The sequence below is a fragment of the Brachyistius frenatus genome, unplaced genomic scaffold, assembly GCF_029030835.1.
Source record: "Brachyistius frenatus isolate BFR_SWC_R1_liver_20210118 unplaced genomic scaffold, ASM2903083v1 Contig_169, whole genome shotgun sequence".
Taxonomy (NCBI): Eukaryota; Metazoa; Chordata; class Actinopteri; family Embiotocidae; genus Brachyistius; species Brachyistius frenatus.
The window spans coordinates 188,157-259,708 of NW_027210768.1; the positions used below are offsets into that span (position 1 = coordinate 188,157).

The following is a 71,552-nucleotide window of genomic DNA, read 5'->3' on the forward strand; positions in this document are numbered from 1 at the left end:
TGCCTTTCTTCAGTTTTAAATGTGTTCAGAGTGCTGATTTGTTTTTGCAGATGAAACTGTGGAGTCACCTTTTCAATGAAATGTGGGAGCGGAGGAGCATTTTCACTGTTGTAAAAACAGAGTATAAGACACGCGTAAAGAAAAAACGATATGAATATATCTACAAGTGGCAGTGCGAAGCTTCAAAGACAGAGTTGTGACATGTATATATCACATATAAAACATGTCTTTGTGTGGCATTCTTTGTTGTTCTGCTCTTAAAGAGGATTAAAAAAAATCTGTCCAGTAGCTGTCTACCCAAAATGCTGTTCGCATGCATTCATCCCCAGCTGTTATTTATAGACTGATGCGGAGTGTGAAATATCCCACTGAAGGAGCCGGAGACGAGCTCTCCCCAGCCGGTTTGGTGGATCGCTCACTTGCTCTGCAGCAGCATGTTGGACTGTCTGAGCAGCGACACCTCTGGTCTCAGGCTCCTCTCGCTGTTGGTCAGGTTGCAGATGTGACTTCGCAGCTCCTGTTCGCTCTGCCTGCTCGTCTGCAGCTCGCCCTTCAGCCTCCTCATCTCCTGCTCCAGCCTGAAAGATAAAGACAGAAACATTTAGCGCTGAATGTAACCGTCCCGTGCTTCAGGTTCGAGCCCGGCTGAGCTGACATTAACAGCGACTGACTTGCTTATCTGTTCGGCGTGGTAGTTCTGAGCTGCTGCAGCACTCTTGTCTGCTGCATCCCTGTTGGGGCTGATTGTTTTTGAGCTCGATCTCTGCTTCTTCTCAGTCCTCCCTGCAGGTGGTGACGGAGTGTTTGTGCTGCCTCTTCGGGCTTTTGGTGAGGAGCTCTTGGCCGGCCGTGTGGCTTTGCCTCCGTGCTCCTCTTGAGGTAGATTTTCTGGGGCTGCAGATGATTCTGGTCCTCCTGCCCCGCCGTGAGGCAGATCTTTGGACTCGCCCGCACCGGGTTTGGACGACGACGATGATGATGGCCGCCGGTTCGATTCAGTTGACCTCCCCTCATGTGACCCCTTGTCTGTGGCTCTGTCCTCACTGCGGATCTGGAGGCAGTCCACAGTGTGTGCCTCGTCATGTGTCACCACAGCGCCGTTCTGACATTGGTATTGACTTAACTCAGGCTTAATCTTCCATTTTGAGGCTGCAAAAACAGGCAGAAAGACAAAAAAAAGGTCAATATCATCACTCAACTCTGAAGATGGGCATGGAAACATCTATGTTAGGGTAAAAAAAACATTTACAGTTTGTACTCTTTGTTTTGAACAAAAGTAAAGAAACTTCAGTCTGTTGCATTTATATATTCTGAATTTGGACACCGATTTCTCTGTAACCTAAACAGGACCGACTCGCCTGCACTCCTCCCCGCAACTTACTCTCTCTGGTGTTAAACGGACACTCCACTGATTTTACACATGAAGGTCAGTTTACTCATCACGACGAGGAATCCTCAGCCTGTGAAAATATTTGTACGATGCCTGTCTGCCATCAGAAGCAACTTTGGATTCAGTGTCTTGCCAACACAATATAGCAATATCAGAGGAGGAATCCTCACTAAGGATGGCAGTGTGCATTCAAGTAAGAGCAATATTCTAATAATAGAAATACATTTATATCTAGTTTTTGAATGGTTTTGAGATACCAAACTATAAGTTCTACCAACACCCAGTTCATAAAAGCTATTGAAATTTAAAAAAAAAAAAAGGTTGTTCCAACCAACCTCATGTTTGCCATGGGTGGGGATCAACCAAACACTGAAGCATCACCTCCAGAAACTCAAAATCAATGATCTCAGAAATCAGCACAGAAACAAGAATGATAAAAACCAAATAAGAATAGAAAAATCCTGCAGATTGTAGGATGGTGGATGGTGGAAGTGTAAATGAATGGACGGTGCAGGTGCAGAGACTTACTGCTGCTGCCATCTGCGCCAGTCTTGGAGTAAACCTGCAGGCCTGGAGGGAGCGAGTGCTGAAGGAGGTGCATGTGGAAGTCGTTCTCACTCTGCACGGCCTTCTGTATGCGCAGCTTAAAGATGTTGGTGAAGTAGCAGGTGGCATCAAACCCCAGATAAACTACAGGATATCCAATACTGAAAGAAGTGTGAAGAGGGAAAACAAAGCAATTAGAATTTAATGTAGCTTCCCTGGAACTAAAATATAAACACAGCTCGGTTTATCACTGAAAACTAACATTAAGTATTACTCTAAAGATAAATGTATGTGTATTTTTACAGCCAGCCCTTCACACTTAACTGAGTCATAAGGCAGTGGGTGTAAATACAGGAATCCATAAATCTATTCAATGGTGTACACAAAGTCTAGGAATAATACAATAAGGTAATATATGCAGTCAATTTTGCTGAAATAATTCTCAATAAAAACAAATACATGAAATTCTGCTAAAGTCACGCTTGTATCGACATACCAGTGTGCAGCAAAAAGATGAGACAGGTTGGCGTGAGAGGTTTTAAGGTCTTTGAGTCGAAGCGAAGCCTCTGTGTACACAAGCAGAATCCACAGGGACACCGTCGATATACAGATGCCCTTCTCTGAGGAGGAAGACAAAACAATCAGACAGAATACGGTCACACTTTATTCCAAGTTTGTGTAGCTCACTAAAAAAGCAGTATATCCATTACAAACTAAGATTAATTATCATGAGATTTTGCCATATTGTGTGCTAAAAGATACAGAACAAATTAATAATCCACATACTCACCTGTGTGCCATATATAATTGAATAATACATAGGTGCTGGCCACAAAGAACAGCCAGTGCAAAGGAACAAAAATTAAACAAAAGATGTCCAGGGTGAAGGCAGCACAAACAAAAACAACACAAATAACCTGAAAACAAAGAGACACAAAGAGATTTCAGTAAAATGCATTAAATCCGTTTGGCTAAAACGCAACAACAGCCATGTTGTCTGTGTGTTTAAATGTCAGCAGTCTACCACGCAGCCCTGGCTGGATTACTATCATCAGGGCCTCAGCACTGAATCTGAAATCACACAGCAGGAGTCCTCACCAGCCCGTGGCAGTGGAAAGTGGTGTACACACTCCCAAAGAAGAGCCAGCACGGCCAAAGGTACTCCAGTCTGAATTCAAGAATGAAATCTGCCAGCAGCACCAGCGTCCACATCACCATGAACTTCAGGAAGGTGTACGCACTGCAAAAAGATGAAACAGTAAAAAAAAAAAAAAAAAAAAAAAAGCTTTCATTGCTATTATACATCAAATATGGTCACATGGACGTATTGACTTTGGACTTGAAAGAAATGTGTGCATTCTGGTAAATACAAGCATTTCAGATGCAGTTAAGTGCCCAGTCGAGGCGTGAGGCACTCGGAGGATTGTACATCAAATGCAGTGCTAAACCTATAATTGAGCAGCTGCATCTTAAAAACAGTCGATCCTATAAAGCAGAGGCACGAAAGAACAATGACTGTTCTCCCGTTCATATTATTGGCGACCACAAGACAAACAGGAGCTGTGGTTTCCTCCTTTGTTCTGCTCATCCATAGGCTGCTATCACAGCACCCCTTCTTTGTTTGGTAACCATGGCAATATTTCATCTGGAGGAGAGAGGGAGCACCGCAGCATCCTACTGCAAGTTCAAATCGGCCTTTTCATTTTACTAGTAAAGAATTTATTTCAATTCAGCTCACAGATTTGTATTCTAAGAATATTCTAAGTTATTCCACTAAAAATATAATACAAATGAAAATATTTCATCTGGAACGATAAGAGGGACAGAGGGATCTTAACAACACTTAAATTCCTCCTTTGAGCTCAACTTAGCCTTATAATGTTTCTGAGAGTCTTTTATCGCACTCAATTTTATTTGATTGTATATCAATTATTCAGCAACAATAAAGGACCATATTTGACCCTAAAGAGGACAAAAGAGTAACATCACAGCATCTTGTAATCCTCATTTAAATTCAAATTTGCCTCATAGTGTTGCTGAAGAGATCATTTTAATTTATTCCACAAATAATTGAAATAGAACTGCAGAATATGCTTGTTTAGTCACATTTTTAAGAAAGGAGTATTTCATTTTTAATAGTAGGAAGAGAGAGGTAAAGGGTTCCCCACAGCGTCTAAATTCTTTATACAAGTTCAAATCTGCCTTGTAGGAGGTATTTGAATGCATCTTCTACAGGTATTTCTATCAAAGCAGTCAAGCGTGCACGTGTGTGTGTGTGTGTGTGTGTGTGTGTGTGTGTGTGTGTGTGTGTGTGTGTGTGTGTGTGTGTGTGTGTGTGTGTGTGTGTGTGTGTGTGTGTGTGTGTGTGTGTGTGTGTGTGTGTGTGTGTGTGTGTGTGTGTGTGTGTGTGTGTGTGTGTGTTACTGCACAAAAAAAGAGCATGAAAGAGCAAACAAAAAGCAGGAATTGTACGTGTGACATTTTTCCTTTTCTAAAACAACCATACATCAGTGATTATATCTCCCGTGGAAATAACAACGCTTTCAAGGCTTGTCTTGCCAACATGAAGATGCACAATTAAAACAAGTGGTTTCTTTCTTCTGCAGGTATCTGTTCTTGACTGGACGCGTCCAAAAGGTGCCAAATGAGCTGCTTTCCTTTTGCCAAACAGGAAAATACAGGTACTCGTATTTCCCAGGAACAGCAGTGTTAACAGCACACAGTTAGTGCAGAGGATTCAGGAGACTGAAGGGAAAGCAGGCCGACGTCAACGTGCATATTCTGTCTTTCTGTAAACAATGAGGCTGCAAGTAACTCTCCGCTCCTCCTCCTCTTCCTCCTCCTCCTCAGCCGGACCATTCAGCCGCACTGAGGCGCATTAAAGCTCCAGACTGCCTGGTTTAAAATGTGAGACATGGATGAAGAGGTGGGATGGGAGGCAGACAGCTGAGCAGGATGATGAAGAGGTGGGATGGGAGGCAGACAGCTGAGCAGGATGATGAAGAGGTGGGATGGGAGGCAGACAGCTGAGCAGGATGATGAAGAGGTGGGATGGGAGGCAGACAGCTGAGCAGGATGACGACGGCTGAAATTCACACAAAGACGAGCACCGCAACAAAAGCTGCGGCTCGCTACCTTTCAGACAGCTTCTCCGTGATCTTCAGCTTCTTCATTTTCCGTAGCCTGCTCGCGTCCACATAACGTTTCTTCATCTTATGGCTTCTGCTCCCTCCGTGCTGTTTGTGTTTGTACACCGCAGCGGAGGAGATCAGAGAGGGCAGAAATAAACGAAACAACCCGGATCTCTGCTCGCTTCAACCTGTGATGATGTCTGCGAACAAATCCAGCCGACCGGAGGCTCTGCGCATGCTCAGTGGAGGTTGTACCTCCAAGTGCTGATCGCAGGAGGGGAGCAGATCAACACACTGTGGGATGGGTTCATGATGTGGACACGTAATATACAAACAACAAGCTGTCCTTTAAGACATGGGACAATAAAGTGCAGCTGAGCTGGAGGAGATATTCAGATCCTTTACTTAAAGCTGCACTAGTCAATACATTCACATATCAACAATGCATCAGTACTTTTTAAGATGAATTTCAATCTGTTTTTAGATATTTTCTATCAGTTATAGTTTTTAAGTGGCAGGGTGTATATTAGCCTATTTATTCATTAATAAGGTTGTTGTTACACGTGTACAAAATGTGCACAAATCTATTTAAGTGTAAGCCTGTGGTTTTTGATTACATTTGGCCTGAGGAACATCTGTCTTTACTGTCCAGCAAATAGTCTACCAACATAGAGGGGCTCCACTTTTTAACATCCTTGTTAAAAAAAAAAAAATACTGAAGACAATAGAGACATTTTGAAATCTGCGAAAATATGTGAGTAACAGTTTTTTCTTGTTAATCCCCACATGGAAAATTCACTTGATGCAGCAGCACAGAAGTGGAAGCAATGAGTGAAAACGTGTTTAAAAAACAACAACTGAGAAGAAATACATAATAATGCACACATGATGTATAAAAATATTGCACTTATATTAGGAATTTCGAAGACGATGGTTGAAAAGTCTTTCTGCACCGGGATTGATCTGATGATATGATGATGGACTTTGTTAACCAGTGCTGTGTGTGATGTAAAAGTGACAGACCGACAAAGAATGATCCAGAGTGCCTCAGTACACAAAGCTTTGTTGTTTCTTTCAGCTCGTTGTTTTGGTTTTACCTTCGTGTCACCACAGTTCTTTCAGATGATCAGGTTACTCGTAGACAGCGTCGCAAGTTATATGCACAATTAAATGAGTTGGTTCATGAATTTAGTATGTGTACAGTGACTGTGAATATTTCTCTCTTTAAAGCATTCGTACCCACTGTACACTCCCTACTTGTGGCGTTGCTACAAAAAAGGGAGCTTGCACAGACTCAGTGGTTTACAATGACAGAATGAGGCTGCTTCTGGAAGCCAGATGTTTGCTAACGTCCACCTTCTCTGCTGTGGTAACTGTTCTTATTTATAGGTTATCTGAATCAGCAAATGGCCTTATTCTGGCTTTAATCTGGCCTCGTACCTCCATCTATGGAACTTCCTCAAATTTGTCACAATTGTTCACTTTCACTCAAGAATGAACTAATTCAATTTTCTAGGTCAGAGGTCAAAGGTCAAATACACTGTAACCTCATATCCATCCCATTTGTCAGTCTTTTTCTCGTGATTGCAATATCTCTGGGTCACCTTGAGGTAATTTTTTTCAAATTTGGCACAAATGTTCACTTGCAATTAAGGATGAACTGAAAAGATTTTGGGAGTCAAAGGTCAAAGGTTGGGGTTACTCTGACCTCACATCTGTCCCATTCTTGTGAATGCAATATCTCATAGTTGCCTTGAGGGAATTTCTTAAAAATTTAGCACAAATGTTAACACAGGGATGCACTGATTAGATTTTGGTGTTCACACTGCTTCCTCACATCCATTCCTTTCTCGTGACCATGATGCCATAACCTTAGAAACAGAAGGGGAGATTGTGACCACATTTCACTTTTGGTTGGATACTGAATTGGTGACATGAATCTTGGGTATCCATCGTGATTGTTGAGATATTCTGTGATGTTGAGTTGAATATGTGTGTGAAGAATCCACGATTTAGAATTTGTAGCTTCTTTGCTGCAACATTTATATTTTAAGCATTTTGTACCGTCATTGCAACAACTTTGTGTTTTATCAGATTCAGCTTTATTGGCCAAATTCCTTCAAAGTCTTCACTACATATGATGAGAGTCTGAATAGACACGGATGTTAACTGCAACTTAACTGGTTGGCGGAGGCAGACATCGGCGCTGCAGTCATTTTATATTTGATGTTATCAAGGTTGATTTAGATATAACGTTCTCTTTGATATTGAACACCTTCCCTTTATAATGTTGCCAAAGAAGGCGGAAGAGAAAGTACAGTATGCCCCTTTATCACAAATTTACATGTGAACACATATCCATAATTTCCCATAGAGATATATATATATATGTATCACCAAGGACATTTCACAGGTGGTACATTATCTGCAGTTTGTTTGTTTTCTGGAAACTGGGATGCCCTTGAATTTGTGTGTTTAGTTATCATGAGTGTGCATAGTCTTGTGTATATAAATCACACATGTGGCTCTTAGAGGTTGACAGTTCTGGATTCAACCAAGACCATGTACACTTTTTCTCTTCTGTGCGCCCTGGGCCTTGTTGCTGCCCTTCAGGTGCCTGGCACCTTTGCAGATGTGGAGCCCCTGGATGTAAGCTAAATTAATTGTCTTCTCTGAATTATATAGACATCTATAGACAACTGTTCATTTTAAGCTTTATTGTGTAATAAATTAACCATCATTTTCTTCTCTCATCTCTGAAAATCATACCTGAAGGAGGGTGAGTGTTTTCCCCCAGAAATCTTCACTAAGATTCTGTATATTCATTCGCTCAGTCATACTCAGCTGTTTGTTTGTGGTGGTTTTGCTTTAATTGTGTTCATTTAGGGACCACCCTGACCTCTTCCTCAGAGGAGAGGGAGATTGTGGACAAGCATAATGCCCTGAGGAGGGGTGTTCAGCCTACAGCCAGCAACATGCTAAAAATGGTAAAACTTTGTTATACAAGGCTTTAATATAATGTAATAATTTCTAAAGCATAGTGTGCTTCACCGGACATCACTAAAAATACTTTATTCTGAACATGATTTTTCAGTTGATCGAGCTGATTAGCGCTTGCAGCATAAAAATTAAATGATTTTCCAGACATGCACACAGCACCTGAATATCAATCGGTGTATATGCTGTGATCGTGTGCTGATTTATTGGCCGTTCTGCCTTCTGCCTTCTGCTCCCCACAGAGCTGGAACAGAGAGGCTGCAGCCAACGCTCAGAGATGGGCCAGAACCTGCTCCATGAACCACAGCCCCGACAGCCAGAGAGAGATCAGCAGTGAGTTCCTATAACACCTCTTTTTTGTTGTTTTTAATATGGCTCACAAAAAGTGCGATACACTGTCCTTCCACATTCACACAGAAAGCATGTGTAGCTTTCTTTTTTTTTTTTTTTTTTTTTTTTTAAATATGTTTGACTGATATGGACTTTTAACTTACTATTTTATGCCATGAATCCATATTTTTCGCATAATTTATTCTTTTCGAGCAATAAGAGAGTAAAACCATCTGAAATATCATTTTAAATCACCCTGTGACAGTAACTTCTGCACGAGTCCAGGCTAATGAAATGATGTAGAGTTGGCAGCTCTTTAAAGTAATATATCTACAGTTTCTGGTAGACGGAAAACTTAGGGAAATTTTAATAATATTAATACTTTACTTGGCTGTTTTTACTCTATGATTTTTTTGTAGCAGTTTATTGTGTGATTTCATGTTATACTTTCAACAATTTGGTGCATTTGTTTTCTGGTATTTTTTTGTATTGTTGATTTGTTGATCTGACTGAATAAGTATTATAATGTATATGACTTTAAAAAAGTTTTTAAAAGTTTTCTGTAGTCAGGGAGAATCATCCGTCAAATTGAAGTTAGGCGACACAACCTGAAATAATCTCTTTCCAACGAAAAACTATATGCAATCTGAGTTGTTGGCGATATAAATAAAAGAGATATATAGAGGAGCTATAAATAGAAGTTCCACTGATTTGACCCTCTTAAAGCAGAAATATGTCCTCAGAAGTGAGTCACAGGGTTCACCTAAATTTCCTGGATTTGACAAGGATGCTGTGCAGTGGAGACTCTGGACTTCCTTTGATGTGTAATCATGAATTGAGGACACATTCATTTCGGAGTTTAAGAAGCCTGACAGAGACTGGAGCATCTCTCACTCTCCTCCTTTTCACCTCCAGCCAGCGGCTGTGGGGAGAATCTGTACATGTCCAGCTACAAGGACTCCTGGACCAATGCAATCCAGGCCTGGTACGACGAGGTGAAGGACTGGCGCTATGGAGTGGGATCCGTCAACGGAGGAGTGGTTGGACACTTCACACAGGTGCAGTTATATTCACAGTTTGCAATTTGCAAATTAGTCAGCATCTGCAGTATTTACAACAACAAAAAAATAATTAAAAAGGATTCATTACCAAATACTGAATGCGAGTATTGACTGTGGAGCTATCCAATGATGTCCTCCTGATTTTGTATTTTGTCTCTTGCACAGGTTGTTTGGTACAGATCTAACCAGCTTGGCTGTGCCGTGGCCTACTGTCCCAACTCTCGCTACAAGTACTTCTACGTCTGCCACTACTGCCCACCGTAAGCATTTTATAATGTCGTCTTTTTTTGGATGGAAATTAAGTTCTTCCCACTTTAAATGAGTGCATGTGATTGTTTATGTGTTCTTTAAGATAAATGGACCACCATACACATACATCCAAAGAATATAAGGAATAAGGTTTCCAGTTTTCATGCACATTTGCTTTACTGATATTTTCTGTCATAATCATGTGTACATTTCAGAGCATGATGGGCTACTCAGAGGGCTATTCTAACACAAATAGTGTTGAAATTATCATCAGAAGCACTTTGCGATTGACCTGCAATTGAGATGAATTACAAAGTGGATGCAATGAAAGCGCTGTAACCCATGTAATGAGGAGAAATGTGAAAATTACGTCTTTACACCTCATTGAATGGTCAATAAATAGTAATTCAGATATGTTTTGCCATCACGGAGGATATTCGTGACATGTTTGGGCTGATATCTTTGCTGTTATGTTGAATATTTGATGGTCTGGCCTACATTACAGCGGAAACTACCAGTACGAGCGCCCCTACAAGTCAGGACCCGCCTGCGCTGACTGCCCCAACGCTTGCGACAACAAACTGTGCAGTAAGTGATAAATACTGTCGTATTCCCGCACCTGTTGTCAATGTATGTGATAGATTAGAGTCGGCCTCTACAGAATACACATTTATTATTCAGTAAACATACTGCAAGCAGAGCCGACGTGAAATTAGTTCATTAGCATTTCATCTACAGTAATTGAGCTTCTGAAATGAGACATTATTTACATTGTTTTAAACAAAAAAGTAAATGCAACAGGTGAGCAGGCAGGACCTTAATACCAACAAAGCAATGAATACATTTCATATCAAATGGCATCAAATCAAGTCAAACAAACAATAGAGTGAAGCCAACAAAGTTTGGAGGAAAAAAAAACTAAAAGTCTTAACAAGACAAACTAATGAGTCAAATTACTTTTGGAAACTTGCTGATCTATAAATAGATTTTTTTTTTTTTTTTTTTTATAGCTGGAAGAGCATTCATCTTCCTACTGTCTTCTTCCTGCCTTCCTTACTGTTTTTTTCTTGCTCGTTTTCATAACTAGTAAGTAAGGAAAGCTTTTTCTGGCTCTGCCAACTGAGATTGCACTGAGCCAAAGAGATCGTTTCTGCCCCAGAACACCTTTGAGAAGTATTCAGAGTACAAAAATAAAATCTCAAGCAAGCTCTATGGAGATATGTTTAGCTTTTTTTCATTTTGGAAATTGTGCAAAAATTATAATGCAGAGGAGGTATGTACTTTTCCTTTTTTTAAATGTAGGGGAGTAGACTTGTTAGAGGAGTGCAGGGAAATGTCTTTTACTATTACACATTATGGATATTACTGTATGTTTTATCCAGGTCATCCCTTATGAGATTTATTGTTATTGTTATAGCAGATAGTTACATCAAATAGATAATAAATCTGCTTGTAGGAGGACATGTATCTGGACATTATGTTTCTGTCTGTAATATTTAGCAGCTCAAGGTCAGAGAGCGGCTGTATTTCACCATTTGAGTATATTTGTTCTAAACATGCAGTTTATGGTGTAAACATACTGTCTTGAGGGGTGAGGAGGGATCCAGAAGAATATGTAAATTATGTGACGAGGACTCTGCTTTTTAATAAAATGAAGAATAAGATCCAGCCCCCCTCCCCAGTAATTTTCCTTTAGTTGCTTATGTGTCCTTTTCTGTTTGCCTCTTAGCCAACCCCTGTCCCTACACTGATAAGTACAGTAATTGTCCTGAGCTGAAGCAGCAGTGGGGCTGCAGCCACGGGGACGTGGCCTCCTGGTGTCCCGCCTCCTGCAAGTGCACCAATCAGATCAACTAAATGCCACACGTCAACATGTGTTTAAATAAAGACACACTAAAACTCATGTTTGTGTTGTGCATCCTCAACTTACTCACCTATAACCACAACATAAAAGATGTCCCCTCTTTGTGCTGTTGGGAGGTAAATAAGTCTGTTTTGTAAAACTTGAGGCTGTTTGATCTGTTCAGTAATAAGCGGAGATTAAAGAGGAAATTTATTTTGGCTCTCTGACTTTAACCCCGCCTGCAGCGCCGGGTGAACTTTGACTGCATGTGAGGTGTGAACTCAGAGCGGAAGGAGAAAAGACCTGACAGGATGGATTTGGCAAATGTGGGGAGGAAGAGTAATAAAATACTTCCCAAAGCTGAGCCAAGAAACATCCACAATTTGAGACCACACCTGCAGGCACTGGTTCAAAAAATTAACCACCAATGATAATTTCTTACTATCCTTTATTACTGTATATTCAAGATTTAAGCAGTTTGAATCCTGACCCTGTGCTATATTTTGTATTGTGCATTAATATACTTACTGAAGTACTGCAGTACTGTAGTACTTTTAACTCCACTACCTTTATCTGGAATTAATAGTTGTATACTTGTCGTATACTTTACTTTTTCTTTCTAAAATATGTCACATCGTTCAGCTCTTTTTAGGAAACCTAAAATTTAGTTTTGCTTTCTTATAAAAAGTGAAAAATGATGTCCTATTTTTTTCTAGTTTCACCATACAGACACAAACATTCTCAGTTATTGACCGTGCTTTCACATAATATAATGTAATGTAATGTAATATAATATATGCCACATATACCCAGTGACATCTATATTTGTTACACGTGGCATAAAACAAATTTTATTATGCTTACAAGGTGTTTATTCAGTTGTTTTTGCATTTGAGCTCACAGTTGGTGACTGTACTGACCTGCATCATATTCAGAAGTGTTTTTATTAATCTGCCCACTTCAATGAATCAGGAGGACCAAACATCAGAAACACCGCTCAATCTAATGTCATTCAGAAAAGCATGAATCGGCACTCCATGACCAGTAGGACGTCCCCTTTTCTTTCAAAAAATACTTTTACTTCATCTGCTCATTTGAAAAAAAAAAAAAAAAAAAGATGCTCCTACTTCCCCACATCTAAAAAAGCGTGCCTCTCCACAGGGGTCAACCACATGTTGTGGCTGCACAGCAGGCTCCTGGTTCAAATAAGGCTGTGTTTGTGTGAGTTAGGCTCATTCTGTCTCCATTCAAGAAGCACAGATGGATCTACAGGCTCGTCTGGTTGGAATTCACCCTGACAGGATCTTTTTTTTTTTTTTTTAACGCTGTACAAAAGCCTGCCTTGAGTTGCCACCCTGCACTCAGAGGTTATTTTCATTTTGCTTCATAAAATAATGTCCTCTGACTTCAGCATTACATTTCCTATTGCCACATTGTCGTACGCACTCCTATTGTATTGAAATTAGCTCCTTTTCCATGTGATAACAAACATCTTCCAATTCAAAATAAACACTTTGGATGAATTTCTGTAACCTTGTCCGCATGCCAAAAAAAAATCTTTTCTCTTCATCATCTATCATAACATGAAGGACCTCAAACAAATGTAACAGCCTCTTGTTTCTGCTTGTCCCCACGAGGTTAACTAGCAGACAGATGAAAGAAGTACCTGAGGTGACCGGACAGGGGAGTTGGAAGGAGTGTTATTCCCTCAGCAGAGGGTAGATAAGGGGATGAGGTTTTCCTCAGCCAATGGGTACGGCAATAGCAGAGGTCTTCTGGTTTGGCCAAGCTTGATAAGCTAGTCTTGCCATCCTGTGGGGCTTATCAAGTGCAGCAGCGAGCCTCAACAGTTGGTCCCAGGGCCAGAAAATGTTTACGACTTTGGCGTCAGTTTGTCTTCCACAACTGTAGATTGCGTAATATCGGAAAAATTCAATGTTATGCACGTGTTAAAGCTGCTGCAGATTCAATACAAATAAACAATGTGACCTGGTGACTCCTGAAAAAATTGGCTCATTCTGTGTCGTACTTCATCTAAATTAAGATCGTGTTATGTTAGCACAGCTTACTATAGCCCCAACAGACAGCCCTCTGCATTTCTAGTGACAGAAAAAAAATCAACAAGTAGACTTGATATTTATTTTAATGAAACAGTGTTATAAAAGGAGACACTATTGGGAAAAAAAGAAAAGACAAAGAGACAACAGGAGAAAAAAGGAGAAATATAATCTAGCAGAAGCTCAAAAAAGACATTTTCATAGGCAGGAAAACACAGACAGATCAGTTACATCAGACTGTCCAGACTAAAGACTGTTCATTTAGTCTGCGCTGTTATCTCGCCGCATCACAGTCCCTTCAGATTAGAAACAGGAAGCCCCCCCCAAAAAAGAGCTCAGTCCATTTGAAACTCACCAAAGATCTCAGGGCTCACTGCTGCAAGATGCATTTGATTTACTTTGTTCAACAGACTTGAAAATCAAGATGAAATACTGACTTAAAGAAATCCTCAAAAGTAATAGAGGCAGGCCTAAGAGCATGATTTGTGACATCACAAATAGTTTGGAAGCTGATCCTCGTCCGATTCAATTTACACAAGTACGATGTGGAAATTTAAAGCCTCCAGTGCACACACAGAAAACGGACTTTTGAAATCAATTAAATTTGTATATTCATAGATTCTTGAACTTTAATGAGGGAGAAGGAGTACATGTCGTTTAATCTAGTCACATATCTATCATTGTTCCAAGACAAACTCTTTACATAATATATTGTTTGCCACAATCTTTCTTTAAACTTCGGAAATAATGACTTTTAAAACATATGTAATCCAGGGTTTTGCAGAGCGGTCCAATATTGATGTGGTTGGACTGAAACAGATGTCAGTAGTTTACAGCTCCCTGAGACCCGTTCAGTCAGGAGGCGAGGAAGAACATCTCAGCCATTTTTGGTTGATCCGGTTTGTGTTGTTTTGTGTTGATAATGGCAGTCAGCTCTCTGATGAATGTTTTAGTTTACATCCATGTAACATCAATATTCTTGTGCCTTCAGATTAGCGACAGATATCCTGCTATCGACTAAATTGTTCTGAGAACATCCTGCAACTCATTTTACGAACACCTGACTGACTGAAACGTTCAGGCTAGAACCGTTTTCCCCTCTGAAGCATGAAGTATAACAGTTGGTCCTGGATCAAGGCTGTCGCCTCACATCCGCTCCAGGCTGCACTGAAGTATCACCTGTGGGCAGTGAGCTGCTGCAACAGGAACAGTCAGAAAGGCTTCTGATGGAAGCAGAGCGCCGTAGCTGTGCAGCTTCCTTCCTCTTACTGAGTGCTTTTAGATGCAGCACAACAAAGCTTGCTAATGTCTTCCTTAACTCGCCTATTAAGCTTTCAACACACAAACAAGAGAACATTTGAACCAAAGCTCACTGAAAACAGATCTCCTCTGTCACCTGCCGAAGCTCCGACAGATCACTTTCATCGATAAAGACTCGAAGAAAGCCGGACTGTTGCCATGGCAATCACTATATTTCTAATCTGTATGTGATAGCTGGTGCTATAGTAACCACATGCTTCCCTATATTGTCCTGAGAAGCTCATCACCTATGGACCGGGTACTCAGTATGGGGCCTTTGTGTGCCCACTGCTTCCTAAAGCGCCTGTTAGTGTGCCTGTGGTTATTGTTTCATGAGCGAGTTCAACTAGTGGCAAAAGACGGAGGTCTCCCAGCACACCCGGCGAAATAAAACAGACCTGGCTCACGTCAGCCATTAGCAGACGGGTGTTGTTCTTTCTCCAAGCCGCTGCCTGATCGATAGCTTTTCTCACTCAAATGTACACTAAACAAACATTTAGAGAAATGTCCCAAGTGGCAGCAGCAGCACAGGAAATGGTTAGAGGGGGTGTGTCCCAAACACAATGTACAGCAAAACATGCCTTCATACAATTGTAAAGTAAAATGAAATCAAGAGTGAGAAGAAACTCAAGAATGAATTTGCAGTTTTGACAGGCGTGTGCAGTCTGCTGCTTTTAGGATTACAAAGCACAACTTTCGATAAAAAAAGATACCTTTACTATGGCTTCATAGTTGGCATTTAATGACTTTATTTATTATTATAAATATCATTCAGTTTCATTGAATTATTTGAATTGTTTAAAGCAATTATTAAGCTTACAAATTGTGTGGTTGCACAATATGTCCCAAACAAATCCTTGTTGAGTTGATTGGCAATAGTTTTCCTTTATACTGATCATTCCACTGCTTTCTTTTTATTTATTTCTCTTATTAGGTGTTTATTTCCTTTTATGTTTTTATTTATATTTTTCTCTCAATTTTTATTTGTGTGATTAACTTGTATTCTGGCATTGACGTGCCACTATTACTGTACGTCCTTGTAGAAAATCTTTCGTGTTTGTAAAATGTAAACTATAGGAATATACATTTTTGTTAATGCAACAAAAAAAATGATATTATGAAAAAAAAAGGTTTGGGTGGAAAATTAATTTGGTTGGAGTTGATCCTATTTATTGTCATTACACAACTTAGAAATACATTAATAGATGTTTTAAAAGATCTTCATAAAAGTAAGTCCACGCACTAAAAATAAAATAAAGCTTTAGTACATTATTTATTGACTTAATACAACCTCCTTTATGAAGATATGAGCTTTATTAGGAAGTGGTACCATAAAACTGGTTTTTGTTTAGTGCAAAATTAGAAGTGCTAAAAAAATTTTTTTTTTTTTTTTTAAATAGGCAGATCAAGTGAAGATAAAAATGTCCAAACAAGGTCTTCATAAAGATAAACAGCAAATACCAGACTTGGCTGGAGTTACATTCTCCAAACACACCATGAAACCTCTGACAGTCCAGGATGACGTTAAACTGCTCACGGTGGTATTTCATGTTTGCAAACAGGAAAACGTTCTGTTTGAAAGTCCTGACTAATCACATTTAGTTCTTTTCTGGCCAACTGCAGCTGTATATGATACAAACCTATAGTGAACAGTATGTGCTATAAATTGACTTATACTACCATTTAATGTTTGTTTATAGTTGCGTTGTGTACATTTTATGTTGATCATATTATTCATTGTTATAAACACAAATAATTTTTTTTTGTTAATGTCGATAAATCTCATTAAACGACCAATACTAAAAAACAAATCAGTCCATCTTTAAGCTAAGTAAGTTAAAATAGGACCCAAATATAAATCTTAAAACCGCTGAGTGCTGAAGTTTTTATCTAATGTTACTCAAACACGAGTGAATACTGCATTTTCTGGGGTTTATTTCCAGCTGCAGATTCGTACATGTTAGGTTCTCTGCTGAGCACAGCAGCAAGACAGTGTATGTGGGGTAAACCCAAAATAACCCACATGAGGGAATGTATCGTCCAGTGTGTCTCACTGATGTGTTGTTTTTGATAGTATTTAAATCACAATGGAGCTCGTGTCCACAGAGAAGTAATATCAGGCTGAGATTACACGATACCTCTGAGTAAAATCAACTGATTGGACAACGTGAAAAATATGGAAAATAAATGACACATCAAATCTATTTTTCTGCGTCAAGTCACTTCAGACAACATGTCCGTGTATCACTATATACTCTGGCAAAATGTAAGATTGGACCTCAACAAGACTGCATGCGTGTCATTTTGATGAAGCCATCACGAGTCTATACGAGCTTTAAAAACGTGTCATTAAACGCTGACATCATTAGATTTCTGAACAGGAACCTTTTATTCTCAATCATCCACAGAGCTACTTCTGTCCCTTCAAACGCCGTGTCATCTTTCATATATCCTGAAACATATTTCTGTATGAAATTACTGAAAATTGATATGTGGGAAAAAATGCATGAAACATTTATCTGTCCTGGCGCATTATTCCACAGGGGAGAGCTACCGCCCTGACAAATATTGTATGAGAGCAGTGCATTATTTTCTCCGCAGCGCTTTTCTCACTGCCGTTCCCTCGGTACATTTTTCCCACTCTTTGGCCTTAATAATAAATAAGCCCCACGGTTCTTTACATCTGCTTATCGCTGCTGCCACAGTAATCTGCCACAGACGTTTGCCGGGACTGACATTTACACAGAAGACGGGGAGAACATTCCTCCCTCTCATCCTGGTAAATCTGTTTGCCATTAGCCGGTGTCAGACATATGCAAAGACCAAATCCATACGCTTCACTTAGGAATGGTTTGGTCATGCAAGGGTCAATCACTCGCGGTTCATTATTTCAGAGGGCAGCAGATACTTTCCGGGTACAGCAGTTATGTGACGTGAGAGAAAATAGCTTCAAAGGTCAAGTCTTCCTTGAACGAAGTTCAGGACTGGTTTGCTGCTATTTGTAAATCCATCCAAAGTTTTTAGTCACTACAAGAGAGTTCAAACTAGCAATAGACTTATAAGTAATATATATATAAATCTGTCTCTAACGGCTTTGTCCAAACAATATCTTAATAATAAGGTCAAAGATCATTCGCTTACGAGACATCCGAAACGGTATATTATTATCTATACGATCACTAGCGATCGCTTTACTTTTACACCAAACTGTGGGTTGTAACAATTTGCTAACAATCCTTTTTAAATGGGTTTATGACTTAATATTAGTTACATGCGAAAGATTGAGTGAGAAATATCTGATTAAACTAACCTAACCAACAGTGTTTGATCATTTGATCTATAATTCAGATGTATTCTTTTGTAATTTGAGGTAGGTTGTGTTATTTTTGTGAAATATAACTTTAAGGTTCTCATCTAATACGTGATTATTAAATAGCATTTTTATCAAATTTTGCCAACAATATGAACACTCACTTTGCAGTCTGAAGCTTCAATTATTAGCATGTTAACAAAGTATGTTACACACGGCCTAGTGGGTGTAAATATTTAAGAACTAATCTCCATAGTAAGTAGTTTGTGTGGTGCAACCTATTTTAATTAAAACCCTTATGTTATTGGCAAAGTTTGAATTTAGGAACAGCTGGCGCTGCTGCCTCCAGCCGTTTTTATAATTGTAATTCTGGTTCTGTCTTAATGCTGAATCCCAGATTAAATGATATACTGCAGCAGGCGATGAGTAACAGGCCTGGAGCTACAACAGCAACAGAAGTGCAATAGTTTGTGGAATCACACAATTATCTGAACTTTATTATTAAGCTTAGTTTTTTATCTCAACTACATCGAGTTCAAAGAAAAAAAAAGTGCATTAACTCCAAGAAATTCCTCATATGTTTGACATTATTTCCTATGGGGGTACAGGAGCTGCATCTGGCTGAGGGAGGCGATATATATTTTCAGTGTGACAGGCTAAACTTTCATAGGGGATATAAATGACAGCGCCAGACAGATTCATAGCGGGTGATTATGTCCACAGTTACATAATCAGAGATCTCTGCTCACCACTGAATGCTTTAAAGTCGTAAACAACAGGGCTGGCTTGGTAAACACGTTGTTATGAGGTGTCATCATAATCTTCTAATTTACAGTTATGTCCTAACCAACTGCAGCTCTTACTACGTATTTTACCACAGCCACGTTAAGTATTCTCATTGTACTCTACAGATGAGTGCATGTCATTTTAAGCCATGGTTTGGCCATACAAATAAAAAATTTTGACATAATTTCTCACGTACTTTTTCCACATTCAGCCACACAGATTAATTTGACCTGTTTTATCAATTTGAGTTTATCTTTATGAAAATATTCCAACCCTTGTTTTCAAGGCGGTGACAAGAAAGTCAACACGCTTGGTGCTGTGCAGGTTGAGTTCAGAGTCTATGGAGAACATTTTTGCTGGTAACAGCTGCCTGTTGCAGATAAAAACAGCATTGGGACAGCAGTGAGAGTGAAACAAAATGGTCACGTTTTGGCCAAACAGCTAAACAATGGGCGGAAAGTCACTATAAAGCTTTCAAAAGCCACGAAATGCTGCAGATTTCTGTGCTGAATTTCTATCTTTTGAAAGGAACAGAAAAGGTCAGGAAAGATTGTAGTTGTACTGTAGTCACTAAAGATGCAAATGTTCAGACACCTTCACATCACACCTAAATGTGTAATAGTTATGTTGGTCCACAGCGGAAAACATATTAGTTCCAAAATAACGGCTCCAAAATTGTGAGACGCCTACGTTCTTCTTTGCCTATTCTTTTCTACTGGCCTGTGTGCCATCACAATCACAATTTATGTTACATACGTTGCAAAGGTGAATCATGTTTACTCACTTACATTACCTAAAATACCTCCACAGAGTTTTGCTTTGTAACAGACTGAAACACCGAAATATGAAAATGAAAGTCCCGTGTTTGACATGGCGCAACAAAAAGCTAATGAAGAAAACATCCTCCATTCAACAACCCGAGCAATGCATGTTCAAAAAGTGCTGCAGTAAAATGAAACACTGGCAGATTCAGAAAAACATTCACCATAAGGAAACGCACCGTAAATACAGACAATCAGTTTTCTGCCAAACTCCCTTTTTACTGACTGACAAACTCAGAATACGTTGTGTGCACCACTGCATTTACTCAACCTTTAAAAAGGGTGCTTTAAATAATCGTCCGTTATTCACCACAACAGGCTGCAGGTGACATTAAACTTAAATCAATATTGCAAGCACACACACACAAATGGATACCTTCTAAGGATATGGCAAATATTACCACATCGAGCTGTTTATACAACCCAACCACGGTTTGTTACATTTGAAATGAACCATGACTCCCTGAATTTATGGCGTTTCTATCCCTGATTCGGCTTGAGGTGTTAAACTGCCATGAGAAAAGCAAGAAGAGGAGAGAGCAAACATATAGTCTCCCATATACAGTAAATGGTGTCTATACTGTATATGAGCGAAGCCTCCTGTAATGACGAGCAGGTGGGCAAACATTTAAACAGATGAATAATCAAAGAAATGACATATTGAACATATATGCTGTTTCATGTGGCTGCCGGAAACTCTTTGATATAATCAGTAAATTGCTATAGATTAAAGGGATTTTATTACAGAGCTGGAACTTGCATAACTTTTCTTTGGCTACCAGCCACTTCTGTGGCGTGTAAATGTTTCAAACTCTGTAGGTTTAACTTGCTAAGACTCATTAATTACATCATATACACAGAGCGCCTTCCAGCTGCTCTGCACGGATGTTTGCGTGACAAGTCATTTTCTCTTTTTTCCTCTCTTTACTACTTCTCTGCTGTGCTTCCTGTGCACTGTAAAGTCCACTCCCCATGTTATTAAAGTCGGGATGTTTTCTCGGTTGCGACTCCCCATCCCTTCAATCCTCTTTCGTTTTTTCCAATTTCTGTGGGAAGTCCTGGGTTGTGGCCCAATCATTTTAGTTTTTATTAAGATGTGGTGATAACGTGGCAGGTTGATTGCCGCGTGGAAACACATGAGGAAAGGGTGCGGCAAAGGCCCCTCAATTAAAGCATCATTTAAAGAAGCCCGTGCTCGATAAAGCAATTACAACATCACTGCCGGGAAGCTCTGTTTAAAAGGCAGTATGACATCAGGAGGTGCTGCAGAGGAAGCTGCAGCGCTGGCTATCAAATATTTTCATCCAACAATAATATCGAGGCAATTCCTTTCAGGCTTGGGACGGCGGTAAATTAAAAGCAGAAAAACACAAAAAACAGGAGGGATGGTATTTTGTGTCCTTTAACGCATCTCCACTCATGCGGTGTCATTAGCTTGACATTTAAAAGAGAGAAAGAAAAAGGTGGCATAGTAGTGACATTACAAGTTCGAGTCGAGCTCCCGACCCGTCACAAGTCCCCCCCCCTCCCCCGAATGCATTTCTTGGCGCTTAATTCACCACCAGTGGAAATGTCAGAAGTTGCGTTTATCCTACATTTTACTTTTGCAGCAGCCTGGGATCAGAAATGTCTCGTGTTATCTGTGTAATTGAGGAAACTAGAAAGTAAAGCAAAGACTTATCTCTGTATGTTAGCAAACAGAAGAAGTCCCACGACGCTGCAGAGCAACATAACCCCCCCCCACCCCCCCTCCTCCCACTGCCCCCCTGCAGCTGGCCTGTTACACACACTCTCTCAAATAGACCACATACTGTATCTGTAAACAGTAAGTATGGCTTGAAATGCATTTGAGGACAATAAGTGTTCATGGTGTCAAACTTGGACAGGAAGCCATGTACATCCATTTTTTTTTCATTCTTACATTCAACATTTGATGCATCTTTAATTGAATCAATTCAAAACACAACAAAATGCACACAATCGTCCAGGATTTTAAATAGTAACTATACAGTAAAATACAATAAAAGCTACGCCTCTTTAAAAAGCACAGACAGACTTCGGAGGGTTGCGGTACATCTCACTGCTGTTATGGAAAAACACATAACTGCAATTTCTCTGCATCACATTTTGCACATGTGGTTTGGGACCCACAGTTTTCATACTGTAGGAACGCTCTTCTGCCTGCACTCAGTTTTGATTGATGCCTGTTGAACATCCCGTGGTAACACGAGAGGCACACAGCATTAAATCCTAAGGCACACCTGTTCAACATTCGAGTGCTCTTAGCCATCTTCAAACAGCGCTATTCGCCTATGAGCATATGTGTGCACAGCCTTTAAAGTACAGGTGCTGCTGTAAGAGAGCGTGTTTAACATTATGAAGATGGCAACAAGGTATTATTCTCATCACATCCTTATTTGACAACGTATTCAAGGTCTCTATTAGCCTCTAGTTGATGCCAACATTTCAATCTCACCTGAAGTTGCTCTTGAGGGCCAAAAATCTAGCCAGATATGATCATATGTGAGCCCTCGCAAAACAGACTTGATTTGCAACTCTACGGGATTCTATATAGAGAAATAATTGCCCCGCACTTAAATAGCATAAAGGCCCACCGCAACATAAACATGATGAGAGCTGGTGATTGTTCTTGATTGCTAGCATCCAACATGCTGATTACCCGCCTGCATAGGCTTCCCTCCGAGCAGGCTTATCAGGGCGTACAACTGTTCCCCTCAGCCCCAGCCACAGGAAACGAGGGGTGGGGTAGGTTCAGGGGGGGTGTGGTGAGAGTGGAGCCCCGGGTTGGAAAGGAGGCACGTCTGTGCGTCATCATCCACAGCATTCCAGTTCATACCCACACGGTGCATTGGGGGATGTGGGAATTAAATCTTCAACGCAAGTAATGGTGCACAAGGAAGATGGTGTTCGTCTCTTTGGTTCGGGGCAACATATTTTAATATGGAGACATAATCATGGTTCAAGCAGAAATACTCTTCAAAATTTGCTAGGAACTATTTCATTACTAATTGACTAACAACTATGAGGCCAATGACGCAGTGCTTTAAACTGCAATACCACTAAGGACCATTAGGGGTTGGCACCAAAAAGCCTCCAGCTCCATAGACTCCCATTTAACTTCTCTCATGAACTACAAAGTCAATACATATTTCCACAAGTCATTGTGGTGTCACTCGCCAAAGTCATTCCTTATTATTAGTTATCTGGCGGTAAATCAGAAAATAAGCTGGCGGGACCGCTGGACAGACTGCTGGACGGACAGCTGGGCGGGACAGCTGGCGGGACAGCTGGGCGGGACAGCTGGCGGGACAGCTGGACGGACAGCTGGCGGGACCGCTGGACGGACAGCTGGGCGGGACAGCTGGCGGGACAGGTGGCGGGACAGCTGGCAGGAGCGTTGTCCGGTAGCGCTGGCTGGTAACACTGACAGGTACCGGTACTGGAGCTGGAGCAGGAACTGGAACAGGACCGGGGACGGATGGACGGACGAACGGTCAGACTCACTGGTGACAGATGGTAGGAGACCGGCAGTAACAGGCAGCATCTGGTCGAAACTGGACAGAATCTGGCAGTGACTCGCAGTATGGACCGACCCTCGATGACTGCAGGACAGATATAGTCTGGTGAGGTGATCAGTGGAATCAAACACCTGCAGGTGGTGTTTGGGGAGAGTGGTGGCAGCTGCTGAGACCGGTGAGGGGCGTGGCCATGGGAGGTGACAGGAGGACACAGGACACCTGGGGACACAATAACAAACAGACAGGGGAAAGACAGAAAACATGAAGAGATGATTGGGGACAAAACAGAGGAGCAGACAGGAATCCTGACAGCATCAGCGTCAAGTGAAACATAATTAAGGTGCATTTAATGATTCCTAAAGGTATCAGGGACTCTTTGAACATTTGTTGATGACCACCTCAAATCTCCCTTTGCACAAATATCTTAATAATAAAAGAAACATCGTAATCTAAAACAATTGTTGTAAAATGCATTTTCAGAAGGAATATAATGTTAAAAAGATTTACATTTGAGTATAATGCTTTTTCTGCTGCATATTATTCAGCTTTGTTTTCAGCCTGAGTCCTTTGAAATAAGAAGAGACCAGACCCTTTCTCCTCCAGGCTTCTCATCTTTAGCTTTAACAGTCACACACTGAGCATCTGAAGTGGACCACTTCTTTGACCCACCTCAGCGTACCGGGCCTCTGCTTCTGCTGTCAACAGGGTTTAAAAGGCTGCAGACAGAATGTGGCTGCGAATGACTGCGAACACCGCAAAGCTTTCGTTTCTGTGGAATTTTTTACATTTGTATCCACAAGATTTTCAACACCTTCCAGTGAAACACCTGCTGCTTCGAAAAAGACAAGAATTCTGCAGCACATATGTATACAATCCCATCCAGGTCCAATCCCACCATATGTACTCGTAGTGCAGGAGAGCTCTTTATCATTTCTGAACCGAAATGATTGAGAGTCCAACAACATCTACTGTTATCTACCCGACACGAGAAAGACTGCGACCCGCAGCTGTGGGGATAGAAACTGTTTCATAACTGCCATAACTACAGCGTCAGCTGTTTGATCCCAGTTTAACATGTTCATGTCTTTCAAAGGGTCCTTAAAATACTTTAACTGGTGCTGGCCCTGACCTCTGACCCCATGTGCATTTCTGAGGGATAAATAGAAATGACAAATTAGGTCACATGTCTGAATGGTTATTCCAGTAAAAGCGTAAAGGCTGATTTATCGATTATGATGTAACAACAAAGTTTACCCGCATAACTGACAAACGTGCGCTTCTTCAGAAATGCAACACCACTTCGGCAACAGCCAACAGCAGCTCCGTGGACCCCACGTGGGGACACACATCCAGCAAAACCCTCTCCATCCTGAGCTCACCATGATCGTGTTTCACTACAAACGAATGGAAGCAAACTTGTGACCGAACAGGAGTCAAAATAGAAGTTATCGGTTGAAACTCCAGTTTCAACATCCAGACACATCCATCTCGTGGTGCCAGCAACTGACAAAATCTGGAGCTGAACTGAGAATCGTACCTACAGTATTAGCTATTTGCACCAAGCATCGATTTACAAAGTGCTATAAATGTGAAAGCGTGTTCATACTGTAAATTATGATTACAATACTATTCTTAACCGATTATTGTGAGATTCAGAGAATAAAACAGAAATGGAAATAAAATTCTTAACGCTCGATGGACTTTATTTGAAATTTGCCGGAAACTTGCAGGTACTTTTACAGATGGACAGTGTTTTTTTATTTAAACGTAATATTTTTAACTCCCAGCTTCACAGGCAGGACAGACCTGCAACGCTGCTCTTAACCTGGAACACATTGAAAACAGAAACAGTACAACAACAAATGTTTCCCAATGGATGCAGCGGCTTTATAGACGACTTCAAAGGATCCCCACTGCCTCTCTGTGAGGAGAGGTCAGCATTCACTGGAGAAACTCTCCTCCATTTATTTATCAGGACTCATAAATCACTGGCTCACTGAATATATTGCAAATGCAAATCTCTCTGGAGGTTATGTTTGTGTGGAAGCTGTGTGTGATGTTACGTAGTTACCCCACCCAACAAAAGACCGATTGCTTTATAGTCCTGACTCGTGAAGAGAAAAAGACCTGGATTTTGTCTGTCACACCAACTGGTCTCTGTTTCTAATCAGCCATATACATATCTCTATATGGAGGGATCCTCCAGATGCAGGAATGTGGTGTTGCTCCCCGGAGTATCCAACAAGAGGTGGGTACATAGCTTCGCACGAGTGGTAAGATCTGTAACATGCAGCGTAAAGACAATACTCCTCATGAGGACATACTGGTCCTAATTGACAGAGATAACAAGTTCATTCTTTAAAAACAGCTGAAAAAACCTTCGCTGGGAGGAATGTTCACACAAAAATATCAGCTGCTCAGTGGTGCCCTCCACACGACATAATAGTCAAATGAATTTACAAAAAAATGTACTCTGATAGATTGAGATGAATGACAGCCTGTAAGTGGTAGTATATCAAGAATTTCAATAAGATTGTCTTTCTAGAAAATGGTTTGACTCTGCCCTCATAAAAAAGGACTTGTGCGCATTTCTTCAATCACTGGTCAGAGTAAAGGAAATATTGTCCTTAATGTCGGGAGTTTTATTAAAGGTACACACGAGACAATGAGCCTCCAAACCTCAGTTTGACCTTCACGTGTGGCACACTAAGGCTTGTACGGGAATGTCCTGAAGCTGAAAACTGAAGCGAACCAAAGAAGTAATCTATCATCCAATTCCTTCACTCTTTGAGCCACTACTCTCTTCGAGTCAGCTTGACATTACGGCGAGACTCACGTCAGTGACAGATGGACCAAGAGTGTGAACTGTACAGTCAGTTAGACATTACCGAGCTCGGTGTAGTCATGTATGTTGCATAATGGCACGTGGGGATCAGAAACAAAAGGAGCACATTTAGGTCTGATAGCTTGTTTATTTTCTCCAAAACTGCGTTTTACAGTGGGGTTGTGAGTGAGGAGAGATAAATCGCTTAATGGCCTTTCTGGAACGTGGAGTTCACAGGGAGGCTAGATTAAAAGTGATTTTGAATGATAAAGGATCCTTGGCTGTTTTATTCTTTGCTGTAGTCTGTAATGTTCGTTTGTCAGATTCTGTGAGTCTAAACAGACAAAACACGGTTCTTTCTAGCAACAATAACTTTGTTTGTTTGATGAAATTGCAAATATTATCCATATAAGACCGACAGAGCGTGTTGTAAAATGGAAAAGGAGCCACCCTGGATGTAATACATCATCACAGACTTCACAGTGAGACTGATAAAAATCTCATCATGCCTAAACTACAACCACTGTCTGTTCACATGAACTGAAACAAACAAAGACAAAGTCAAACAAACCAAGCTTTTATTCTGACATGGCATGTTCCTGAACGATGCCTGGTAAGATAACATACCAAAGAGCCACAAATATGCTCCAAAACTTTCTTCTGTTTTCTCTGCACTGTGCCATTTATTTATCGCAGCTTTTTGTTGCTTTCCAAGTTAACTTAGCGAACGTCAACTTCTTGTCACGTAACTGTCTGCATAGAAGCAGTTAATACTTCAGATTCAATAACAGCAGATGGTGCCACATCGAATAAAAGCTAATTCACAGCATTTTAGCCTCACCTTTCTGTTCTCTTAAAGGTCAGCACTGTCAACACAAATTTGCATGTCAAAGAACAATTTGGCTTTGAGGAAAAATACAGATTCCATTGAAATGAAATCATTTCAATAGAAATGAATTCAACAGAAAAAGTTTTACTTTTTAAATGCTCGTGTGACCCAGCTTTCAAAGAAATAGCTCCATATTTTAGAAATATGCTGATTTGCTTGTTCTGTATCTCAGTTGGAGCACTAAGCATGTGTAGAGGATCAACAGAAAACATGGTTGAGTACGTAAAACTTTTGATAAAACTAAAAAGTTGCAATTCACTTTTAAATTCGTTGTGAGTTTTGCAAAAAAAAAAACAAACAGCCGCTATGGTGCCACTTTTTGTTAACACCTGTAATAACTGGCTTCTTCTGTATCACCACAGCAGCTGGGGCTCATGGGTAATGTAGTATTTAGATAGGTTAGGGTTAGGGTTGGCTCTACCGATAGATCTACTTCAACGTCATCGCTCTTAGCCCCACTGGTCACTGTCTGGTCCGCCCTCCAGAGTGTCTCAGCAAACCTTTAGTGGAACAGGGCTTCCAGTGACACAATCAAAGACTCGCGCTTAATCATGTGCAAGCAACAAGAAATGCTTACAAAAGCAACAACCCAAGAGCACTTGTACCTCTGGGATACCCGCCGTGAAACGTGAGATTGAGAGCATTTACTGTTATTGAACAGTCTTGACTCATGTAAACAGTTCTCATGCTCTCTGTCAGAACGCTGACAGAATACAGCTGGGTGGAGAAAAACTGATCCTCAAGGCTCAAGATGGAAAACAACAGACATAATAAAAGGTTAAATGGAGTTTCATTTCTTAGGGCCAGAGCCACCATGGTGGCAAAATATGTATTCATTTCAACTGAACAGCTAGTTTATTATTATGTAATAAATCCAATCAAATGAGACAGGAGTAAAGAGAAGAGGAAGCTAATGTGAGGGAGTATCTGTCCCCGTCATGAATGAATGACTTTGACCCATTGGACCACAAATCCTCCCATGCTTTTTAAACATGCGAGTTAGCTCCCTTGTCTTACAGAAAAAAGTGGCACCATGTCTCCATCCACTGAAACAGCCTCCTCAGCCTGTCAAAAAATTAGTGCAAAACTCTGCAGCGCACATTGATTGAATAATGAGTCAGCGCGAGTAGATTAGTTTTAACAGTGCATGCACAGTGTTTGATATCACTCAACATTTGGAAGTAATTTCCCAAAAGGTCTGGGAAAACCCTCACTGCTCTCAGCTCCAAGACAAACAGAAATGTGTTACTGGCAGTGATTACCCACTCTGCTCATTCATAAACCTCCTGGCCCAAATGAAGGTTCTCTGGCCTGAGGTAAGTGGGCTGAAAGGCCTCGGATTGTCAGCACACTCACTGTGGGAGCCACTTACTGGATCAGAACCTGTCGGCCTATCGGAGCCGGCGTAAGCTTGGACGGTTTCCAGTGGGAAAGGACGCAGAGGCCTGTATGTAAGGATGACTAAAAACAAACGGTTGATAGTGAGGGACTTGAACTGTGAAGTAACTTGATCGCCATTACAGCTGCAGGCGTCGTGTGTGGAATGACAACGTGCAGCATTTGTTAAAGCAAACTGAGAAAACCAGCAGAGCACCAAAGACGCTGCTTCACCTGAATTCAATGAAGGAAAGCTGAAATTCATGAAATTCTGCATTTTTTTAAGTGCCATTAAACTCCACTACATATCAGAGTGAGACAATGGACTTTTCACTTCACTACATTCATTTAATCTCAGTTGTAGTTATCTTGGGGTGTTTCGGTTGTCTGAAGGTAATCTGCACTTTTAATTATTTGACATTATTCTCCCCCCAATGTTTTTTTTTTTTTTTAGATTAGATATCAGATTTTAAATTATAGGTCTTTCATGCAGCAGCTTGTTATGGCCCACGTTTATGTTTTTAAGTTAAGCGACCTCAAGTATAAATAACGACAATCTTTAGTCCCGTAGAAGTGACACTGTTCAGATGACATCTGTATAATGTGAGTTTCTCACATGTTCAGAGAAGGTGCTTTGGGACGAGGGCTCGATACAACAGTGGACTGCCGTAGACTGCCTTTTCCTTCCCAACAACAGGTCAAGACAATTTTTTTTAAAGCGCGTTTACTGTTGCCATGGATGCAAAGGTTGCATAACTAACAATACAATTCAAGTAAGCATTTTAACCCAGAACATTATCTTTGCCTAATCAAGTAGTTTGTGTGCCCAACCAGGAGAGATAATTCAGAAAAATCTCTTTAGAAATTACTTCTGTAATTTCACCTGTAAATGTAAATGCTTTGAGTGCAAGAATTAGTTTATAATTTATAATTATCCTCAGTGTTTTTGTTATTTTTAAAAAAAATTTAAGGTCATGTATCTGAATGTATCAGGGGAACAGTCTTCACTAAAAAAGAGGAACAATGTTCAGCAGAGCAGATAAAAGTGAAACTTCAAAACACTGATAATGTATGAAGGCCATCATATATTTACAGAGTGCGTGAACAATCAATATGACTTGCAAGAGACATTTCTTTTCAAGTGTTTGGACAAATTCTCTGCAACTATTTTAAAGGATCAGTCTGAAGTAAAATGAAGTCAACAAACATAACTTTGACAGTGAAAAATGAGTGGGAAGGAGCAGTCATTAAGTCTTTCTCTCATGTCCGGGTGTCATTACGTTTGTGTTGTGCTTTGTCCCCTCAGCCGTCCACAGAGGAAACCCATCCCTCCTGAGCAAAGCGCACGAGGGGGGTGTTCACCACCGAGGCCCCAGTCTCCTGCCCTGTCATTGGTCACCACAAAACCTGCATCGGTTTAAAACCAGACACCGCTCTCTTCCCTCCCTTCACACAGCACAACCCCTAAAAAAAAGACTGATAGGGAGGGACAGACAGACAGAGCTGGCTGTGTGTGTCTGACTGACTGCTGCGTGAGAGATAACCAGAGAGTTGGTCTCAGGATGCCTGCGTACGCCACCAACATGAGACTGAAGTTCCCCATCTTGGCTTTGGCTTTGGAGATTATCACCATCATCCTGTTTGCAGTGTTTGTGGTCTATGATGATGGGAAAGGTCACGGGCACGATGCACACTCCAATAAGACTGACCATGAAGCTCAACCTATGGACCTCTACCCCAGTAAGTCTACCTGGGGCTGCATGCTCAGGGATGCTCCTCTGCTGGATGCCTCAGTGTTTGGTCACTACTTCTGAAGAGGTTATAAAATACGGATGATCAAGTTGCATCTTTATCATTGACAAGAATTTACCCCGGGGGGGGGGGGGGGGGGGGGAGAGAGAGAGAGAGAGAGAGAGAGAGAGAGAGAGAGAGAGAGAGAGAGAGAGAGAGAGAGAGAGAGAGAGAGAGAGAGAGAGAGAGAGAGAGAGAGAGAGAGAGAGAGAGAGAGAGAGAGAGAGAGAGAGAGAGAGAGAGAGAGAGAGAGAGAGAGAGAGAGAGAGAGAAAAACAGAGAAAATATCTGTGACACCAAAGTTTAAAGTTGTTTCTTAAAAAAAAAAAAAAAAAAAGGATCTAGTATATGAAATTCTCAAATGTCCACACTTTTTCTTTGAAACTTTAAAGTGCTGATTGAGCTGAAAAAGGTCACTTTCTTTCACTGGAATTCTGCTTTAAGGGTATAATTTTGCAATTATTTGCAAACAGAAATAGAAGAGTTTGGAGGTTAATTTCATAGCAGGTCTGCTGAATGCAATAAGAGGAGTCATGGGGTTGCACTCTCATCTGTCTCAAAGTCTATTCAAACACATGCAGCTGAGGAGTCCGGAGGATCCTGCTGGACAAAGTGTCAGGTCTCATACGTAGAGAGGTCACGTGATTTATATTAACAGAGGACAAAGGCAGATGGTAGCTGGAGCAGAAAAATGTTGTTTCTCTGTGGCATTTAACAGTATTGAGCGGTTTCTCCAGTGAAGAGGCTTCTTTGCGTCTTCACCACTTATCTGCAGTAAGATAGCTGTAACAGCTGTACGAATGTCTGCTTGTAATTGGGTGGGGCATGTGTGACCCACAGAGATTAGTTCAGCATTAAGGCTACTTCAGATGGGGTGTTTTAGATATGTACATAGTCTGGCAAGGAGGCATTTCACAATTATTTTGATTTCTTTTTTACCCTTTTTATATTGTGCAACAGCTCATCTGAATATTTCGTGTTTGATATGGTTTCCCCACAAAAAGCTGATGTTACCTTGTTAAAAATTCTCTTTCGTCAAAAATCCATAACATTTTAATCTACAAACGATTTACCCACCGCTGCAAAAGTCTAAAAGTGCCATTAGTTTGTTAATCTCCAAGAGCTAAAACTATGACCACTTAAAACTGCACGACATGAAAAACCATGAGGCAGTTGCGTGCAGAGAGATCACTATCCAACGCATACCAGACACTAGTAATTACAGTTTCAAAGCAAAATATATAAACGGAGTAATGTGGACTAGAACAAAGCAAATCAGTTGTTTGTAAAAAATGTAAATGACAGAAGCAAATTCTGGTTGTCTGCTATGACGATGCGATGCTGAAGTTTCTAATTATATATGACCTTTATTTAACCAGGTAAAATCAATTGAGAACCAATTCTCATTTACAATGATGACCTGTCAGCACAGTCCACTAATTACGACTCTCAGTGAGTAATTTCATCTTAACGAGGAGTTGATATGCAAAATGAAAACTTCAAAGGAAAGGAAGCTTGAAAAACGTAAATAACGATTTATTTTTTTTGCGCTGGTTACATAACTCCTCTCCAGTCTGCACCAACGGTAGATCCTCAGGGGATTCTCTCTTGTCTTGGCTCTCCCAGTTCTTCAGAAGATTACGTGTTACCTAACATCTGGGCGTGGTGCCAGTCGTTGTGGCTGCTTTCCAACTGCATCTCATCCCCATCCTCAAACTCACTAGAAGCCCCCACTACAAGGGAAGCAAGCCTGAGTCATCCAACTGGGAAACAGAGACCGGTCAAACACCGAGTTGGGTGGCAAACAGGTTTTTTTCAAAGGAGCTGTACAGGATGTGAGCTCAACCAGACATCTACATCGTCTCTCTGCTGCACATATCAGTGCTTACAGTTTGAAACACTGATCAGCTCCACTAATAATAAGACTGACAGGATGAGATGAGATGATGAACCCCAGGACATTTTATCTTATCAAAATATTGTATTAACATCTGATTACTACTAACTAAAAAACTGTAAATTATACAACTATACATACAGAGATTCTTCACCTTAGTACATGTGGGTGCGCTTGTGTCTTTACCAAATACCAAAGGATGTGTTAAAAATGTGCTGACATACTGTTTATGCAAATATGGTTTATGAAAGTAGGTGTTGATGAATTTAATCTCCCTCATTATTATCATTCAAAAGCTGCTGCATTTCAAACAGGTACCTACCTTATTTTGTGAGTATTATGTAAATGTGCTCTGAAGTAAACAGCGTTTGAGAGCCGAGTGCTGTAAATACCTCAAATGCAGTAAAGTTTGGGTTATCTGGGGTTTTGAGTTAAAGTTAAAGCCAAAGTACTCCAAACTAAATAACGTGTAACACATAATATTGTCCTATAATGGGATGTTTTGTTAGTTTAACATTTTGGGAAATCTGTTTTCTTGCCAAGAGTCAGATTAGACTGCTGATACCGCTCTCATGTCTGTACGTTAAAGTGATGATCTCGAAAATTTGAATTAATGTCTGTTAAGTTGCTACCTGTTACAGAATGAGTTAACACAGATGTGATTGATCCTGCAGGCCAAAGATAAAAGCCCTTTCATTTGCAGTATTATAAACTAATGAGCTCGGTGTCTGTGGCAGAATTCCAGGAAAAATCGCGGGCAGCGCAAAGTTAGTGACACGTTTCGTTTCCCATCAGCCAGCAGTAGTTGTTCTGACGGAGACGGTACAAACAAACAAAACAGACTCGCTCTTCAACTAACCCACTAATGTCACACAGGCGACAGTTTGGATCAGTGGGAAGTGAAGACCAAGAAACTGCAGCTGCAATTACTGCTTATCGCCACAGGTGCCGCCAAAGACGACAAAACGAAGATCTTCCTGATTGAAACTTGAAACGTGAAGCCACTGCTAGCAGAGGGTTAGCTTAGCTTAGCATAAAGAGTGGAAGCAGGAAAACAGCTGGTCTCACTCTGTTCCAGCTTCTGTAAAACTCAATGTTTAACAGGTTTTACGTGAGTGTAACAATGACATGTTGCCAGACTATATCCTGGCTGGGGGAGGAAAGTCCTGATCGTCTGGCAAACTCACAGTGACAGAAAGACTCCGGAAACAAAATATAACGTGCTAATCTGAGAGTTTCAGAGACTCCAGGAAGACTTTTTTTTTTTTTTTTTACTTTAGACAGTACGGATCGAACCGTTTCCCCATGTTTCCAGTCTTTGTGCTCAGCGAGGTGCCTGTTTTTTATGTCACACACAAACAGAGTGGAATCGGTTCACAAGAAAACGAGTGGACATATTTCTTAAACTGCAGGAGGACCGTTCAATGAAAAAAGCAAGTGTGTCCTGTCTTGACAATAGTGACTATATAAATGCTCATTATGAAATAAGGAAATAAAGGGTATTGTTTCCCAGCCTGCACGTATCTTCACGTTGATGCATTTTCCACATGAGAAGCTCATCATATCAGACTTAAAGGCTTTTGGGAAACAGGAATGCACGTCCTGTCTTGATGATGACTCTACTAGGGAACACGGATGTTCTGCACCAATCCCCCCAAAAGTACCTGGCCTGAGCTCAGGTTGATTTTCTGTGTTCTTACTATTGAGAATACATTGAAAACAACACATGTGGACAATGAAACATTGGACATGATTCAAGTGAATTCCAAATCCTGCAGTATTGTTCCGCCTAACAAGTGGCACCAAGAGATAAGAGTGCGCCAAACATCCCCTCCTCCTGAGACTTCATAGGTTTAAACTTAGTAAGATCATATGCACTTAATAGAAAAGCAGCACAAGGCCACAAATCCATCAGGAACAGCAGCGGTATTTTCCCAGAAAGCCATTCATGGTGTGATTGAATTGCTTTCCCAGCAGGTCACATCTGACAATGCAGCCCTTGTGGAAGGAAATGACTCTTGTGAAGTCGTTTAAACTACAAAGTTAAGAGAGCACCACCGTGACCAGCAGACTCACAGAAAATAGCTGACTTCTTATTGAAGGCAGCATTTTTATCTGATTCAATTTCATGTCCACATTAAGCTGAGGCTTAAGTGGGAAGGTCACAACAAAGCAGGACCCTGTCATTGAACCAGCAGCAGAACTGACCTCCCTTCTCACGTCTCCAGTGTTTCAGGACGTCCACGTCATGATCTTCATCGGCTTCGGGTTCCTGATGACGTTCCTCAAGAGATATGGGTTCAGCAGCGTCGGCATCAACTTGCTCCTGGCCGCCTTCGGCCTGCAGTGGGGCCTCCTCATGCAGGGCATCTGGCACCTGGATGACGGCAAGATCAAAATCAACATCTTCAAGTATGACACCTGGATTAACATTGATGTAGTTAAATACACAGGAATATGTGAAAGTCATTGACATGGGTGGATTTAAAAATATTGCCATGAATAGCATTTTTTTTTTATTATTATTGACTTCATACAGAGTGCAGCAAACAAAAACAAAAAAATCAAATCAATGTTGGTGTGAGCCTCTGACAGAGCATCAGTTCTCCTCGGTACACTTTTTCTTGTTATGTAGGTTGTTCCTAGTATCTTGAAGAACTTGCCACAGTTCCTGAGGATTAGTTTGTCTGACTGTCTTCTGCCGGACTGACTTCATTATGTTTAGATCATGGCTCTGTGGAGGTCGTACCACCTCCTGCACGGCTCCTTGTTCTTCATGTCACTGAAGATAGCTCTTCATGTCCCTGGCTGTCTGTTAGGGTCGTTATCAGAATGAATTTGTGGTCTTGCTGTTGGTTTTGTTTGACTGATGATCTAAACACAACACAGCACTTTACATTGCCACTTTGTAGTACTCAATAAACCAAAAACTTGCCCGGTTTCCTGCTGAGTACCTCTGATAGATCACTTTACGTTGAGGAAGGTTGGGTTACAGTTATTTTGGTTTGCCTAATGACTTGTTTTTTTCCTCTCCTGCAGAATAATCAACGCAGACTTCAGCACAGCAACAGTCCTGATCTCCTTCGGTGCCGTTCTGGGTAAAACCAGCCCTGTGCAGCTCCTCATCATGACCGTACTGGAGATCACCATCTTCTCCATCAATGAGCATCTGGTGGCAGAAATTCTCGGCGTGAGTTCACAATGACACGACAAACTAATTCTGTGCATTAAAACATTCACTAACACGACTTTATTAACCATTGCTGTGGGTCTGTGTCACCTTCTCTTGAACAGGCTAATGATGTTGGAGCATCCATGATCATCCATGCTTTTGGAGCCTACTTTGGCTTGGCGGTGGCTCGAGTACTTTACCGACCAGGCTTAAGAAACGGACATGAGAACGATGGCTCTGTTTACCACTCTGATCTCTTTGCTATGATCGGTGAGAGACAGTTACACTTTAAACTTATTTAATATATTAATCCTGTGTTTATAGTGGTGATGTGCCGTTTTGGCTGTAATTTTCCTTCTGATTCATCACTGGCTTCCAGCACATGTATGCCACCTAGTGGACACGAATAGCCATGATTGAGCAATATTGACCTGAACTGTGCATCAATTCTGTTCTGTAAAAATTTGCGCTAACACCAACCAACTTGTGATTTAACGTGAATGAATGTTTTCTTCATCACCGTCTTCTACAGGAACCGTCTTCCTGTGGATGTTCTGGCCCAGCTTTAACTCGGCCATCGCTGACCCGGGCTTCACCCAGCTCACCGCGGTCATCAACACCTACCTCTCCTTGGCTACCTGTGTGATGTCTGCCTACGCCATCTCCAGCCTCGTGGAGCACAAAGGAAAACTGGACATGGTTAGGCAGCTGTCCTCTGATATTTACAATAGCACAAATTTAAAAACGTCAATTTAGTCAAAATACTTTGTTTTGATTTTACATCTTTCTCTGTAGGTGCACATTCAGAATGCTACTTTAGCCGGTGGTGTTGCCGTGGGAACATGTGCTGACATGAACATCGGGCCATTTGGGGCCATGCTGATTGGATTTGTAGCTGGCATCATCTCTACCCTGGGCTTCAAGTTCCTCAGTGTGAGTTGAAAAAAAGAAAAGAAGAACAATAAAGTGGCCTCAATATATAGATAGTTTTGATTAATATTTTATTACTATTAAGTAATTAACCTCTTAAACTTTAGGTTGTGTTTTGAAAATTCCACCTAAAAAAGTGTTCCCAAAATCAGTCACAGCTCCATAACTGAGGCCAAAACAAACCCACACATGACAAAATATTTAACTACAACGTGTGTCCTTATCTTAACATCCAGGCCAGACGGAGATCTGAAGAACTCGACCAAATTTGATGCAACACAAACACAAGAAATGCTGCATCCATTTCAGTCATAGTCGTACGAGTAGGCCTCTTCATTCAATACACCGCGCTCTGCACGCTTTTAAAAAGAAGTTGTCAAGCGTCAGACAAATCTGCAACATTTTTGTTTTCGGCTTCTCAAATAAGTGAATATTTTGTTGCAAAACACTTGATACTCAACTAAAAAAAGGACTATTAGCCAAAAATATCAATATCGAGATGGAATCTGGCATATTTAAGCAAAAATGTCAAATCAAAATGTGTTTTTCACCTTATAAACAGAGTCAGTTAGTTGCTCTTTTCCCTCCTCTGTAGCCCATCCTGGCATCTAACCTGGGCATCCAGGACACCTGCGGTGTCCACAATCTGCACGGCATGCCAGGCATCCTGGGCGGACTGGCTGGTATAGTGGCTGTGGCTTTGGGGAAGAAAGATGGGTAAATATTATGATAATATAAATGCATATAAAAAATAAACACAACCATAACTATAATGAAGCCTCTATGTAATTGTATGCTTCATTTAAATGCCAGCTCTTACAATCCTGTCTCCCCTCCTTTCTTCCTCTTCAGAGGTGATCCTGCCATGCAAGCTGCTGCCTTGGCTTCATCCCTCGGCTTCGCTTTGGTTGGTGGTGCTGTTACAGGTGGGTGGTCGAAATGAAAAGTAAAACCCTAAGTGTGGCCTTATGATTTAAGCAAAAGAGCAAAATCTGAGTGATCAAACAATTCATTTTGTTCTTCAAGGTTTAATAATGAAGCTGCCGATCTGGGGACAGCCTCCAGACCAGAACTGTTTCGATGACTCTATTTACTGGGAGGTAAGAAATCCCGCTCCTCATAAATATCATCTCCAGCATCTGACTGTCGAGCATTACAAGTGACAGATGCTGATCCATGTGTGTTTGAGTTATTAAATCACGGGTTTGGGGAATTTATCAGATAGATGTGGTTTACGGCATCAGGATGAACAAAATTATATCAGACAGGTTTTAATTCACAGAAAAACTCTTTTTTTTCTTTTTTTTTTTTTTACCCCTTTGCTGGTAAACTCTATAGAAATATATCTATTTGTGTAATTTAGGACTGTTTCACAGTGCTACAGAGAAATAATTTGTATTGCCCGTTCTCCAGGTTCCTGAGGAGGAGGAAGACAACGAGGAGAGCTTGGCTCACGCAGATCACTCAAAGAACAAAGCAGAAGCTTAAATTACAGCCCACCGTCCCCTCAGCAAGAAATAAAGAAGTAAAGGATTAACATTTAGCTACACCGTGTCCGCAATTTGTCAGTTACATTAATATGATTTGGAAAAAAAAAAAAAAAGTTTACAAAAACAGGGTGCTCAGTTGAGACTATTTTGTGAACAACGATATCTACACAGGATATTTTCTATTCATAGTACAGTTTAAATTTGTAATTAGGAAGGACACAAAGATTTACAGACTAAAAAACACACACGAGTAACTGTGTTCTAAGAATTGTTCGCGTAAAGATTTGGTTAATCCAAGATACACAAAGACAAAAAACTTCAGGGATTTTTTTTTTTTTTACACTGAAAGTTTTGATGAATAACTACAGTATTCGAGAACCACTATACAAACACAGTGGGCCACTGCACAGCGTCACTGCTGATACTACCTGTATAAGCTTTTCTTTATGTAATTTTATATCCTAAACATCATAAAAGCATGTTTTTAAGCTATTACTATAGTGTGTATTTTACTTCATAATGTTTTTTACATTTCCGTATGCATTTCTTCTGCTGACGCTTAAGCCAAAGATAAATAGGTGAGCTGGGCTTTGATGTGCTGCTTCGCATTACCTCACTGGAGCCCAGTCCTTATACGAGGAGTCAGAGTCATACTGTGTGAAAGCAGCAGCGTGGCTCTGACGTGGGCAGGGATAGTCGCATAATGTTCCTGTAACTAATGAACCTCTGAGTTTCTCATCTTCTTCTACTTCCAAGCATTTTCTATCTTTCTGAGGGCAGCTGTACACATTAGCATTGGATTAGCTGTCACTGGGCAAGCTGGTGTTTGTGTTTTATTCTGTTTCCTATTTACAGCAAATGTATTCTCACATGTTTGTTTTTTTTAGACTAATCGACATGGTCAGTTTTATCAAAGCTAAAAAAAAAAAACTGGTACTGAATGTTTTTCAGATATCTTTCAAGGAATTTAACAGAAACTAACATGCTCATACGAGGTGCAAATAAGGCAATAAACTAACTTTTAGCATTTTCACTGCACTATTACATGCATCACTTTTCTCTGACGGTGAGTTATTGTTATATTTTGCTTGTCTGAGTTTTTGAAGAGTCACAGGTGCAACAAACCTCCTGTGTATATCACAGGATTCGGGCTCGCTCACTCCTCTCATCATTGTTTTAAGCTGTATGGCGGTGAAGTGTTGGATGACAGGTTTTTCGTGTTTAACATGAAAACAGGACTGAGAGCTGGATGAAATTGACTACAAAAAAAAAGAGTTAATCAATGATATTCTGGTTTGTCAAATGATTTACGATGTCCAGAAGAGAGACGCATCAAGATTTTGTATTTTTATACAGTGTGCGTATGCTTTTATTTGTATAATATACTAATACTGTCATAATAAATGTTTTTGTACAATACAAGAGTTTATATGGTCTTTTTTTTTTTAAACAGTGTTAACAAAACAACAGTAACAACAACAATGTAAGTATATATATATATATGGCAGTTATTTTAACCATCTTACATTTTATTATAACTTGGCACAGTTTTGAGGTAAATTAAGACTGATGAAGTCTGGTCAGGCCTTTAAAATAGTGGCATCTGTGGTTTTGAAAGAAATTTCCCTTATTCTATTGAAACCTTCAGGATGTAATTTCTCGTGTAGCGCCATCATGTGGTAAAACTTCCACTTTGGCCCATACCTGCTAAATCAGCCCCCTCTAAACTTTAGATCTAGATTAGTGGAGACCATTTTTACCACTTTCTCACATTTTAAAGACAAAACAGCTCATCGTTTAATCAAGAACACAACAGATTATTAGATAAAGTGAAAAATAAATTGCAATATGCCGGGAATATATTTAAGTAATAAACTCAGCTTCATTAACATTAATTCCACAAGTAGATCACTGACAAGTTTATTTTGAACCTGTACAAAGTTGCACATAATGACAAAATGTTTGTTTGTTATCATTTAGGCTAACATGGACGAGAAATGCTTAAAGTGCGAAGCAAAAATAAAAAGCTATTACAAAGCTTTGTTTGCTAAAACACTTGATGAAAGTAGGATTTGCTGCAAGGTGGTTTAATTTGACTGCGTCAGCTTCAGCCAGGTGAATCCTCAAGACTAGTCTTGAGATTACTCGCTTTCAGCAGGCAGCTAAATATTAAACCGGCTTTTAAAAACCCTCCGCGAGTATTATATCTATTTGTATCGTGTAGTTTATAACTTTAACTTACTTGTTTAAAATGTTGTGATCGAGAAAACAGCAGTCGACCACAGGTGGTGTTGGGTGTAGTTCAACTCATTCGCCACTCGGGGCGCTGTGTTCACTACCTGCCGCTCTCGCGCCTTGTTTTGAAAGTAGCTCGCAGCGGTGCATCATGGGATTCAAAATGTCTCCTAAGACAGCTAACTATTGCTATATTACTGGAGATCACAGTGACTCAATGTCCACTTTACCTCCTTTTTCTTAACCAGTGGTTGTTGTGTTTGTAAATATCTGGTACATTAACTACATTTTGCTTTCGCTATGGTGAGTACAGAAGCTCTTCCTTCGCTGACGCTGTTTATTCACGTGTAAATGCGGGTTTTAGCTTTAGCTCCGTCAACGTAGCTCTGTTATTCTGACGTGAACAACAGAAACGAACCGAACTTCTGAACGAACCTTTTTATTATCTTCTGTTGTTGTTTACGTGTTTGAGAGGTGCTTCGTGTTTGTAACTTTGACTGGAAAACCTTTTCCAGAAGCTCCAATCAGACGGAAGAGAAACCGCGTTTCAAACAAACAAACAAACAAACAAACAAACATCATTTATTCCTGTTTCTATTTATCCCTGTTTCTATTTATCTCTGTTTCTATTGATTCCTGTTTCTATTGATTCCTGTTTCTATTGATCCCTGTTTCTATTTATCTCTGTTTCTATTTATTCCTGTTTCTATTGATCCTGTTTCTATTGATTCTATTTATCTCTGTTTTCTATTTATTTATCTCTGTTTCTATTTATCTCTGTTTCTATTTATCTCTGTTTCTATTTATCTCTGTTTCTATTTATCTCTGTTTCTATTTATCTCTGTTTCTATTTATCTCTGTTTCTATTTATCTCTGTTTCTATTTATTCCTGTTTCTATTTATCTCTGTTTCTATTTATCTCTGTTTCTATTTATCTCTGTTTCTATTTATCTCTGTTTCTATTTATCCCTGTTTCTATTTATCTCTGTTTCTATTTATCCCTGTTTCTATTTATCTCTGTTTCTATTTATCTCTGTTTCTATTTATCTCTGTTTCTATTTATTTATTCCTGTTTCTATTTATCCCTGTTTCTATTTATCTGTTTCTATTTATCTCTGTTTCTATTTATTTATCTCTGTTTCTATTTATTCCTGTTTCTATTTATCCCTGTTTCTATTTATCTCTGTTTCTATTTATCTCTGTTTCTATTTATCTCTGTTTCTATTTATTCCTGTTTCTATTTATTCCTGTTTCTATTTATCTCTGTTTCTATTTATCTCTGTTTCTATTTATCTCTGTTTCTATTTATTCCTGTTTCTATTTATCCCTGTTTCTATTTATCTCTGTTTCTATTTATCTCTGTTTCTATTTATCTCTGTTTCTATTTATTCCTGTTTCTATTTATCCCTGTTTCTATTTATCTGTTTCTATTTATCTCTGTTTCTATTTATTCCTGTTTCTATTTATCTCCTGTTTCTATTTATCTCTGTTTCTATTTATCTCTGTTTCTATTTATCTCTGTTTCTATTTATTCCTGTTTCTATTTATCCCTGTTTCTATTTATCTCTGTTTCTATTTATCTCTGTTTCTATTTATCTCTGTTTCTATTTATTCCTGTTTCTATTTATCTCTGTTTCTATTTATCCCTGTTTCTATTTATCTCTGTTTCTATTTATTCCTGTTTCTATTTATCCCTGTTTCTATTTATTCCTGTTTCTATTTATCCCTGTTTCTATTTATCTCTGTTTCTATTTATCCCTGTTTCTATTTATCCCTGTTTCTATTTATTCCTGTTTCTATTTATTCCTGTTTCTATTTATCCCTGTTTCTATTTATTCCTGTTTCTATTTATCTCTGTTTCTATTTATCCCTGTTTCTATTTATTCCTGTTTCTATTTATCCCTGTTTCTATTTATCTCTGTTTCTATTTATCCCTGTTTCTATTTATTCCTGTTTCTATTTATTCCTGTTTCTATTTTTTATCTCTGTTTCTATTTTTATTCCTGTTTCTATTTATTCCTGTTTTTATTTATTCCTGTTTCTATTTATCCCTGTTTCTATTTATCCCTGTTTCTATTTATCCCTGTTTCTATTTATCTCTGTTTCTATTTATTCCTGTTTCTATTTATCCCTGTTTCTATTTATTCCTGTTTCTATTTATCCCTGTTTCTATTTATCCCTGTTTCTATTTATTCCTGTTTCTAGTCCATGAAAGCGGAGTGCCGAGTGTCCAGCTCCACCTCCGGAGTGTCCAGCTCCACCTCTGGAGTGTCCAGCTCCACCTCCCGGGTGTCCAGCTCCACCTCGGGGACAGATGAAAGGAGGAGATCCAGGAGCAGAGGTGAGATGACCTTCGTCTTTCTGTCCTCATCTTCACTACTGAAGAGTTTCAGCCTTAATTAGATTTGTATTAAAGCTCAATGAAGCTTCACATCATGATTAAAGGAAAGATCTGCACGATGAAATCAACCCGACGTGATTGTTTAATAAATAAATCCTCCTGATGTTGTTGTTTTTTTTGCAAACATTATCAACAAAAGTGGCCGATTTGTCGGTTTGTGAATATTACAGCTGAACAACATCATCGGTGCCCCAAAACATTTCTGGATTTTGAACATACATTTAATATAACAACGATATTTCGCTGATCAAAAAGCAGTGAAAAGTATTTTCTTTCTTCTTTTTGTTTTATTTATTGTTCTTAACGACTAACTCATCTTTATCTGCAAAAACTGTGATATTGCTGAGTAAACTCAGATCTGGTGTCAGGAAGGAGAACCACTGAGACGGACTAAAGTCAGCGTTAAACTCAGATCCGAATCACACATGGAAGAACATAATAACATTTGACCTCCTGCTTCAATGTAAATACAGATAACTGCTTTCCGCTGTATGTACAAGAGTTTAAAATCAATCCGTTCCATATTTTAAATTACAGTGTGTTTTGGCAGGTGTTAATTAAATTGACAAATTTGCATTACGCAGCCATATCTTATCTCGCTTCCAGACACTGTTAATACAGGCTGCATTTATATTGTTTAAAAATGTACTGCATATGCAGCACTCTAAATTTGGCTTATAGGGTTTATATGATATTGGCTTCTACTGTTCAGGCTGTCTGTCACAGGATGTGTGTGTATGCGTCATACTAAAAATGGATTCAATCACTGGGATGTTATTTTTATAATTTTTAAAAGTGTCTCTTTATGTCTGTTTTTTTAGGAAGAGAAAAAGGGAAACGGAAACGAAGCCGCAGTAGATCTTCCTCATCATCCTCCTCCAGTTCATCATCCTCATCTTCATCCTCATCGTCCTCGTCCTCGTCCTCGTCCTCTTCAGGTTCATCACACTCATCCAGCCGCAGTCGAAGTAGCTCGAGCAGCAGTGGTAAGTAGATTAAAAGTCTCAAACACAGTTAAGAATCCGTTTGAACTTTGTTTGCGATCCAATTAATTTCTCCTGAGATGCTTTTTTGGGGGGGATTTTTTTTTTTAATCACAGCACTAATATTGGTGGATAGATTTGACTCTTTTCTTATTGTTTTTAGGCTCTCGCAGTAAATCCAGGAAGGAGTCAAAGAAACGGAAAAAGGAGAAATACAAAAAAGTAATTTTCCACATGTTTAGTTTCTTGCTTCAACGATTTTTTTTTTTAAAGTCTTCACAGAAAACTGAATTTAACTTATTGTGTTCTGAACCAGAAGGGGAAGAAAGAGAAGCGTCATAAACGTAAAAAAGACAAGAAAGCAAAAGGAGGCGAGGAAAACTCGGGACCTGTACAGATCTCCAAGGTAGCCGAACATTCAGTAACAGTTAATTCGTGTTCCCATTTGACTGGCAATGGTTTTTTTTCTTGCATAGATGTTTTTCAACTGTCTTTATCAGTATATCTCTATATTATTTCCTTTACTACTGTTTTTGTCAGTCAAAACCTGCTAATATGATGTGAATATGATATTTAATGTGGCACACATTAGGCTGTTTGTCACAGGCTAATTATGCAATTTTGCTTGTAGCCCCTTTAAACTTAAATTATTTTTTCTTTCAGTATTTGAAGGACAGGAAAAAAGGCAAGTACAGCATGATTTCAGGGAAGAAAATCAAGATGAAAGTAAAGAAGTCAAAGAAAGACAAGCAGGTAATCCGACCTTTTTGTGAAGTGAGTCTGTGAACCGATTGTTTATTGCCTTGACTGACAAGCACTTTATTTGTTCCAGCGAGATAAAAATAGAGCAGAACTTCTGGAGTTCTTGAATTCTACCCTGTGACGCCACTGTGGACACCAGTCCTGTGGGTCGGGCACGGTCACGTCAGCAGAAGTCAGGGAACAACAACTCAGCTTCCCTGGAGAATAAAAATGAAGAGTTTCCTGAGAAAGAGAGGATGAATATGACCACAGACGGGCAGCACCAAGCTGGATGGAGTAAAGGAGCTGTTGTCATCAGCCAGGTGAGGTGCTTTCAGGCCACATGTTTACCATGCAGCTGTGCAGGTGGCCAATTCTTCAACTTAGTCTGATGGCTTTTTTGATGTCGGAAGTGTTCAAGAGGAGCAGTGTCGTTCACTGTTTTATCTGTGGCCAACTAGATCAGATGTAAATGAAAATTGGTGACCTGCCAGCCACTGACTTCTCAACTTTGCTTGTGGTTTGAAAATGTCACCGCTGCAAAAGAGTACTCCACCGATAAAGACTCGCTAAGGACGGTTCAAAAAAAAAAAAAAAAAAAAATCTCGACGGCTCAATTAGAATCAAACTGATAGTCGTACATCATACGTTCTTCTTCCTTGTCTGAAAATGGTTCCAACATTACCCACAATGCAACTGGAGTTGGGTCAGAGTTTTATGTGTACTCAGCTAGTCGTGGCTAATGCTTGGAGCTTCATGTATAGAGCGGGAGCGAGCTACAGAGGCTTCATGCATCCAGATTTTTTTCATTTTCAAACTTTTAGATTTCAGAAAACCAACACCGACCCAAGTGAAGTACATTTATCGGACTTCGTGGAGCTTCGGGGTTTTTTTTTTCACATTTGCAGCAGTTTTCCTCAAGATCTGTAAACGGACTGTGATGTGTAAAATCAGTTCCTCTTTTAAGTTTTAGTTTGCTAATTTAATGCTGGATGTATCATTCATGTCAACCCTTACAACATTTAGGAATACCCATACATTCATTTTTTGTAAATAACTGATCTTTATGTTTCCACATTATATCCCGGCTGTAGGAACCAGTTTTGTCTGTATGTTCTGAAATCATACCTTTTAATGTACATTATGTTTAAAATAACAATCGTCTCTGTGTTGTTTAATGATTACTGTCTGTCTTATTCATAACATTTCTTCTCCCTATTTCATTTGACTAAATTGAAATATAAAATGCGGTCACTGTTAGTCCCCCTTGTATGAAACCAGTTGAAAGCTTCATATGGATGATGGAAGCAAACCTTTTGTGTCCTGTTGAAATTTGCTGTGACAAAAAGAAAAGAAACGGCGATTAACCTGCTGGAAAGATTTTATTTTGATATGTTTCATTTAAAAAGATCTGGCAACACTCAATGTTTTTTTTTTCTTTGATGCCTCCTGTCCAATAAAGAGCGGGAGGAAAGCTTTCGGTTTGCTGACCTTGGAAGATGAATTATGCTGCGGTGTCCTTGTGTGCTGTGGAGAGTGTGACTCACCCTCTGAATGATGTTAAAGTGGACTGTTTGTTTTCGGACTATATTTCTCCGTGTGTAAGGTTTAGACAGAAATGTCATGCAAAACATTCACCTCACGGGTCCTGTTGTGAAGTTCGATCGAACAACCCTTTTATCCAGCAACAAGAAAAAGTTTTTAAATTACAGAAATATCCCTATGAGGCGACAGTGAATAGCCTTTAGTGCTTAGATGCCAAATCTCTTCAGAATAAAAGACGCATCACTGGAAGAGGGGATAATCTCTTGTAAAGTTGAAACTGTTTCAAGTGCTGAAAAACGGTGTCGTCAAGGTACAGAGAATTTAGAGAAAACCACCTGACATTACACGTTCAGATGGAAAGGTGAAGCAGGATCGAATGCTGAGCGGTCTTGTTCTGAGAGAGCAGAAGGATCAAAGGACTCGACCTCCGCTGACCGGTGCAAAAGTGGACATACCGCAGCAGAGTCCCGGCAATCAGCATTTATCCCGCCCAAGCGTCCCGCCATCTTTCCCGTCCTGTGACCGCCGCACATCAGACCACCTTACTGCTGCTGGTTCCTTTGTATCTGAAGTCAGGCATGCTCCACATCCTCTGCATCCTCTCCTCCCTCTCCATCCCTCTCTCCACGTCCTCAGACACGGTTTTGAGGTCGCTCATCCCCACCCCGTCGGCCGCAGGGGTGGTCAGGCCCACTGTGCTTCCGAACGGGTTGATCTTGATGCGGGACCTGAAGTTCACGAGGGACATGCTCATGGCACGTTTGTTGTTCCACTGGCGGGCGAGCCGCTGCGCCTCCTCCTCCTCCTTCAGGTGCTCCATAGCCTCCAGGAGGACGGAGCGGAAAAGACTGGACACCTCGTGTACCTCGGGCTCATTGGCCTGCAGGGCCTCCCTGAACCTGGGCAAAGCAAAGCAAAATATGTAAGTGAGCTGATTAGAAATGATTCGATGACTGTTGCAAAAACTGTTCCCTATTTTTTTGGGGGGGGGGGGACATTTTTACCAAAAAAATGCCTTAAAAAAAAGAAGCTGTTTTTACATGCAAGTTTTTCTTCCAGAACACGTTAGCCTGACTGTAAATACTGACATATCTTCAACCTTTATATTTATATGCATAAATCGATACCAATCCGTTGCTCATTATCAAAACCTCCAGGCACAGAGGAACATTAGCTTTTAAATTGAGTCACGATTGTAACTCCAACATTTACTCTGCACTACGTTTCATTTTGCCTCTACCAACTCTGTTTGGTATCTCTCACTCAGTCAACCTTCCCCGCATGCTCTGGAGCTGCCTTAACTAAACCACAAATTAAAGTTATTAATAAACAACCAATCACTGTCAGTTAATGCACACTCGGCAGACATGCTGGCATTATTTCCTCCTCGCTAGCAGCTGGCAGCTCGAACTAAACAAACTCAATTATAAGAGACAACCAGGAAAATCATCCTAATGTTGGAGAAACAGATGAGAAAAAAATAAAATAAAAAGCTTTGGCTTCAGTAAACATGATACACAACAGAACAAAACTGTATAGTGCAAGAAAACAGGAAAACAACCAGTTTGTTTTAACTTCTGACACGCAATCATCTCATGCAATCGTAACATTTTTATTCTGGTCTTTGCACCAAACAACATCCACATGATGGTTGTTGATGTTATAAAAGGCAAACCAGATCAGCCATCAGTCATCAGCCCCTCTACCTGCATGACCAGCACACTGCTGGCAACCCCCCAATTACTCCTAACGAGGTAGCTGAGGACTTGACAAACCTTTTAATAGACTTAAATAGAACCTGCAAGTGCTTTCAGTTTACTTATGATTGGCCTTTCCTCCACTCGGACCGGTGCTGCAGCACAAGCTCACGCACAGATCAAATCAAAGACAAATTATCTTTATTAGCTACTGTTTAAACACGAGACTAAAATTTAAGTTAATGATTGAAGGTGAAACTGTTGCGTGACGAAAGAAAATCTCAACTCAAGAGTCCACTTATTAGCTTTTTGTGGAGCTTTTCAGGAAGGCAACAAAATACAATTAAAAGGAGCAGGAAAAGCAAATAGTGTACCTTGAAGGTATTTCTGTGAAACTAAGTTATGATCTGACCTAAAACATTTATTTACAACTGCAAAACTGGTTTTATTTTCAATTAGGAGAAGTTTAAAAACATAAAAAGCTGCACATAAAATACAGTGCAACTTTATTATGAATTTAAAAAATACACTTTTAAAGACACTTTAATAAGTCTTATCAGCATAGACTCAAACTACAAAGTGAAACTGCCCAAACAAAGATGAGCTTATTCATAAACAATACTGTCACAGTTTAATTTTGTTTATCATCATCACATTTTTATCAAGGCCACGGGAGTACGAGGGGGATTCAAATATACAATAAGCAATAATAAGAGAAGAAAGCATGAGTTCATAGCACTTCGCAGCCAATCAGACGGCTGAGGTCTCCACCTACAAGCTGCTAATTAAAAGCACAAAAACGTCGTCCCTGCTGTGTAGCACCTCGCTGCTCGTTCACATTAATGGTGTCGAACTCTAACAAGACACCCGAGACCTCAGCAGCTTTCTAAGAACAGATGCTGAGACGAGTTCAGGACGTCACTGCTGCAGATTAGAGGACAGAGACACGAAGCATCGCAAAGACATGCGTGGGCTGACTGACAGGTTTCACAGATGAAACCTCTCCTCTGCGCCAAAAATGATGCTTAGCTGTGTTGTGAAATCACAGGAACATAATTAACATTCAGTGGTGATCTGGATCTGATATTTCTTCAGATATATGGTTATTTTTGGGCATACCTGTTACACGGAGATTATTTTTCAAAAGAATACTTTTATTAAGAAATTCATTTCTGTTCATTTTTAATTATTCTGGCTAGTTGGACCTGGAGTCAAGTTCAAGTTGGGCTTTGTTTGGGTTTTTGGTACTACCAAATATCAGGGGGATATTACCAGACCAGAAATTTACAGTATATGGGTCAGGCCCAATCGGCAACCGACAGTGACGTCATCTATTCGTATTTGGCCGTCGCCATCTTGCTAATTTGGAGCCAGAAGTGACCATTTTTGGACAAGTTGGGGAGCAGCAGGCCGCGGATCACCTCAGCCACATGTAGGGGAAACCTGACTGCACCACAGGCCTGTCAACCAAATAGATACGCCCCAAACATAGCACATTTTGAGGCCTAATATCGAATTAATGGTGGAATTATTTTTAGATGGACTGCCAGAAAACCAATAAGGAGTGATTTTAGCAAATGACACCATAACGACGTGGAAAAACTGTATCGACTTTGTAATTCATGAGAGAAGTTGAATGGGAGTCCAGGAGCCAGAGTCCTTTTGGAGCTTCTTGCGGCCCTCGGTGGTTTTGCAGTTTAAGGAGCTTCCGCATTTTCTGTTGGAGCAGCTATTTGCTTTGCTCGGCGCCAATTCGCGGACATTCGCGTCTTTTCATTGACTTATATGGAATGATTGGTCAAACCTGAATGAACCTGATTACAAACAGTGTTTCCAGACTATCATTTACATTCTTTATTAAATTTTATTTTATTTATATAGCGCAAAATCACAACAAAAGTCATCTCAGGGCATTTAACATAGTATAGAGAGAAAACCAATAATTCAACATTTCCCGATAGCTGGAAGGAAAAACTTCCTTTTAACAGGAAGTCCCAGCAAAGACTGAAGCAGTGAGCAAAAGAGACATTCCCATGGTGCATCAGTGGCCCTTTTGTGTTCACATTTAAGTTTGTTTGGACACAAATAGCCACGACATCCATGTCAGCTTTTGTGTGCTCAGTGTCCTCTTACTTGAGTATGACTAGCCCACAGCAGGAAGGGGGCACCTTGGAGCAGAGCTCCTCCAGGCCGAGCCTCTCCCCGGTGCTGATGTTGTGGGAGGAGCGGGGCGTGCTGGCCAGCCAGCTGTAGTCCACCCCGGTCTTCAGACGTCGGTACTCGTTCTCCTTCTCCCTCTGCTGCCTCTCCGCCTCCTTCAGCTGCCAGTTGAGCTCCAGCATCAGAGTGTCGGTGACCACGTCGGACGGGTCCCGGCGGGGCGTCCGGTAATAAGGCTCATTCCAGCTGAACCAGGAGGCCATGGCCTTGTCCTCCTTTTTCCGTCTCCTGATGAGAGAGGCAAACCAGAAGGAGTCATCGCACTGAAGTGATTATAGATGTGACCTCAGAATTTGACTGCTGAAATGTTGAAATATTTGCTCAAATTGATTTGAAAGTGGATTTTTTTTTTTTCAAGGCTGTGTGAGACTGGAGAAATAAAGGAGAATCCTTGCTGCCTCACTTTCTGTGTTTTTAATGACACATTTTTGAGATCTGTGTATGTCTGTGCCTTGCAGAACTGGAAATGTAAGGCCAATACAACAAAGGGAACGAAGCAGAGCAGGCCTGCCGGGTCTTTATTGATTAGTTCACTGTTTTTTCTTGGCAAAGCTTTCCAAAAAAGCCAAATTTGGTGCAAAGACACTATATTGTTTTTCCATTTTCTGTAGAAAACATGCCCTCTGTATAATTAGGCATCATTTAAAACACCACATCCTTTGATGTGTTCTCCATATCTGGACATATTCCCCCAGCTCATCCTCCATCTGCTCTTTGTTCTACAGGTGTAAGGTCCGCTCCCACAGATGCTGTATTCAGGCCGATCAATGGTAAGTCTTTTGTTTGACCGTCTTTTTGTGATAAAAGTACAGAAAAACACAGCAGAGTAGGCTGCTGATTCATGTATTGAGTCGTAAGATCGAATGAAAAGGTTTAATTAGGTTTCACAATCATCAGGTGGCTTCAATGTGAAGATTTTCTGCTCCTCTTGGACTGATAGTAAACTAAATTGGAGCTGTGATGATTGGTGGATTATTAGATCGAGATCGTTTCAGTCATTTTTCAGGCACAGTGAAAAGGGGGAAAAAAGAAGCATTGTCTGGTTCCAGCCTCTCACATGTGAGGATTCACTGCTTTTCTTTGAAATGTGTCACTGCAAGATGGATATCTTTGGGTTTTGGACTGCTGATCGAGCAAAAACAAGACATTTGAAGCTCTGGGTCGGTAAAATGGGTGTTTTTTCCCCCCAGTATTATTAATAAAAACATACTTGCTAGGTTAATGAGTGATGGAAGTCATCTTTAGTTGAAGCCCTATAAATTGAATATCTTTGGGGTTTGAGCTGTTCAGTTAAAGACTTGTTGGAAGAATCAAATCCCTGAGCACCATTTATGAAGCTTCAACCGTGTACATCTTTTTAGGTGTTTACCTGTACACATGTTATCAGTGTCTTTATACTGTCTTCTGGGTTCATTTATTTTTTTTGTTGCGTCTTCAACTAAACTGCTCGCTCTTATTGTCTTTGATTAGTCGGTTTGCAAGCTGACGTTGTCCTCTAAACCCCAGCTGCTGTACCAAAGTGTGGCTGTTTGAGTGCTGTGACTCGGATTAGCAACAGCTGTGTGGAGAAACTGTCACACTACGAGACGGAGTGAGATTAGAGACAAACCTGCTCCCACTTACGGAGCCAACAGTTCAAATCTGAGGTGACTAACACTTTAAAATGAAGCCAGCCAAAACAGTCGCTTGAAAAGATATGTTCCGCCTGTACATTGCTGTTAGATGTATTTAAATATATTTAGTGAATATTTGGTTGTCACATTGTCAAAGCTGCAGCTATTATTTTCATCACCAATTCATCAATCAGAAATACGCGTGTTGTTCTTTATCATATTTCTGGGATTTCAAACTGGACTTATTTCTGATTGATAACAAGATTTCTTGGCTTGAACTTTTTTTCTTTTTGTAGAGTATTCCTGTTTTTTTTTTAATTTAAATATGCTGATTACGTCTGACAGACACGACACAACCTTTATTTTGAAACAGCCGTTCGAACTGTGTTTGTCGTTTACTCCAAAGCGGAACTGGGAATGAAGGGTATAAAAACACATTTTCTTACCTCTTGTTCTTCTTTTTAAGTTTGTCTTGAGCTCCACGAGAAACAAAATCACTGTCGAGCCTAAATTTAAAAGTCCTCAGGAAGCAGGAGGCTGGATGGATGCGGAGACAAAACTGGTTGAATAAGAAGCCGAGAGAGAAAAGAAATGGTTTCTCTCTCTCTTCCCTCCCGTCCTCTCCCACATTATCTCCACCTCTCTTGCTCCGACTCTCCCCTCCCCCTGCCAGGAGCCGCTCTGGCCTGCCTTTACTTGTTGCAGGAGGTTGGGGGCACCGTCTCCAATGGGAGCCTTTGGATCACGGGCCCTGATGAAGTGCTTATGTAGGTTGTTACGATTCGCCGTTGCCATAGTGATGCTCCTAAGCCTATTTGTCCACAATAAGCTCCATCGGCTGAAAGGGAGCTAGAGAGCGATGAAGAGGCAGATAAAGAGGACAGAGTGGGTTGAGCGGCGAGATGGGAAAAGAGGGAGATGAATCAAAGAATGTTGTTTTGAGGACACAGCGTCAAGCGTGGACTCAGCGTGCCCTGACGGAAGCTCAGTTCAGAGACGAGTAACGAAACACCTACAAGAGGTCGGCCTGTGTAAATGAACTTCCTGGAGATAATGAGCGTCGCTGGCCAACGACAGCTGGGCATGAATTATGGGAGGCCTGGAAATGTGCTAATTACAAGAGGACGTGTTTGTTAGCGCGTGTGCTGCTGATGATAGAGAGGCAGAGAGAATACAGACTGAATGTGTAGGTGGATATCAAGGTTTGTTGCTTTGTTCTGTGTGTGGGTGTGAGCAGCGAACCTCAGACGGTTTCCTTCTGCACATCTTCACAGTAACCTTAAAATCCTCGTCACACCTCCAGCACAGCACCGTCCTCCTACTCGTCCTCCTCACTGTTACACGGCTAAATAAAATGCTGAGTGAACTGTGTTCAGTCAATTCAGAAACGTCCACAAGCAGACAACGAGGGAGCTTTCTCATCTTGTGTGCTCTTATTTAAATGTATTGATGCACGTTTAATAATGAAAAACACCAACACTGACTCCAAATCTCAAGTTTCCTTCAGGTCAAATGTTAATTTCCTCATATTTACTACTAAACTACATACCAGCCAACAATGAGGTTTCAAAATACAGTTGGTTTTTTTTCAGTGCACGTGTGTAGGGGTGGATAATGAATACATTAGTGGTAATATAATTCACATTCTCGAGTTTATATTATTTGTATTTATGTTTATTTATGACACATCATCACAGACACACTGTGGCACGAAACACATATCACATGAACATAATATCAATGTGTTTGCTTGTGAGTTTATGTGTGTGTTGTTGTTGCCTACAGACTTTTTGCAATGGTGACTCAGAGGAAGCTTGAAGAGAACTGCAGTCCAACTCTGCATAAAATTGCAGATGTACTTGGGTTTGAATCCGGCTGCTGGTTGTTGGGTTGTTGCGTGTAGTTTGTGGATTGTGTGAGTAGATTGTGTTTCATAGATGATCTGCCAACCTTTTTCACAGCAGAAATTTTGGACGGGAAGAAAAAGCCCGTGTGTTACCAGTAATAGTAACAATGGCTCCTCTCTAAAGCCGAAACACTGAGCCAACATGCAGAGCACCCGATGCCCCGAAACTGGAGCAGCTTAATGGCATTCAGCCATCATTGATTTGACTTTTTACACCTTCAGTATGTTTGCTCTGCTGTAACATGTTGAAACAGGCTTATTTTAGAAGAGCAGACAAGAGTAGTGGGCATTTAAACAGCCTTCACAGTTTAACATATATTTTCATATCAAAGGTCAAGATCACTGTGACCCCAATTCGAAACATTCATATGAATGACATATCAAAAACACCTTGAGGGACTTTGTTTAAATTTAGCACAAACATTCACGTGGCCTCAAGAGTAAACTGATTAGGATTTGGGGGTCAAAGGTCAAGGTCACTGTAAATTCAATAACTTTATAGGTTTGGACAAATATGCATGTAAACTACAATTTTGAGTGGTTAGCCGAGGCATACAACCAACCGCTTGGCGGCAATTTTAGTTTCCATTATCCTGTGCATGTACTAACTTGTTCTTCTGCCCCATCTAATAAAAATGCTTGTGAATGTTTGGCTCGTACATATCAAACAGGAATAAAAAAACAATACATGAGCATCATTTAATAACATCTTAATCCCAATTTGACTTCCTGAAACTAACTTTTAAAATTTTTTAAATTTTTTAGGTTGCCAGGTTTCATAATGTGATTTTAAAATGTTGTTAATGTGTTGTAGATCAGCTGTAAAGACCATGCCAGCGGACAATTTACCTTCCGTAAAAGGTCATTTAAATAACAGATGTTACCCATTAACAAGCTATTAGTTACACCTTATAAAGCCTGTGTAACATAAACCTAGTTAGAAAGAGGTATTGATCGGTCTAATGCTTTGTAGATTTATTTAATCCGTGTGAACAAAAAGATAAGAAGAGTGAGGTCTTCTATGTGAAAAGGCAGCGCGTCTCCTACAACCTGAAGGCGACAGATGGGCAGGTAAACTCTCGGTTTAATCCAAACAGATGACAGTCCTAATCCTCTAAAGTTCCCTCCATCAACCCCACGCTGACCTCAGAGAGAGGTAGCGGGACTCTGACGGTGGCGTCGCCGGCACTGATGTTCTTTTTTCAGGTTTGGCTGATTTGCTGTGTGATGTGACTCACGGAGAGCGCAATCAGACCCCCTCCTTCCATCATCAGATGTGTTTGTCACCCACATCGTAATCCTGTTTAGCATACAGTCATACCGGTGGTGGTTTACAATTTGCTGTTTTTCAGTCACAGAAAACTAAAACGGACTCTTAAATGTGTTTTCTTGACCGCTGCAACACGTTTGAATGCGTTCAAACCAGTCAGGACGAGTATTTTAAAAGAATGCTTTTATCATGCTTTCTTATGGAGAGGCAAGCAGTTTAGCTTCGCATAAAGAGGAGAAACACTCCCCAAAAAGGTTACAAATGTTTTATTTTTTTTAGCTTTTCAATATTTGCACAAATCAAACAAATAAAATACAAAATCTTAAAAAGTGTTGGTTGGCAGATTTTGTTATCTTTAGTAGGAGCAATGCAAGCTGTTTCCTCTGTTTCCAGTCTTGATACAATGCTAAATTAGCCATCCAGCTACAGATGAACTCTTATCAAGAAAATCAACAAGCGCGTGTCCTCAAATGACAAATTATTAATTTCAATTCCCTTATGTGTATCTGCTAAGTCTGATTATATTGGTAGTTGATGTAGCACCTTTTGCATTGGCTAATATAAAAGCAGCCAGGTCTACCTGCACACTGCTGACATAAACATAGAACTGAATTGAATAGATTGGTTCTATTGTCACAGATACCCGATTATGTATTAGTTGTCATTAATGTTTTTGTTCTCTTTTTTTTTTCCTTTTCTCACAAAAATCTTCTCGTGTCTTTTCCACTCAGGCAATACAATCCTCTTTCAACACACGGAATATCTTATCAGGTTTCAGATTTCTTACTTCCAGTTTGTTTTGTTTTTCAGCAAACCGGTGCAAACTCCTCAATATTAAGAATCTACGTGAAGTCATTTTCTGCGCTAACCAATTCATTATTTATACTTTTATTGGAGAAAAATGTCATTATATACGTGAGGGCCCCTCTACTATGTGTCTGAGTCCTTTTTTTTAAACCCGTAACTGACCCTGATAAATATACCTCATAATCTCCAAGAGGTGATCAGGTCATCAGATGGTGAGTCATTATGACTCAGGGGGGAAGCACAGATTGATCAGACTCGAAACAAAACATGAGCAACAACCCACGTCACTCTCCTGTGAGGTGACTGTTTATATTCAAAGTCTGGATCAAACTGAGATCAGATCACTTACATCTAAATTAAAAACTTTACAGTCACTTATATTTTCTTCATTGAATTTTTTAACTTCATATTGCATTGAAACAGCACTGAAAGTGTATTTTTGGTCCTATTTATATATTTTTATTCTATCTTTTATCTGTTTATTTTTTTATTCAAATTTATTTTATTGTCTCTTTTTTTTATGATGTTTTTCATGATTTTCTTCACTTAAGGTTATTAATTTCAATTGTCCTTATTTTAGCCTAAGTATCTGTCTAATGTACTTATATATTGACAAAACCTGACAGAATTTTTTTTAAATGAAACCCACTTTGTCTCATTGGGATCAGATTATTGAACATAATCAAGCTCTTCTCAGACCTCCAGAATTTTGCAGCACTCAAACAAGCCACTAGGGGGAATAGTCTCACCATTAAAGCCGCAAAAAGGCTTCATACATACAATCCTCTTTTTTTCCCCCCTTATCTCTTCTGTAACATCTCCATTTGCTGGTAAAACTATCATCACAGGTGGAATGAGTCGTGCTGCACGGGTTTTGGGTGGAGAAAAAAAAGGAGCAGAGGGAGTGAACTTTTTGTTTTGCAAACTCATACTTTACATTCTTGAGATGAAAAGCCTGAAAAGTTTGATCAAACAAACAACACACGGCCTCACCTGAACAAACATTAATCCACATGCATGAACACATTCCAGATATTAACAACAAGGAAAAGAGGGCTTCAGAAGAATACCTTACAGACGTGTCAGGAGACAAACATCTAAGGTAAACTGTGGTCTGAATTATTACTAAGTCTCACTTCAAATGAGCTTGTTGAGCAGCACACTAAAAGACCATCAGTCCTCCAGTGAAGGAACAGGCAGTGAAGAAGTGTCGTGGACACAGACAGACTCTTCTGAATGTGACCTTTGTTTGATTGTCAGGCTCCTTCCCATAGAGCTGCTCCTATACACATGTGTCAGGCTTTGTGCGCTCCACACTGAAGCCAACTGAGTAACAGCCACATGATGGGCTGAGCACGACACACTGATACTGACGTCAAAGGGTTAGTCCGCCAACACTGACTGTTTGTCTATTTTTGTCCATCGTCGTCTCTGTTGAGATTATTTTCAAATTTTGAGGTCCCGAGATTTAGATGGATGCAGCTTTAATATATTAAATAGGTTTAATTGTTCCCCTTGTGGTGCTTAATCTGCTGTATGTTGACAGAGCTCACTGCACTTATTGTTATTAGGTCGAACAACAAAATATATGTGATAATCTGACATCTGAACTCATAATCTGATTTTGAACTATAATTTTTTTCATGAAGATGCCATATTTTATCAGTCTATGTATAAAATAAACACAAGCTTGAATGTAGCTGAGTACATTTACTCAAGTGCTGTACTTATGTACAATTTAGAGGTAGTCTACTTTTCCATTTTCAACCTGAGATTTCAGAGAAATACCATATAGCTACTTTTTACTGCACTGAATTTATTTCAGTTACTGTTACTTTTCAGATCAATATTTCATACATGAACAACATGATTAGTTTGTTTTACTCACAAGCTCACAAATCAACGTGTCACATCATAATTTGTGTGTTTTAGAGGTGCTGGTAGGTGTTTTTGAGCTTCAGACAGAGCTGAGCTCGCTGTTTCTGGCCTTTATGCTGAACTAAGATAATAACCTCCCAGTTCCAGCTTTAAGTGTGGAACAAAAACACAAGAGATGTGTCGATCATTTACCGCCATCAATAATGCTCTGTTCATGTCATATCAGCTTTGACAAGTAAAGACAATTACATTTCCCCAAAGAAATAGTCAATGGTCAATTTACTTTATACTTGCATAGTTAACTAGCCTGCATTTTAGAGGATAATAATTATTTTATTTTTCCACAAAGTTATCTGAATGGTAGTGTCTTGGGATTTATTTTTTTTTTAACAAAAGGAACACAAAGGATTCACCAGATTTACCACAAATTAATTCATATTTTACTTAATAATTGTGAATATTAAACACAGGAAAAGGAGCTTGAATCAGTCTGCTGTCACATTACAAGGAAAAAGGTGGAGAATTTGAGAAGAAATGTGAGCAGGGTTATAAGGGGAGGGGTGGGAGGAGTTCCTGGAAACAGAAGGAGGGAAAAGCAAACAGAAGGATTATGATGTATAAAAACATATCCATTTGAGGGCACTAACAATACCAATGCATAAAGCTGTTGCTGTCATGACATTTCATTCTTTGTAAATCTAATCAAATGAGGCTACAGGGGTTTCTTCTTACTTCATGTAACCAGCTTCCTCCTTATCTGACTCATCAAACAACTTCTAGAAACTTTCCTCTTACTCAAACGTCATTATGTAATCTCAAAGGCCTGCAATAACATACATGTTCTTCAACATCTAACTGGAATTGAAATTGGCCTGATAGCAAAGTCCCGAGCTGCCCTCTGGTGTGACTATAGGGAAGGAAGTTCAGGCAAGATCACGAGTGCAGAGAAAAAAAAACCTGGTTTGCTGACATCCCCTTTTTCATTGGCCTTTATCCAGCGTCCCCTTTCACGAGAAAAGCCTCTGTGGACTGTGTACTAAGGTCAGTGGATCTGCGCTCGGAGCCGAATGCTCTCAGCTCATCTGCTCAGCTGCTGGAAAAACAGGCGAAAGGAAACTGCAAAATGAAGCTCAATGATTCCTCATTGTGGCCTTAAAGCATGGCATTTACTATATATGTTCAAAGTATTTGATAACCATTTTTTCCCATCAATGGTTGTTGTTTTCTTGCTGGAAATCGCAGCACAAATTTACCAATTCAAAGGGAAGTTTTTATGGCAAGTTGCTGAGATGGATGATACGAAGAGCAAAGATTCGCACGTTTACATCTTGGCAGCATTAATCAACAAACAACTCAACATGGCTTTTTGAATGCAAAGTTTTTAGAATGAAAGTAATATGTCCATTAAATCAGGAGTTACTGGACTTTGGCTACTGTAAAACATCGGTGTTGGATTTATTGTTACTTTAAAGACAATAAAATCAAATAGTTGTAATTAATTACTTGTATGGTGACGTGAATAATTTCAGAAATTTGTAATTATGGTGACGCCAAACACAATTGTTCCCATTATTGTCGAGAGCCAACACTCATTTTTGTTTGGGTACAATTACACAAATGAAACCTAATTGGTTAATTCGAGAGTTTTAGAGTTGCTACTGTTTTGATTTTAATATCTTTGTGAAGAGCCGAGCTAGCTATTTCCACCTGTTTTCAATCATTGAGCTAAGCTATAAGCTAATAGGCAGCTCCTTAACACAGAGATATGAGAGTGGTGTGAATCCTCCTGATGCTGTGTTGAAATGGGGTTGTATTTACCTTGTACACGACAAGTCCATATGAACGGCCCCCTCGTGGTTTTCACGATGTCGAAATGTTCTATGAGCCTCGAGGTTACGAGTTGTTTGCTGGCGTTTACAGAAATGGCAGAAATGGAAGTTTATTTTCCGCTGGATGTTAAGCTAATTCATTGTAATTTTAGTCATGGAGGGTTTTTCTTCATAACTTTAGATTATAGCCAGCGTCTGAGGAAAATGTCAATTTTCCCAACAGCCTCATCTTTTCCCTCTGCACCTTTGCATTTCCTGCATTACGTCATCCCCCCGTCAGCTCACTAAATTGTGAGCCTCTGTGGCCTCGAGAGCTGCCCATCCTGCCGTTGCCAAGCAGCGGTGATTTTACGACTTAACCACTTGAACACCGAGCGCACGGTGCACGCGACTTCCTGTGTTGTAACCAAGAGCTCACCGGTTCCATTTGAACACAGCAACTGGCAAAAAATGTATTGACATACCAGGACCTTAAAGTTAAGATTATAAACCTGCCAAAGAAAAATATTGCTCTGTTTTGTTTCTAGGAAATTTACATCTAACGTCCACTCTTTTGTTGTTGTTGTTGTTTTCTTTATCTCTACCAACTGCTGACGGAAATACCTGACTGTTAGCGCCTTTATGCACCAGCAGCTTTCAGGGCTTTTTTAACTTGCCTCCTGCTGCTGGAAACAGCCTCAGTGTGAGAGCAGTGATTGTGAACCAAACAGTAAAGCTGTGGGCTGTAAAGAACAAAACAGTGGGCTGAAAAATGTCACAACACTTTGCACAGCTGAGGGGAGCTGCAGTCACGTGGGTTTGTCACTATGAGATACTTCTCACGGTGACCAGAGCTATTTCAGCTAAAACCCCAAACAAAGCAACTTAAAAAAAAAACACACGAACAAGGAAAGTGATGACACACTTTTACAAAAACATCTTATGTAAAACTTTTCAGTCGACTGCACCGAGATCAGCGTGCCAGTCTGCAGTCAGATAGTTTGGCAGGGACAGCCCGAGGCCCGATTCTCTGACTGTTACGCGGCCGTATTGCGCGGCCAGATGGCTGGAAATGTGATTGAACGAAAGGATAAGTTCCTCCATGCAAACTGGAGCTCGCGTTCAGTGCAGTGTTATCTCTTAAGCCTGGGAATTTATTGGCTAATTGATTTAGTCTGTGTTTAAAGTCTGTTTGTCCTAAATAACACTCCAAACATTGTCAGTGTGAGACATCTGCAGTGTCGGTGATATTGGTGAACATCGTTTAGGGCCAGACGAGCATTCGAATATCGGTGCGAAAGCCCTGTTGTATTTTGTAAAAATGTTCTACGTAGTCGTTCTTCTTCTTACGTAAAGTGATTTTCCTTTTTGGAGGCTTTATCATATTCAAAAACTCATGAAAGTGGATACACATTTGTCTCCCGGCGAAAAATTTAGTATTCTAGTGGAGTCGTGAGTGGGCGTGGCCAAACGGCTCGAGAGCGCCCCCTAAAGAGATGCCCCGGCGGCCACATTTACCTAAATTCACCAAATCCGGTGGACACGTGTATCACACCTGGACGCACAAAAAAGTTACATTGCACCGTTACGTCAACTCGACAGGAAGTCCACCATTTTGAATTTAGTCGCCATTTTGGGTGATTCTGACACGTTGTACTTTGTCGAACTCCTCCGAGGGATTTTGTCGGACCGACTTGAATTTAGGTTCTATGGATAGAAAACATGTTTGGGATTAAAAGTTGTATAAATAATTTGTTTTCATCGATGTGTGTGCCCGTAGCGTGGTGGCCATTTTGAGCGTCTCGCCATGAAACTACGAGTTGCTTTAAATCTTATGTACATGGACCGACCTTCTCCAAACATCACAGGTATGATAACAGCCCCGCCCTGAAGACCCCTGTGGGGTAATATTCGCTCATAGTCATAGCGCCCCCTGTTGGCCACTGGAAATGACACTTTTCATACTTTCACATTCTACGTCGAGCTGGTTGATCCCATGAACCTAAAGTCGGGTCACAATAACCTAAACATGTAGTTGATGATATATTGAGACATTCGTTCGACTTTGTCAATGGGCGTCGCCGTGACGATGCGGCAAAGTTGGATGTCTCGCCATGACACAGGAAGTTGATGTTTAAGGTCAAAGGATGCTTGAAACCTCACGAAACGTGTGACATACATCCAGCGTGGTGAGACGATACATCTGATGTGTTTTGCGAGTGGGCGTGGCCAAACGGCTCGCTAGCGCCCCCAAACTGCAGCTCCAGCACTTAGTTTCACCTACATGCATCAAATTTGTTGGACTCTGCCTCGGCATCATGAGTTTGTTTTTAATCGATCGGCGTGCCTGTAATTTCAAAGAAGAGACAGAGGTTTGGGGTGCACATTTTTTTTTTTTAATTTAATAGTATGCATACGTAAACACCACACATGTAATCACAGCCCTACTTCCCAACAAGGTATGTAGTTTATTTTCACTTGAAAGTGATAAAAGACATCTAATTCATAGTAGCATTTTGTTGAAAAATGTCTTGCTTCCATCTACTTTATTCTGGGATTTAAGAAAACATTAAAATGCAGTTGACAAGCAAACCATCAAGGACCAGCAGTGTGTTTGTGGCAAAGCTTTGTCTTCATTTTTGTGTTTGATGATTATAAAGATAGGATTACATTAGTATAGCCATGCTTTCATTAACACCAATTATGTAATTTTTTAATCTTTGAACAATCGTATAGGTGAAATTTCTATTGCAATCAATTGATCAATAATATGCACTTTCAATCACGAGAGACTCAATTTGAGTGAACAGTTAAAATTTGTATTAGTACAACATGCAGTGAATACGGACAATTCTTTGATTCCCATATTTGCAAACTGGAGGGAAAAAAAACTCTCCTTTGACAGGAAGAAAACCTCCATCAGTGGAAGGAAAAAAAACTCCATCAGTGGAAAAAAAACCTCTCCTTTAACAGGAAAAAACCTCCATCAGTGGAAGGAAAAAAAAACTCCATCAGTGGAAGGAAAAAAACCTCCATCAGTGGAAGGAAAAAAAACTCCCCTTTAACAGGAAAAAAAAAATCCTAAAGTGGGGAGGAATAACTTCCCTTTAACAGGAGGAAACCTCAGGAGAGTTGGCTGGCCGTCAAACTCGACCAGAGGGGTGAAGGGAGAGAGAGATAAAACAGAACAAAACAGCATAGAAATCCAAGAAAATACAATGTTAGTAGGACAAGTAACTGTAAACCAAAAGCATGCAGTTCAAGGGTCTGGGATAACTGGAAAAGAAAGCACAGACATTAAACCAGCAAGGGGAACAATATGAAGAGACATACTCACAAAATACTGAAAAATCTTACAGAAAACAGATATAAAGTACACAATAATAAAAGTATACAATATAACAGTGGAAGAACACTGCAAAGCTCTGATTTTATATTACTACCAGCTACCATTAGCCTCCCCCATTCAAACCTTGCTATGCTAAAACTGCTCATACAGCTATACAAACTACTATCATTCCTTCGCTGCCAGTTCTAATGAATACAACTCTGCACTGCTTCCAACATCTCCCTCACCACCTGCTGCAGCCTTCATCCCTTAATTCAACACTCCGTTAATTGTGCTGATTTTAATTACACAAAGAACCCTCGAAAACCAGCCTCAACTCAATGACCTGCCCTTCTACTTCAAATTGCTACTATTAAAAAGCCTTCTATTAACCTCTAACTGCCACGTCATTATAACTTCCATCTCAATGCTGGGACCTCTTCACATTCACCTCTTACGAAATACAGCAACGCAGTTCAAACTACAGCTGTTCACAAGTTATTCAGCCATGTCATTATTTAAATTTCTATATTTAAAAGAGCATATTATACCCTCGTGATAACTAAAGTAAGTGGGCACAACTATTGTCTTGACTTCATATTTTTTTGTTTTTACATAAATGTGGTCAATTAGTGTTCCTTTTTCAGTAGTGGGTTCTGTTACAAGTTGAACGTACCCTTTCTCTGTTAAAAATTTACATATTGCTGACGATTTCAAAATGTCCTCATTAAAATCCCCCATGACAGCAATTGTTTCACTTTTTTCTTGGAGGCAATTAAGACTACATGCTATAGTATGACTTTATTATCATATTTTAGACGACATACTATAGTATGACTTTTTTATCATATTTTAGACGACATGCTATAGTATGACTTTATTATCATATTTTAGACTACATACTATAGTATGACTTTTTTATCATATTTTAGACTACATACTATAGTATGACTTTTTTATCATATTTTAGACGACATGCTATAGTATGACTTTATTATCATATTTTAGACGACATACTATAGTATGACTTTTTTATCATATTTTAGACGACATGCTATAGTATGACTTTATTATCATATTTTAGACGACATGCTATAGTATGACTTTTTTATCATATTTTAGACTACATGCTATAGTATGACTTTTTTATCATATTTTAGACTACATGCTATAGTATGACTTTTTTATCATATTTTAGACTACATGCTATAGTATGACTTTTTTATCATATTTTAGACGACATGCTATAGTATGACTTTTTTATCATATTTTAGACGACATACTATAGTATGACTTTTTTATCATATTTTAGACGACATGCTATAGTATGACTTTTTTATCATATTTTAGACTACATGCTATAGTATGACTTTTTTATCATATTTTAGACGACATGCTATAGTATGACTTTTTTATCATATTTTAGACGACATGCTATAGTATGACTTTTTTATCATATTTTAGACTTTATTACATATAGACTACACTATAGTATGACTTTTTTATCATATTTTAGACGACATGCTATAGTATATCTTTATTATCATATTTTAGATACATACTATTTGACTTTTTTATCATATTTTAGACGACATACTATAGTATGACTTTTTTATCATATTTTAGACGACATACTATAGTATGACTTTTTTATCATATTTTAGACGACATGCTATAGTATGACTTTTTTATCATATTTTAGACTACATACTATAGTATGACTTTTTTATTATTTCATATTTATAGTATGACTTTTTTATCATATTTTAGACGACATACTATAGTATGACTATAGTATGACTTTTTTATCATATTTTAGACTACATGCTATAGTATGACTTTTTTATCATATTTTAGACTACACTATAGTATGACTTTTTTATCATATTTTAGACGACATGCTATAGTATGACTTTTTTATCATATTTTAGACGACATGCTATAGTATGACTTTTTTATCATATTTTAGACGACATGCTATAGTATGACTTTTTTTATTTTATCATATTTTAGACATATTTTAGACGACATACATGACTTTTTTATCATATACATACTATAGTATGACTTTTTTATCTATAGTATGACTTTTTTATCATATTTTAGACGACATACTATAGTATGACTTTTTTATCATATTTTAGACGACATGCTATAGTATGACTTTTTTATCATATTTTAGACTACATGCTATAGTATGACTTTTTTATCATATTTTAGACGACATGCTATAGTATGACTTTTTTATCATATTTTTTCATATTTTAGACTACATACTGTAGTATGACTTTTTTATCATATTTTAGACGACATGCTATAGTATGACTTTTTTATCATATTTTAGACGACATGCTATAGTATGACTTTTTTATCATATTTTAGACGACATGCTATAGTATGACTTTTTTATCATATTTTAGACGACATACTATAGTATGACTTTTTTATCATATTTTAGACTACATGCTATAGTATGACTTTTTTATCATATTTTAGACTACATGCTATAGTATGACTTTTTTATCATATTTTAGACTACATACTATAGTATGACTTTATTATCATATTTTAGACTACATACTATAGTATGACTTTTTTATCATATTTTAGACGACATGCTATAGTATGACTTTATTATCATATTTTAGACGACATGCTATAGTTATCATATTTTAGACGACATGCTATAGTATGACTTTTTATCATATTTTAGACGACATGCTATAGTATGACTTTATTATCATATTTTAGACTACATGCTATAGTATGACTTTTTTATCATATTTTAGACGACATGCTATAGTATGACTTTTTTATCATATTTTAGACTACATGCTATAGTATGACTTTATTATCATATTTTAGACTACATACTATAGTATGACTTTTTTATCATATTTTAGACTACATGCTATAGTATGACTTTTTTATCATATTTTAGACGACATGCTATAGTATGACTTTTTTATCATATTTTAGACGACATGCTATAGTATGACTTTTTTATCATATTTTAGACGACATGCTATAGTATGACTTTTTTATCATATTTTATTTTAACATCTCAACCAGTACACAATGGGAAAAAAAGTCTCTTTTGGACTTTATTTTTTTACCTTTGGTTTGTGGCTGTGGCTTACCCTTACAGGGACTCGCCTTAGGAGATCTTGGCCTCTGTGAGCCCTGTGTGTTACCTCGGCGGGTAAACCGTGAACCATTTGATTTGTGTTACCTCGGCGGGTAAACCGTGAACCATTTGATTTGTGTTACCTCGGCGGGTAAACCGTGAACCTTGTGTGTCGTGTTACCTCGGCGGGTAAACCGTGAACCTCGAGTGTTACCTCGGCGGGTAAACCACGTGTGTTGTGTTACCTCGGCGGGTAAACCGTGAACCTCGAGTGTTACCTCGGCGGGTAACCCATGTGTGTTGTGTTACCTCGGCGGGGCTCGAACCCGTGTCTTCATGAGGTCGTTTCCAGCTGGGAGTCGGCGTCATAGACTGCAGGACTATCTTTGGCGCCTGGGAACGTGTCGTGGCAGGAGAAAGTGTACCACGGAGTTCACTCAGTGCTTCCAGAGACTCAGCCAACAGTCTGGTTAACTCAACAGATAAAAGATTCTTCTTCACCAAGGTTGATATTCATGGTTCAGATTCCACCTGTTGATGCTGATTCAACTTTTAATGAAGTTGAAACGTTTGGGGAAATTGAAAAAGTTTTGCATTCACAACACATTTCAGGAAGATATTTAATATCACTGCAGACCCCCTTAAAAACACGTATATCTACTATCCAAAGAATGTCTGCGGCAATTTTGGTCGCATTTGAATGAATATTTGTGGACGGTGGAGGTATAGGTTGCAGTGAGCCAAAGATTTGTCACAAGGCTGCCTGGTGCAGTGGTTAGTGGTGTTGCCTCCCAGTCAGAAGGTTCCAGGTTCAATTCTTGCCCTTGATGTGGCTTTTCATCTAGGATGTTAATGTCATCCTTTCCCTGGTGAGTCTTGAACCTGGAACCTTCTGAATGGGAGTCAACAACACCAACCACTGCACTGTCGATGTCTCTTCCTTAACATGTTTAAAAGTCATATAAGTCAGGCAAGCATGCAATAGAGTCATCAAGAATGTTGAAGTTCCAAGCCAGCGTTGTCATCTCACAATCAGGAGCTTCTGGGTTCGATATGGGGTCTGGAACTTAGTGTGGAGGATTGCATGTTCTTGCTTGAATGTAATGTTTTACATTATGGACAACATGCATAGGTTTGTCATCCATATTATGGACGACAGACTTTACTTTCAGGTCATTAGTTTTGCAGCAATAAGGAATTCACTTTGAAAGTCGCAGGCAGGAATCGAACCCAGGACCTTTCGACTGAGCGACAACAACTCTGACAGCTGCACCACTGTTAGTTTCCATAAATTGAACAGAAGTCAGACTTATAGCATGTCGTCAGAAATTTGAAGGAAATATATCATGCTCTGGTATGACTTTTTGGTCATATTTCAGACAACATGCTAAAATATGTTGGACACTGGAAATGACACTTTTCATACTTTCACATTCTACTTCGAGCTGGTTGATCACATGAACGTAAAGTCGGGTCACAATAACCTAAACATGTAGTTGATGATATATTGACACATTCGTTCGACTTTGTCGACGGACATACTATAGTATGACTTTATTATCATATTTTAGACTACATACTATAGTATGACTTTATTATCATATTTTAGACGACATACTATAGTGTGACTTTATTATCATATTTTAGACGACATGCTATAGTATGACTTTATTATCATATTTTAGACTACATACTATAGTATGACTTTATTATCATATTTTAGACGACATACTATAGTATGACTTTATTATCATATTTTAGACGACATGCTATAGTGTGACTTTATTATCATATTTTAGACGACATACTATAGTATGACTTTATTATCATATTTTAGACGACATACTATAGTATGACTTTATTATCATATTTTAGACGACATACTATAGTATGACTTTTTTATCATATTTTAGACGACATACTATAGTATGACTTTATTATCATATTTTAGACTACATACTATAGTATGACTTTATTATCATATTTTAGACGACATGCTATAGTGTGACTTTATTATCATATTTTAGACTACATACTATAGTGTGACTTTATTATCATATTTTAGACTACATACTATAGTGTGACTTTATTATCATATTTTAGACGACATACTATAGTGTGACTTTATTATCATATTTTAGACTACATACTATAGTATGACTTTTTTATCATATTTTAGACTACATACTATAGTATGACTTTATTATCATATTTTAGACGACATACTATAGTGTGACTTTCTTATCATATTTTGTTTACATGCTGTGTTGCATGCAAATTGTGTTTATGCCTGAGGTCGAACATAAAATATTTCGACTTAAGAACACAGTTCCAGTGCAACAAGTTCCTCGAAACTTGTAAGTGTACCTTTGGTATATTATATACATTGGGGTTTCCTCCAACAGTGCATGTTAGAGTAACGGGTGAGTCTAAGTTGTCCGTAGTTGTGGATGTGAGCGTGGATGGTTGTCTGTCTGTCTGCGTTGGTCCCGTGATGTGCTGTTGATCCGTCCAGGGTGTAACACGCCTTCACTCAAAAGTCAGCTGAGACACGCGTGACCCCGTTCAGGATGATGTCGATATAAATGACAGATGGATTCAAATGTATTATTTTAATTCATTTAGATGTTTTTATACATATTATTTGCAGAATGACTGATATGGTTGTCTGACTTTGGAAACAATAGTTGACAAAACAATCCCACCGGAAAGTTCATGAGTAGCTGGTCCGGAGCTCTCGGTCGTTCCGATTTATCAAAAAACTTGACCTTGGAAGAGGACAAAGAGTCAGATAGTGGAGTTAACGGATGATTAGCGTTAACACCGTGTTCACTGTGTTAGGTTGTTTCCAGGCTGACAGCTTCTAACTGGCACCAACAAAGAAGCACCACAAGGTCTGATGTGAAGGTCGGCGTTCTTTGCAGATATTTGGTCATAAACCTCCTGAGCCTCTGAAGAGTGGGAGATTCTTTTTTTCTGGACCACGTTTGTGTTGACAGGAAATGAGTGAGAGAGTTCTTTTTAATTATATGTTACCAGGCAGATGTGTGTGTGTGTGTGTGTGTGTGTGTGTGTGTGTGTGTGTGTGTGTGTGTGTGTGTGTGTGTGTGTGTGTGTGTGTGTGTGTGTGTGTGTGTGTGTGTGTGTGTGTGTGTGTGTGTGTGTGTGTGTGGGGGGAGGGATGAGGTACTGCACAGCAGTAGCAGCAGCAGCGCTCGACTGTATGTTTGTTGCCAAAGATAAATCTGAAGCATGAAAAAATCTGTGAGATGGAGGAGGACGACATCAGGAAGCAAACATTGTGTAACAGCAAAAAATCTGTTTGCAGCTTCGGCAAAATTGAATGATCTGATTTAATTATCACTTAATAGTTACACGATAACATCAGTTTTTCTACTACTGTAGTGCAACATCATTTATCATATTTGTATACAGTGGTGTGAAAAAGTGTTTGCCTCCTTCCTGATTTCCAATTTTTTTTCATGTTTGTCACATTTAAATGTTTCAGATCATCAAACAAATTTAAATATCAGTCAAAGATAACACAAGTAAACACAAAATGCAGTTTTTAATTGAAGGTTTTTATTATTAAGGGAGAAAAACAATCCAAACCCACATGGCCCTGTGTGAAAAAGTGTTTGCCCCTCCTGTTAAAACATAACTTAACTGTGGTTCATCACCTGAGTTCAATTTCTCGAGCCACACCCAGGCCTGATTACTGACACACCGTCTGTTCGTGACCTCAAGCTGAAGCCAACTTGGGTTCTGCAGCAGGACGATGATCCAAAACACACCAGCAAGTCCACCTCTGAATGGATGAAGGAAAACAAAATGAAGACTTTGGAGTGGCCTCGTCAAAGTCCTGACCTGAATCCTATTGAGATGCTGTGACGTGACCTTAAAAAGGAGGTTGGTGCTGGAAAACCCTCCAATGTGTCTGAATTACAACAACTCTGTAAAGATGAGTCGGCCAACATTCATCCACAGCTGGAAAAGACTCATTGCAAGTTATCACAAACACTTGATTGCAGTTGTTGCTGCTGAGGGTGGTCCAACCAGTTATTAGGTTTAGGGGGAAACACTTTTTCACACAGGGCCATGTGGGTTTGGATTGTTTTTCTCCCTTAATAATAAAAACCTTCATGTAAAAACTGCATTTTGTGTTTACTTGTGTTATCTTTGACTAATATTTAAATTTGTTTGATGATCTGAAACATTTAAGTGACAGACATGCAAAAAAATAAAAAATCAGGAAGGAGGCAAACACTTTTTCACACTACTGTATTTATTATGTAGAGACAAGCTGAGTAAACCAATTGAAAGGGTTGATTTTTTTTTTTATATATATATATTTACATATCATTAAAAAAATAGAATTATCACTTGAATTACATTTTATTGTCTTCTATTTGATTTTTAGTCATTGATGGGGGGAAAAGGATTTGTCTCTTCCTCTTGTTTGCATTGTGGCTCCGGAAAGTCTCTTGTCCGAAAAGTTTTCCTTTATTTTCTGTCTTATTTGCAAGTGATTCTTTCCGCATCTAGTTGACGACTCCCCGGTGTCCTTACCTACAACCAACTCTGTATTACCATACGAAAGACAAAGGGAATGGAGGTGATGGTCTACTGTTTGTCAACTGTATAAAAGCTGCCCTAAGGAAAGCCCTGCTGGTGAGACAAGGACTGCTGGGGAGAGCCCGGCTGAAGAGGGGGAGAACGGAAGACGAGGACGGCGGAGGAGAGGACTGCTGGGGAAACCAGGCTGGGTAGAGCCCGGCTGGAAGGACCGCTGAAGAAGAACCGCTGAAGAAGAACCGCTGAAGAAGAACCGCTGAAGAAGAACTGCTGGAGAAGAACTGTTGGAGAGAACTGTTGGAAGAACTGTTGGAGAAGAACTGCTGGAGAGAACTGTTGGAGAGAACTGTTGGAGAGCCCTGCTTGAGGACTGGTGGGGGGAGGACTGGGGACTGGGGGGGGAGGACTGCTGGACACCTCTCTTTGAGAGTGCATGTAGTTGCTCCTTCTTGCAAGAATAAAATGTCCGATGTGTTTGATTTTGAACCAAGCCTCTGAGTAATTTTTCCAACATAAATATACTGAAGATATCAGCTACCAACTTCCTGTAAAAAAAATATTGCTTTCACTATTATCCATTCAACATACACATGCAGTACCTTTTTACATACAGTTTTACGACCTAAAGGCCACAGAGTGACATCCTGTGATGGTTACTGATGTGCTCTCCCCTCTCAGCATTGAATTTCTAAAGATAAACTGAAGAAATACGTTTTCCTTTATCAGTCCTGTTACTCTGACTTCAAAATAAACCGTTCAAAAATGCACTAGATTATTTGAAAAGACATTGACTCCATGATAATAACAGGGCTGCTGGATGTTTTGGATGTGCAGCTCCAGTTTGCTCTCTGTCTTGTTAAAAAAATAAATAAAGGGGTAATGAAACTGACAGTGGAAGTTACTGTTAGGCTGCGATCAGTGGCCTCTGAGCTGTGTTTAGAGCGAAAGAGTCCACGGAGACACATTTACAGTCGCTGGGATTTTACTGCTGCCGGGGTCAAGTCACTCTCAATTCACTCAAACTCGGGACGGCCGTTGTCCCGAGTCTGGTCAAAAAAAAGATTCTCCTCAGGGCCTGATATGCTTATCGCTTTTGGATTTTAACATTGAAACCTGAATTTCATCATATAGTCTCATAATCACTTCAAACTCACAGCGAGCTCGATGGTTTGGTGAAATGCTGCCTGGTCACAGATACAGAACTGAAACACCGTCATGTGGAGCAAAAAGCAGAATTAGACACGGTGGATTTGGAATAACTGTTCGTGATCACTGTGGTTTTGTGTACGTCAGTCGGAGTGTAGGCTGCAGAGATGAGATGATGACTCAGACTTTAATGGATTTAGGTGAATCGCCGTGTTTCATTTCTTCTGTTCTACACTTTCTCAGGGACACGTTTATTTTGCTAAGAGCACCAAAACCGAACCGTACCAAGGACTCATTGTTATTCATTTTCTTGTATTTGCTCTTTGAATGTCAGGCGGATGAAGCACGCTGCCTTCACTGAACTCCTGACTTTTCTTCTTGCGCCATCATTATAATGTTTTGATAAAATGTCTCCAAAACACTGCATGGACTGCTGCTATTCATTTTCTCTTTGTTGTGATTCAGATCAGGGAACGGGAGGTTTTCATGTAGAAATAAAAGCTTTAATGTTGAAAGGCAGGGCAGTCCAAAAACAAAATAAGT

At 39.6% G+C, this 71,552-nt stretch overlaps 5 protein-coding genes across 6 annotated transcripts in view; 3 read left to right on the top strand and 2 right to left on the bottom strand.

Annotated features, from left to right (window-relative positions):
• LOC138631918 (macoilin-1) overlaps nt 1–5,310 on the bottom strand; it is an 11,308-nt gene extending 5,998 nt beyond the window's left edge. Inside the window, exons 1-7 of the mRNA XM_069717115.1 lie at nt 5,072–5,310; nt 3,035–3,176; nt 2,727–2,853; nt 2,433–2,556; nt 1,919–2,097; nt 672–1,149; nt 420–578 (exon numbers count right to left, since the gene is read on the bottom strand). Coding sequence (XP_069573216.1) covers nt 420–578; nt 672–1,149; nt 1,919–2,097; nt 2,433–2,556; nt 2,727–2,853; nt 3,035–3,176; nt 5,072–5,148 — 1,286 coding nt within the window. The 5' untranslated portion in view covers nt 5,149–5,310. The remainder of the gene's footprint in view (nt 1–419; nt 579–671; nt 1,150–1,918; nt 2,098–2,432; nt 2,557–2,726; nt 2,854–3,034; nt 3,177–5,071) is intronic.
• A 2,319-nt stretch (nt 5,311–7,629) lies between these two features.
• LOC138631952 (serotriflin-like) lies at nt 7,630–11,561 on the top strand. Its single transcript, XM_069717163.1, has 8 exons — nt 7,630–7,716; nt 7,843–7,846; nt 7,954–8,054; nt 8,307–8,397; nt 9,310–9,452; nt 9,621–9,715; nt 10,210–10,292; nt 11,434–11,561. The coding sequence occupies exons 1-8, from the start codon at nt 7,630–7,632 to the stop codon at nt 11,559–11,561; spliced, it is 732 nt and encodes a 243-aa protein (XP_069573264.1).
• Nucleotides 11,562–29,917: 18,356 nt separating this feature from the next.
• Nucleotides 29,918–39,151, top strand: rhag (Rh associated glycoprotein). Its single transcript, XM_069717114.1, has 10 exons — nt 29,918–30,189; nt 34,366–34,549; nt 35,177–35,327; nt 35,432–35,579; nt 35,842–36,008; nt 36,105–36,242; nt 36,835–36,956; nt 37,092–37,165; nt 37,266–37,339; nt 37,653–39,151. The coding sequence occupies exons 1-10, from the start codon at nt 30,012–30,014 to the stop codon at nt 37,725–37,727; spliced, it is 1,311 nt and encodes a 436-aa protein (XP_069573215.1). The 5' UTR covers nt 29,918–30,011; the 3' UTR covers nt 37,728–39,151.
• Nucleotides 39,152–40,140: 989 nt separating this feature from the next.
• On the top strand, nt 40,141–45,470 carry LOC138631910 (protein FAM133). 2 transcript variants are annotated; one of them, XM_069717105.1, is made up of 7 exons: nt 40,141–40,267; nt 42,170–42,305; nt 43,187–43,351; nt 43,512–43,570; nt 43,665–43,754; nt 44,012–44,101; nt 44,181–45,470. In XM_069717105.1, exons 1-7 carry the CDS (start codon nt 40,265–40,267, stop codon nt 44,229–44,231), a joined length of 594 nt encoding a protein of 197 aa, XP_069573206.1. In that variant the 5' UTR covers nt 40,141–40,264; the 3' UTR covers nt 44,232–45,470. The 2 variants fall into 2 exon arrangements, with proteins under 2 accessions (XP_069573206.1, XP_069573208.1); XM_069717107.1 differs by having other exon boundaries at nt 43,668–43,754.
• A 696-nt stretch (nt 45,471–46,166) lies between these two features.
• On the bottom strand, nt 46,167–49,754 carry rd3 (retinal degeneration 3, GUCY2D regulator). Its single transcript, XM_069717104.1, has 2 exons — nt 49,465–49,754; nt 46,167–46,533 (listed from the first exon to the last, which is right to left on the bottom strand). Exons 1-2 carry the CDS (start codon nt 49,752–49,754, stop codon nt 46,167–46,169), a joined length of 657 nt encoding a protein of 218 aa, XP_069573205.1.
• Nucleotides 49,755–71,552: the final 21,798 nt, after the last annotated feature.

What these genes read in the sequence shown, in the direction of transcription:
- LOC138631952 (XM_069717163.1), top strand. Translation starts at nt 7,630, where the DNA reads ATGTACACTTTTTCTCTTCTGTGCGCCCTGGGCCTTGTTGCTGCCCTT. An exon ending in CCAGCAACATGCTAAAAATG is followed by an intron (nt 8,055 to 8,306) that starts GTAAAACTTTGT and finishes TGCTCCCCACAG; the next exon opens with AGCTGGAACAGAGAGGCTGC. An exon ending in GTCTGCCACTACTGCCCACC is followed by an intron (nt 9,716 to 10,209) that starts GTAAGCATTTTA and finishes CCTACATTACAG; the next exon opens with CGGAAACTACCAGTACGAGC.
- rhag (XM_069717114.1), top strand. Translation starts at nt 30,012, where the DNA reads ATGCCTGCGTACGCCACCAACATGAGACTGAAGTTCCCCATCTTGGCT. An exon ending in TGATCTCTTTGCTATGATCG is followed by an intron (nt 35,580 to 35,841) that starts GTGAGAGACAGT and finishes CGTCTTCTACAG; the next exon opens with GAACCGTCTTCCTGTGGATG. An exon ending in GCTTTGGGGAAGAAAGATGG is followed by an intron (nt 36,957 to 37,091) that starts GTAAATATTATG and finishes CTTCCTCTTCAG; the next exon opens with AGGTGATCCTGCCATGCAAG.
- LOC138631910 (XM_069717105.1), top strand. An exon ending in GAGGAGATCCAGGAGCAGAG is followed by an intron (nt 42,306 to 43,186) that starts GTGAGATGACCT and finishes CTGTTTTTTTAG; the next exon opens with GAAGAGAAAAAGGGAAACGG. An exon ending in AGTCAAAGAAAGACAAGCAG is followed by an intron (nt 44,102 to 44,180) that starts GTAATCCGACCT and finishes TATTTGTTCCAG; the next exon opens with CGAGATAAAAATAGAGCAGA.
- rd3 (XM_069717104.1), bottom strand. Translation starts at nt 49,754, where the DNA reads ATGGCCTCCTGGTTCAGCTGGAATGAGCCTTATTACCGGACGCCCCGC. An exon ending in TGTGGGCTAGTCATACTCAA is followed by an intron (nt 46,534 to 49,464) that starts GTAAGAGGACAC and finishes TGCTTTGCCCAG; the next exon opens with GTTCAGGGAGGCCCTGCAGG.